At 35.9% G+C, this 71,304-nt stretch overlaps 5 protein-coding genes and 4 long non-coding RNA genes across 12 annotated transcripts; 2 read left to right on the top strand and 7 right to left on the bottom strand.

The window, feature by feature from the left end:
* Positions 1–7,200: 7,200 nt before the first annotated feature.
* LOC125421052 (extensin-2) lies at positions 7,201–10,404 on the bottom strand. The gene is made up of 2 exons (XM_048468774.2): positions 8,894–10,404; positions 7,201–7,270 (listed from the first exon to the last, which is right to left on the bottom strand). The coding sequence occupies exons 1-2, from the start codon at positions 10,402–10,404 to the stop codon at positions 7,201–7,203; spliced, it is 1,581 nt and encodes a 526-aa protein (XP_048324731.2).
* A 3,306-nt stretch (positions 10,405–13,710) lies between these two features.
* Positions 13,711–14,980, bottom strand: LOC107412601 (uncharacterized). Its single transcript, XR_001580959.4, has 2 exons — positions 14,534–14,980; positions 13,711–13,983 (listed from the first exon to the last, which is right to left on the bottom strand). It is a non-coding gene; the product is annotated as an uncharacterized LOC107412601 (long non-coding RNA).
* Positions 14,981–31,051: 16,071 nt separating this feature from the next.
* On the top strand, positions 31,052–33,198 carry LOC107412597 (uncharacterized). Its single transcript, XR_001580958.4, has 3 exons — positions 31,052–31,641; positions 32,199–32,394; positions 32,908–33,198. It is a non-coding gene; the product is annotated as an uncharacterized LOC107412597 (long non-coding RNA).
* A 1,289-nt stretch (positions 33,199–34,487) lies between these two features.
* Positions 34,488–36,730, bottom strand: LOC107412596 (uncharacterized). The gene is made up of 2 exons (XR_001580957.4): positions 35,837–36,730; positions 34,488–35,446 (listed from the first exon to the last, which is right to left on the bottom strand). It is a non-coding gene; the product is annotated as an uncharacterized LOC107412596 (long non-coding RNA).
* Positions 36,731–39,783: 3,053 nt separating this feature from the next.
* LOC107412591 (extensin-2-like) lies at positions 39,784–41,985 on the bottom strand. The gene is made up of 2 exons (XM_016020393.4): positions 40,240–41,985; positions 39,784–40,089 (listed from the first exon to the last, which is right to left on the bottom strand). The coding sequence occupies exon 1, from the start codon at positions 41,869–41,871 to the stop codon at positions 40,267–40,269; it is 1,605 nt and encodes a 534-aa protein (XP_015875879.3). The 5' UTR covers positions 41,872–41,985; the 3' UTR covers positions 39,784–40,089; positions 40,240–40,266.
* A 2,398-nt stretch (positions 41,986–44,383) lies between these two features.
* Positions 44,384–52,355, bottom strand: LOC107412613 (xanthine dehydrogenase 1). 3 transcript variants are annotated; one of them, XM_016020419.4, is made up of 14 exons: positions 51,793–52,355; positions 51,272–51,371; positions 51,014–51,122; positions 49,318–50,817; positions 48,644–48,886; positions 48,083–48,397; positions 47,734–47,973; positions 47,000–47,284; positions 46,667–46,888; positions 46,297–46,458; positions 45,990–46,124; positions 45,455–45,691; positions 44,984–45,157; positions 44,384–44,842 (listed from the first exon to the last, which is right to left on the bottom strand). In XM_016020419.4, exons 1-14 carry the CDS (start codon positions 51,926–51,928, stop codon positions 44,600–44,602), a joined length of 4,101 nt encoding a protein of 1,366 aa, XP_015875905.3. In that variant the 5' UTR covers positions 51,929–52,355; the 3' UTR covers positions 44,384–44,599. The 3 variants fall into 3 exon arrangements, with proteins under 3 accessions (XP_015875905.3, XP_024926436.3, XP_024926435.3); XM_025070668.3 differs by lacking the exons at positions 51,014–51,122; positions 51,272–51,371 and having other exon boundaries at positions 51,793–51,921; XM_025070667.3 differs by lacking the exons at positions 51,014–51,122; positions 51,793–52,355.
* A 577-nt stretch (positions 52,356–52,932) lies between these two features.
* LOC107412585 (1-acyl-sn-glycerol-3-phosphate acyltransferase 3) lies at positions 52,933–57,560 on the bottom strand. Its single transcript, XM_048468923.2, has 12 exons — positions 57,261–57,560; positions 57,033–57,155; positions 56,477–56,516; positions 56,287–56,360; positions 56,083–56,094; positions 55,588–55,635; positions 55,188–55,265; positions 54,772–54,930; positions 54,531–54,656; positions 54,002–54,094; positions 53,538–53,624; positions 52,933–53,428 (listed from the first exon to the last, which is right to left on the bottom strand). Exons 1-12 carry the CDS (start codon positions 57,339–57,341, stop codon positions 53,189–53,191), a joined length of 1,161 nt encoding a protein of 386 aa, XP_048324880.1. The 5' UTR covers positions 57,342–57,560; the 3' UTR covers positions 52,933–53,188.
* Positions 57,561–58,326: 766 nt separating this feature from the next.
* On the top strand, positions 58,327–62,950 carry LOC107412589 (polyadenylate-binding protein RBP47B'). The gene is made up of 9 exons (XM_048469183.2): positions 58,327–58,553; positions 59,520–60,003; positions 60,161–60,237; positions 60,314–60,444; positions 60,811–60,907; positions 61,428–61,586; positions 62,110–62,210; positions 62,312–62,402; positions 62,486–62,950. Exons 1-8 carry the CDS (start codon positions 58,404–58,406, stop codon positions 62,400–62,402), a joined length of 1,290 nt encoding a protein of 429 aa, XP_048325140.2. The 5' UTR covers positions 58,327–58,403; the 3' UTR covers positions 62,486–62,950.
* A 1,352-nt stretch (positions 62,951–64,302) lies between these two features.
* On the bottom strand, positions 64,303–66,893 carry LOC125421154 (uncharacterized). Of its 2 annotated transcripts, none has more exons than XR_007239333.2 (4): positions 66,696–66,893; positions 66,505–66,560; positions 65,981–66,223; positions 64,303–65,722 (listed from the first exon to the last, which is right to left on the bottom strand). It is a non-coding gene; the product is annotated as an uncharacterized LOC125421154 (long non-coding RNA). The 2 variants fall into 2 exon arrangements; XR_007239334.2 differs by having other exon boundaries at positions 64,304–65,722; positions 66,132–66,223.
* Between the last annotated feature and the right edge of the window lie 4,411 nt (positions 66,894–71,304).

Here is a 71,304-nt window from a genome sequence, read left to right as displayed (position 1 = left end):
TTAAATATGAGGCAATGGCGATGGATGGAGTTGTTAAAGGATTATGACTGTGTGATTGATTATCACCCGGGTAAGGCGAATGTAGTGGCAGATGCTTTGAGTAGGAAGGCTACTGGATCCCTTGCTCACGTCCAAGTCATCCAACTACCTCTCATGGTGGAGTTGAAGAAGATGGGGGTGTTAATGCATATGCATCCTTCAGGAGTTCTCATGGCTAGCTTCCAGGTACGACCGGTGTTGGTGGATCGTATAGTAGAGACCCAAATGGAAGATCCTAAGTTGAGGACAATTAAGGGCAAGGTACAAGAAGGTCTTGATCCGAATTTTCAATAAGGAGGGATGGAGCCCTCGTGTATAAAGGACGACTTTGCGTTCCGGATATCCCAGGACTCAAGAAGGAGATTTTGGAGGAGGCGCACAGCTCGATGTATGCGATGCATCCGTGAAGTACCAAGATGTACCGGATGCTTGTTAAGTATTATTGGTGGATTGGTATGAAGAGAGAAGTGGCAGACTTCGTATCAAAGTGTTTGATTTGTCAACAAGTGAAAGCAGAAAGACAGAAGCCTTCGGGACTACTCCAACCTTTACCGATTCCCGTGTGGAAGTGGGAAGAACTCAACATGGACTTCGTATTCAAGCTTCCTTCCACACCTAGAAGGTACGACGGCATTTGGGTAATCATTGATCGTCTCACCAAGTCGGCACACTTCCTACCGGTACGAGAACGTTTTTCGCCCGAGAAGTTAGCCCAGTTGTTCGTGCAACGCATTGTAAGTCTTCATGGAGTACCGTTAGCCATCGTCTCCGATCGAGATCCGCGCTTTACTTCACGACTATGGCGGAAGTTGGCTGATGCACTAGGAGCAAGACTTAACTACAGCACCACTTTTCACCCGCAATCTGATGGACAAGCAGAGCGCACAATTCAGACATTAGAAGACATGCTAAGGTCTTGCATTATGCAATTTCGTGGTAGCTGGGATGAACAACTGCCCCTGATAGAGTTTGTCTACAACAACAGTTATCAGGCGAGTATTGGGATGTCCCCGTATGAAGCTTTATATGGGAGGCAGTGTCGGACACCTTTGTGTTGGAGTGAGGTAGGAGAAGCGAGACTCCTTGCAACAAATAATGCGGTCGGATCTGAGTATTTAAGGATGACCTTGGACAAGGTGAAGATCATTAGGGATCGATTGAAGGTTGCCCAAGATCGACAGAAGACTTACACCGATGTGCGTAGAAAGGATTTGGAATTCGAGGTAGGAGATTGGGTATTCCTAATGTTATCTCCATGGAAAGGAGTAGTACGTTTTGGTCGACGAGGTAAGTTGGGTCCTCGTTATATTGGGACTTACGAGATTACGGAGAGGATTGGCCCTGTGGCGTATAGGTTGGCGTTACCAGAAGAGCTAGCTCGAGTACACAACGTATTTCATGTGTCGATGCTACGGAAGTATATTGCAGACCCTTCGCACGTACTCGAGAGTCCGGACATAGAGTTAAGGGAAGATCTTCATATGTGGAGCAGCCAGTACAGATTTTGGATCGCGAGGAGCGGACGCTACGCAACAAGACTATTCCTTTAGTTAAGGTCTTATGGCGGAACCACTTAGTCGAGGAAGCCACGTGGGAACCCGAAGCGCAGATGCGTGAGCAGTACCCACATCTGTTCCAGTGACATGCAAAAATTTTGAGGACAAAAGTTTTGTAAGGGGGGAAGGTTGTAACACCCCGTCCCGAATCGCACCGGAATCCGTGTACGTTGACCGAGGTTGACCGTTGACCGAAGGGGTCAAAAGTTGACTTTTTGACTCGGTGGGAATTTCGAGTTGACCAGGGTACCGTGGCGAAGTGCACGATGCCACGAGTTCGTAGACTGGTAGCACGTCGAAAACGGAGCTACGGTTTGAAAGTTATGGACGAAACAAGTTGCGGTCCAAACTGTCCAAAGGGTGCCGGAGTTGACTTTTTGTTTATGGGGAATTGAGCTTTGACTCATGCATGGTTGTGAAGTGCTCGTCGATACGAGTTCACAGACTAGCGGCACGCTCGTCGATACTATTCATTGATTTGTATGTGTGTGAACAATGGTGCCACATGTCAAAAAATTGGACCCACCCGTGAGTGCACAGTGGCACCCACGGGCGTTTTGACTGGCTGAGAAGGGGAGGGAGGAGAGAGAAGGAGAAGGAGGAGAGAGAGAGAGAGAGAGAGAGAGAGAAACCCAACCGGCCAACTGCCGTTCACCCATTTCCGGCCACCAAAACAGTACACGCACCACCCCACCTTGACGCCCATTTGAAAATCGACCGGCCAGCCAAAAATCACGGCCAACCGACCGCCGATGCGCCCAGATCGAGATTTTTTCCGGCAGCAACGCCGATTACTTCAAACCCAGATTTCTCTCCATTCCAACCTCCATTCGCCTCACCGCCGGTCCCGTTGAGTCACCCATTCCCCGATCTACCTTCCCATCAAAAATCATGGCCAATGGCCACCGGACGCGCCGCCGGCGGTGGCAGATTTCGGTGACCACGATGGCTCGTCGGGAAATCGACTTTCCGGTGAATTTTCAGTTGCACCGCCCATCCTTTCCCACTAATTCCTACCCTTTGAACCCAAATCCGGTGTCCACTTTCCTCAATTCTTAACGTATTGTGAGAATCGAAGGCCTAAAATCCATGAGCTTTCCAGCAAGATTCCGGCCACCTAGGGCCCGATCTCGGGGAAGTAAGACCAGATTCGTAATCCTCGTTTCACACACTTCGATTCGGTATATTACTCATAAATTTTGGTTAACGTTTGTGTTAAACCCCCCGGGTACCAGGTATTATTTACTCAAATAAAATATTAATTTATTTGAGTTGTGTGTAATATTGTTGTTCTAGGAGCACGTATGCGTCGTGGAATTGATCCCATGAAGGATCTTGGGTTAATTGCATACTCGAGGTGAGTGATCCACCTTAAATTAATTTCGAAAATTAAATTTGTGAATATTTTGTGTGAATTAAATATTTGAAATTCATATTTTATGTGTCAAATATTTAGTGGATTTATATGTGGAAATTTGATGCTCAATTGAGTGAATCAAAATATTTATATATTAAGAAATATTTTGATTTAAAGAATTTTATGAAATTGAAATTGAAATTATTAATTATTAAATTAATTTGTTGGAATATTTCATAATTGAATATCTCAAAAATATGTTTATGTGTTCGATATTATGAGAATTTCTATCTAGAATTATATTGCCAATTTATAATATTTTTAATATATATTTTGGTGCCAAAAGAATATATTTGGGAATTTAAAGAAATTATGGTTTTGATTTATTTTAATTATTGCTATGGTTATTATTCAATTATTGTGCACAATTATATGAATTAATTATATATGGAATTTATATGGTTTTCATATTACTGATTTAAATTGATTTTTGAGAATTTGAGAAAAATATGGATTTAAATTATTATGTTTCAAAAATATTTATGCATTGAAATATTAATAGCTTGACCTTATGCCATTGAAAAAATTGTATATTCAAATTGATGGATTTGAAATTGATGGAATTTATGCTATGAATTTATGACGATGATTTATAAAGGAATTGTGAAAAATTTACAGGTTCAATTGGATGGAATAAACCCAATGATATTTATGGAATTTTGAGATTTTGAAAAATATTGATTTATAATTTACGAGTTTTTAGATGCACCATATACGTACTGGTGTTCTTTATACATGGATATGATTAGCGCGCAAGTGGATGTGGTGAGTGCGTAGGTGGGTGTGAGTAGCGCACAGGTGATTATGAGGTTATCCTGTGGTTGCCATCGGATGAGGATAGGCCACCCCTCCATGGCTGGGATGCCTGTTTGTAGCGGCGCAGTGGGACCCATTCTACCGTATGCCGATTTCTCTCTTTAACTTCTGTTTGGTGATACCTTGGGACGCTGGGTACCGTTGGTGCCACTGGTATATAATGGGTGCATCAAATGGTTTTCAGAACATAGATTTCAAAATAAATATTTTGAAATTGTATTTAAATTAAGAATATATTTAATGTTGTTTTTACTATTTATTTCAAATGGAGGTTTTAATTTGATTTAATTTTTCCTTTGCTTAATTATTCAATAAATTGATTTATTTTAATTATTTAATTATTTCATGAATTGTTTTAATGTGAGTTTTATTAATATTTCGGTATTAATTGTTATGACATGCATTAATTATTTAATAATTGTTATAAGTTATTTTATTTCAATTTATTTCATTATAAATTTGGATTATTTAAATTTTTATTAAATTAATTATTTCTTGATTTTTGGGACATAAAATATTGGGTTTTGCGAAAATGTTTTAAAAAGGAAACTTTTTCCAACGGAGTGAATGGTGAGGGTTTTGAGAGAAAATATTATTTCCAATTAATTAATTAATTATTTATTTATTTATTCTTAATTAATCAAATGTACAATAATTATTATTACTATTATAATTGTATATTAGATTGGGTTACTCACTGAGATGATTAGCATTTCATATTTTTAAATTCCGTTCCCTTAGGTCCAGGTTAGTCGACGTTGATTGTCCGGGGGCGAACTCGACGTCTCAGTTCATTGCCAAAAGTCCAAGAAACATTTTCTTCCTTTTTCCTTTCCATCTTGTATTGCTTCATCTGTCATTGTATTAATTTCACAATCATTTGTATAATGCTTTGCATACTGATTGGAGACATATTTATTGAATCATATATTGATTCCCTGTTATTATTTTGTAGTGCTGTAAATTTGTATAATTAAATTGTAGTAATGTGGGAGGAATAAGATGGTGTATATAGAAGTGTGTTTTCAGTGCAGGAAAATTGTGGTAAGTCCAACCCTTAGGGGAGGTTCTGCCGAATTTTCCATTAGAGGGTCTGGTGGGGTTTTCCTGGGATCAGGACTTGTCTAGGGTTCCGTTGAGGAATTTTGGACGGGTCCTGACAGTTGGTATCAAAGCCAGTACCCAGATCGGTATGCCAGCGAGGACGCTAGGCCCCAAGGGGGGAGGATTGTGAAGTTCCACATCGGTTGGAAAGGGAAACGAAGCACGCCTTATAAGGTGGTGTGGATACCTTTCCCTTACGACGCGTTTTGACAAAACCTTGAGGGCTGGCTTGTAAGAGAATTTTCCAGATCCAAAGAGGATAATATTGCATACGGGTGGTCTGGGCTGTTATAGTTTAATAATTACCAAAATCTCAAATTCCTTAGAACCAAAATATTTTATAATGTACAAATATTTAATTCCATTCAATTTTGGAATCAAAATTCCAAATATAAATTTACTAAATATTCAACACATCAAACATATTTTTCAAATAACTAATTAACACAAAATATATATATTTTAACATCCCAAAATAATTTTAAAGGTGCGTCACTCACTGAGATGATTAGCATCTCATATTTTTAAATTTCATTCCTTTAGGTCCAGGTTAGTCGACGTTGATTGTCCGGGGGCGAACTCGACGTCTCAGTTCATTGCCAAAAGTCCAAGAAGCATTTCCTTCCTTTTTTCTTTCCATCTTGTATTGCTTCATCTGTCATTGTATTAATTTCACAATCATTTGTATAATGCTCTGTGTACTGATTGGAGACATATTTATTGAATCATATATTGATTCCCTGTTATTATTTTGCAGTGCTGTAAATTTGTGGAATTAAATTGTAGTAATGTGGGAGGAATAAGGTGGTGTATATAGAAGTGTGTTTTCAGTGCAGGAAAATTGTGGTAAGTCCACCCTTTAGGGGAGGTTCTGCCGGATTTTCCATTGGAGGGTCCAGTAGGGTTTCCTTGGGATTAGGGCTTGTCTAGGGTTCCGATGAGGAATTTTGGACAGATCCTGACATGCAGCCCCAAAGCAGCTTTAAGGCCATGTTATGCGTGCCCTCTCAAACAGAGGTTTCTCACTTAATTAAATAAAATTGATGTAGATCATAGAAGATGCCAAGAAAATACTTTGTTTGCCAGCAATTATTTGTTTACCAATCTATAACCTGAGTAGAAAATGCAGATATTGTTAATTTGATGGTGAAGATAACATTTTTTAGAAAAGAAAGATTGAATAAGGAAAAAAGAAGAAATGATAAAAGTGGGACACTAACATCACACTGACATGAAAATAATACAAGTAGCTAGAAATATGCTTCATATACAGTTGGTGGTGGAGGAGTCTTGTAGTAGTAAGGCGGAGGAGATGGTGAATGTGGTGGTGGTGATTTATAGTAGTATGGAGGTGGGGGCGATGGGGATGGTGATGGAGGAGAGTTGTAGTAGTATGGTGGTGGCGGTGACGGAGATGGGGGTGGTTGTAACAGCCCAGACCACCCGCATGCGATATTGTCCGCTTTTGGCCCAGCCCGCACGGTTTTGTCAAAACGCATCGCAAGGGAAAGATATCCGCACCCTCTTTTAAGGCATGCTTCGTTCCCCTTTCTTATCGATGTGGGATCTCACAATCCTCCCCCCTTGGGGCCCAGCGTCCTCGCTGGCACACCGATCCGAGTACTGGCTCTGATACTATCTGTAACAACCCAGACCACCCGCATGCGATATTGTCCGCTTTGGGCCCAACCCGCACGGTTTTGTCAAAACGCGTCGCAAGGGAAAGGTATCCACACCCTCTTTTAAGGCATGCTTCGTTTCTTTTTCCAACCGATGTGGGATCTCACAGTGGTGGTGGTGGTGATTTATAGACATATGGAGGAGGAGGCGATGTGTAACAGCCCAGTCCACCCGCACGAGATATTGTCCGCTTTGGGTCCAGCTCGCACAGTTTTAAAAGACCTCTCAAAGGTTAGGGGTCCTACCCCTTCACCTGCCAATCCCACTGGTCTGGGCCTTCCAGGCCTAATCAAGATATTGTCTGCTTTGAAAGCTAGGTGGTGAGCCCAATCCTACCCATCACGGTTTTACGTTCCCTATCAGGAAGGCCTCTCTAGGCTCCTTTGGGGAAGGCCTCTGAGTGGTTAGGGGTCCCACCCCTTCACCTGCCAGTCCCACTGGCCCAAACTTTAGACCCAATCGAGATATTGTTCGCTTTGGGCCTGACCCTCACAGCTTTGCTTCCTCATAGGAAGGCCTCTCAATGGAAAGGTATCCACACCCTGTTACAAGGCATACTTCGTTCCCCTTTCCAACCGATGTGGAATCTCACAATCCACCCTCCTTGGAGCCCAGAATCTTCACTGGCACACCGATTTGGGTCTGGCTCTGATACCAACTGTAACAATCCAGTCCACCCGTATGAGATACTGTCTACTTTGGGCCCAGCCCGTACGGTTTTGTCAAAATGCGTCCTAATGGTTAGGGGGAATCCTCTTACAACCCTTTTCCTGCCAGTCCCACTGGCCCAGGTTTTAGGCCCAATCGAGATGTTGTCCGCTTTAGGCCCGACCCTCACAGCTTTGCTTCCTCACAGGAAAGCCTCTCAAAGGAAAGTTATCCATACCCTCTTATAAGGCATGCTTCGTTCCCGTTTCCATCCGATGTGGGATCTTATAATCCACCCCTCTTGGAGCCCAGCATCCTCGCTGGCACACCGATCCGTGTCTGGATCTAATACCAACTGTAACAGCCCAGTCAACCCGCATGAGATATTGTCCGCTTTGGACCCGGCCCGCACGGTTTTAAAAGACCTCTCAGTGGTTAAGGGTCCCACCTTTTCACCCACCAGTGCCACTGGCTTGGGCCTCCCAAGCCCAACCAAGATATTGTTCGCTTTGGAAGCTAGGTGGTAAGCCCAATCCTACCCCTCACGGTTGTATGTTCCCTGTCAGGAATGCTTCTCTAAACTCCTTTGAGGAAGACCTCTCAGTGGTTAGGGGTCCCACCCCTTCACCTGCCAGTCCCACTAGCCTAAGCCTCCCAGCCCAATCGAGATATTGTCCGCTTTGGACCCGACCCTCATGGCTTTGCTTCCTCATAGGAAGGCTTCTCAAGGAAAATGTATCTACACCCTCTTATAAGGCATGTTTTGTTCCCCTTTCCAACCGATGTGGGATCTCACAATCCACCCCCCTTGGAGCCCAGCGTCTTCGTTGACACACCGATCCAAGTCTGGCTCTGATACCAACTGTAACAGCCCAGTCCACCCACATGAGATATTGTCCGCTTTGGGCCTAGCCCGCACGGTTTTGTCAAAACGCATCTCAATGGTTAGGGGGAATCCTCTTACAACCCCTTCCTTGCCAGTCCCACTGGCCCGGGTTTTAGGCCCAATCGAGATATTGTCCGTTTTGGGCCCGACCCTCACGGCTTTGCTTTTTCACAGGAAGGCCTCTCAAAGGAAAGGCATCAACATCCTCTTATAAGGCATGCTTCGTTCCCCTTTCCAACCGATGTGGGATCTCACAATCTACCCCCCTTGGAGCCCAACGTCCTTGCTGGCACACCGATCTAGATCTGGCTCTAATACTAACTGTAACAGCCCAGTCCACCTGTATGAGATATTGTCCGCTTTGGGCCTGACCTGCACGGTTTTAAAAGGCCTCTCAGTGGTTAGGGGTCCCACTCCTTCACCTGCCAATGCCACTGGCCCGGACCTCTCAGGCCTAACCAAGATATTGTCTGCTTTGGAAGCTAGGTGGTGAGCCCAATCCTACCCCTCACAATTTTACGTTCCCTGTCAGGAAGGCCTCTCTAGGCTCCTTTGGGAAAGGCCTCTCAGTGGTTAGGGGTCCCATCTCTTCACCTATCAGTCCCACTGGCCTGGGCCTCCTAGGCCCAACCAAGATATTGTTCTCTTTGGCTCACCACCTCACGGCTTTGCTTCCTCACATGAAGGCCTCTCAAGGGAAAGATATCCATACCCTATTATAAGGCATGCTTCGTTTTCCTTTCCAACCGATGTGGGATCTCACACGATGGGGATAGGGAAGGTGGGGCATTATAGACGTAAGGAGGTGGTGATGACTTGTAAACATATGGTGGAGAAGGCGACGGAGATGGAGGAGGTGGGGACGTGTAGATATATGGAGGAGGAGGTGGGGATTTATAATTGTAAGGAGGTGGTGGTGATGGTGATGATAGAGGAGGTGACTTATAAATATAAGGAGGAGGGGGAGAAGGTGATGGAGGAGGTGGAGATTTATACACGTAAGGAGGAGGTGGTGATGGAGATGGTGGAGGAGGAGATTGATAAACATAAGGTGGAGGTGGGGATTGGTAAACATAGGGAGGAGGTGGGGACGGAGATGGTGGAGGTGGGGATTGATAAACATAAGGAGGTGGCGGAGATGGAGAAGGTGGTGGAGGAGACTTATAGACATATGATGGTGGAGGTGGTGGAGACAGGCCAACATAAGGAGAAGGTGGTGATGGAGATGGTGGTGGTGGAGATTGGATAACATATGGAGGAGGAGCTGATGGAGATGGTGGAGGTGGAGATTGGTAAACATAGGGAGGAGGTGGGGATGGGGATGGTGGAGGTGGAGATTGATAAACATAAGGAGGAGGTGGTGACGGAGATGGTGGTGGTGGGGATTGGTAAACATATGGAGGAGGTGGAGATTGATAAATATAAGGAGGTGGCGGTGATGGTGATGGAGGAGGTGGTGACTTATAGACATATGGAGGGGGATGTGATGGAGATGGTGGAGGTGGAGATTGGTAAACATATGGAGGAGGTGGAAATGGAGATGGTGGAGGTCGAGATTGATAAATGTAAGGAGGTGGCAGTGATGTTGATGGTGGTGGTGGAGGTGGTGACTTATAGACATGTGGAGGAGGAGATGATGGAGAAGGTGGAGGAGGAGATTGATAAACGTAAGGAGGAGGTGAGGATGGAGATGGAGGTGGTGGTGACTTATAAAAATAAGGAGGGGGAGGTGATTTGTATACATAAGGAGGTGGTGGTGATGGTGATGGTGATGGTGGTGGAGGAGACTTATAGACATAAGGTGGTGGTGGTGATAGTGATGGTGGTGGAGGAGACTTATAGACATAACGGGGTGGTGGCAATGGAGATGGAGGAGGTGGTGACTTGTACACATATGGAGGAGGAGGTGATGGAGATGGTGGTGGTGGGGATTTGTAAACATAAGTTGGGGGAGGGGGTGATTTGTTATAGTACTTGGGAGGAGGAGGAGGAGACTTATAGTAGTATTTAGGAGGTGGAGGAGGAGACCTATAGTAGTATTTAGGTGGTGGTGGAGGTGAAGGTGAAGGTGGGGGTGGAGACTTATAGTAGTAAGGAGGAAGTCTTTGTGGATATGGTGGTAGTGGAGACTTGTAAACATAGGGAGCAGAAGGAGGAGAAGCATAAATGTAAGGTTTGTAGTCATCAGTAGCAGCTACATTACTTGCAACCAGGCATACTGCCAAAACAAAGAGCAGACTAAGCCAAAAATTGGCCATTTTTCAGCAATGCTAAATGCTGAGGAGCCCCTCTACTTCTATTGTGCTGTAGGATTGAGGTGTTATCTGTGAACGAGTTCAAAGAAGAAGCTCACAGTTTATATAGTTATCCTTTTGGATCTAAATGACACTTTTTTAATAACATATATGATATTTTTAACTTGTAACAAACACTAAATCAAATTCTAAAAGTTTTGTCAATTATATATTTTAAGTATGGGCCATTGGGGTAATGGGATCCCACTAACATCTGAAAAGTTTCTGTTCATGAGTATGTGCTTTGAAGTTTTCTAAAGATGAATAAAGCAAAAATGTGTTCAACATGGTCAAATTAATTAAACAACTGGGGAATTTATATATAGATATATAAATATATATTTATTGAAAAAACGAAATTAAGGAAAGATCGTGCCAATTATTCTTCAATTATCAAGAGGGAGTAGTTTTGTATTATTTTAGGTAGACGTACCCCAATCACTTTCCTTGGGAACCTTCCTTGGAAAGTTCCAATGAAACATCCTAGTTCCCATTGTTGAAAAGTTGCATTGCCGAACTAGGTCTGAATATATTATCTCTCTCTCTCTCTCTATATATATATATATATATATACATAGTACTAATTTATATTCATATCATTACTCATTAGTTAAGTTAAGCTTAATTTAATTTATAAAAAAGAAAAGCTTTAATGTATATAGATGGACATGGTATATTTGTTGGTTATGATAAATCACATCTCGGGATTTTTAATGATTGTAGCGTTTTTCAATATTTTCTAAAAGTTACCAGTTCCCTCCGTCTGGGGAAAAAAAAAAAGTTACTGGTTCCCTTTAAAAAGAAAAGACACCCTGAGTACTATTTTTTTAAAAAGAAAAGACACCCTGAGTACTATTTTTTTTTTTATTGAACCTGAGTACTAATTAAAAAAAAAAAATACTTTGTTCACCAACTCGGTCAAGGAAATTTCATTTAGGTTCCTTGACTCCTCCAATGAAGATATCTTAGCTTCAAACCTCTCGGGCAAGGAGACCAACACCTTCTCCACAATCCTTTGGTCACTTAATCTTTCACCTAGCACCCTAATTTGATTCACCATATTAAGAAGCCTTGTGGTGAACTCCTTAACCGTTTCTTTGTCTTTCATCTTGATAGTCTCAAACTCCCTCCTTAGGTTAAGGATTTGCACTTGCCTTGTCCTTGCACTCCCTTAGAACTCATCTTGAAGTTTGTCCCAAGCTTCTTTGGCACTCTCACATGCCATTATCCTTGTGAAAATGGTATCACTAATACAAGAATGAATGGCGGTGAGAGCCTTGAAACCTTTAGCCAATTCCTCCTCATGGTGCTTGATTTGGTTGACCGTTGCCCCTTGTCTCAAAGGCTCGGGTTCTTGGGGATTTATGGTGACCTCCCAAAGACCATAAGCCTTCAAGTAGGCTTGCATCTTGATACTCCAAATGTTGTAGTTCTCCCCATTGAAGATAGGAGGAGAAGGAGTTGAAAAACTTGAAGAAGCCATGTGAATGTTGCTTTCTAGTATGAAGGAATATGAAAATATATTTGTGCTTTCAAGTATCTCTTCACTCTCAAGGAACGAACCAGCCCAAAAACCTCACAAATCTCACAAAAATATGCCTTGCTCTGATACCACTTTGTTGGGGTGAGAAGGTTATGACCAAGAGCAAGCTAGCTTGAAGTGTTAGCAACAAGCAAGCTTTTGGTGATGCTCTTGGGAATGGTTGTGTGTGAGTTGTGTTTTTAGGTTTTGGTTATGGTGTTTTCTGGTTTTTAGGGTTCCTAAAGTGTTCTAAGGTGTTGAAGAAGAGATAAGAAGAAGAGGAACACGTTGGCTTTTGAAAATAAGGCTTGGATGTGTAGCCATTTCATTCATTTTACAATATAAGCTTGAAATTACAACTAGTTCACACATGCCAAGCATGTGAGCTTACAAAATGATTAAAGTATTTGAAATTTAAAAAGTAAAATGGTCAACACCTAACTTTTCATACACAAAAGAGTCAAAAACCAGCTGCAACATGTCTATTCCAAATATAGTAAAAGGTGGCACATGGTTTGAACTAAGTTCTTATTGTTTAACTAGTTTGGGTAAACAACCAAACTAGCTTCACCTACTTAGTTCCCCTTTGTATCTGCTTATGAAACTTGGTTTGAAGCATCCTTGGTCATCAATAAATATTGTTCCAAGAGCTAGGAAAGTTCTGGAACCGGATCATGGGCCAAACAGCTCCAAAACTGGCCCATACTCTGCATACTGGGCCCATCAGATACAGCAATCTGTTTGGAATAGAAAATGGACTTTCCCATGTCATTTTGACCTGAAATTTAAACCATAGTCTTCTATATATGTCTGTAGACATCCCTCAAAATTTCAGCCCAAAACTCCATTTGCAACCTGAGATATAAGATAAATAGTGAAACTATGTTGCTGGAAATTATGAATCCAGCACCATAGGCACTTCAAGCATAACATTCCTACTCTTTTGTGCATAATTTTGCCTATAATTTTGCATACATAACTTAGGCAAAAAACATTATCAAAATATACCTTGAATCAATTAAAAACATACAAAAAATATAAACTCATAAAAGGAAAGGATTTGATACCAAGGTGTGCATGCTAGCCGGTGACATGCACCATCAAGTGGCAAAATTGCCACACTTCAACAAGTAAAACAATGTTTATTAAAAGTATTATAATTGTCAAAGATTCAAGATCGCTACATAATTAATTTTATAAAACAGAGTAAAAGGTGAGAGATTTTTGTTTTTATTATTGTTGTTGAAAGAGATTCACAACTTGATTTAATTAATTAGTCTTTTCTTTTCTTTTCTTTTTTAGAAAGGACCTGATTAGTTAATAAGAAAACATATAAATTTACTCTTCAGTAAGGTACCATATGCATGGAATATTATATTTATATGTTGGGATACAATTAAATCTCCAAAACAAATTTATTTATGTAATTCTTTTGTTATCTTGTTGAATGTTTTAAATGTCGGGCATTACAGTTTTATATATGAAGCTACTGACACAACCAGATCAGACTACGTACATGGATCCCAATCCAACGGATTGAAGATGCAGATTGATTTTATTTTTGGCAAACGATTTGATAGAAGTACTTCTCCAATGTCAAAAATTAATCAATATAATTTTCTCTGTTTTTATAATAAAAAAAGAACACCGATTAGGAATGTTACAATTAATTGCTCATCTTGGATTCAAGATCATAATTACCTGATATCTTCATAATTAAAGACAAAAGAAAAAAGAGAATTCCTATATAAATAAGATGATTTATTAATTTATTAAAGTTTTACTTATTGCCTTATTATAAGGCATAAATATCAAGCCATTACTATCATCATAAATATATATATATAGATTGCAAAATAGGTAGCTGCAGAACATGAAGTCTATGTTTCTTCCTTTTATTCGCAATCCGGTTTCCCACGTATGTAATAAGGCTGAACGGCTGTGCGCAGCAAGTTGCCGAGACAAGAATTTTTATTCTCGCGGCAATTTTATTTTTCTTCTAGCTATATTATAACTATAACCTGCAATACAAGAAAAAAAAATTAAAAATTAAAAAGATTTATAAAAAAATAAAAACAATAAAAAAACGTTGAATAAATCATCAACAGCAACATATACGTAGGACAATAATTAAAAGTTAACGTCTATCTTCATAAACCGTACGGAACGTTTTTTGGTCAAAAGATAATTCTGTCCTATTCCGCTTCATTGAAAATAAATCGACCAACATTAATTAATTTGGTTAACCTCTGTTTCATATATATATATATATATAATTTGGTTAACCTGATCTGTTTCATACATATATATATATATATATATTATTCCCTCTACAGTGTCATTTTCTTATTTTTTTGGGTACCCTCTGGAGCATTTGAAGTGTTTATTACTCATCTCACTCTTATCCTGGCCGAGAGGAAAAAAGAAGCAGAAAAGCAAGAATTTCATAATCTTATAATTTCTTCGGATGGAATATATAATTTAGTGTAAAGCTGGTCAAAACTTTTCAGATGATAGAAATAATTAAAAGAAGATAGAAAGAATAAGAAAAGTCAAAATGTGTTCACTTACAAGAACGTAGTAGTATAGTTAAACTTAGGGTAGAGCTGGTGATGGTGTAGGTGGTTTCGGGGATGGTGTAGGTGGTTTTGGGGATGGCGGTGGCGGTGGAGGTGGTGGTAGAGGCGGAGGAGGTGAAGGAGGCGGTGGTGGAGGATATCGTGGAGGTGGTGGTGGTGGTGGAGGGCGGGTAAATATTGGAGGGAATGGAAATGGGAATGGGAATGGGAATGGAGGCAGTGTAGGCAGTGGAAACGGAAATGGAAAAAATATCTTGTTATCATTAACGGGCAAGGAAGAAGATTTAACCACTTCATGATGAGGAATGTCTCTAGCTTCTGCGGTACTACTACAAGTAATAGAGACGAAGATCAAGCTTACTATTAGTACTACTGCCACATTACCCCAAAACCCACCCCTGTTAACCGCCATATTTGTTTTCCACTTTCTACTTCTGTGAGGATTGAGGAGATCTTGCTCCGTTGCATCACCTATTTATATCCTCATTTCTCCAATTAACTTCTTGATTTTACAATTTTTATTTTTTTGCTTGACCAAATTCTTAATTTACCATTAATTCAACTGCATATTGAATAAGGGATGGGATCTCACTAGCTACCTACCCTCTCTACCTATTACTCTACAATTTCTTTATTCTTGACTTTGTAGTTTGAATCTATTCCATCCATGCTAAAACTTTGCCATAAAACCTTTTAGATTACTATGTATATGTGAATTTTTAGCATTTCGGTAATACTAGCGATAAAGTACTCTATATACAATTTGGCGGCCTTGATAGCTCTAGCTAGTAGTACCATTCTAAATTTCTGTTAACATATAAACAAACTAATAAGATAAGTCGATCTCATAATTTTTTCAAATATATACAAATAAAAAAAAAAAAAAACCAGAAAGAAAATGATGTACCATAATCGGTACGTAGTTTGAACTATAGTTAAATTTGACAAAGAAAATGGAGAAACTAATGATTCCATCGGTGAAAGTAATGTGTAGTGAGTTCTAATTAATTGGTTGTGGCTAGTATATCATTTATAAAAACTAGTATGCACGGGTACTCCTTCAAACGATATCCAAGAACACATTTATATTTGTCATATTTATGTATAGGTAATTATATCACTGCTTTTCATATGGAACTCAGTTGTTGCTGTTGTTGTTGTTTTCTTTTTTTCTTTTTTTAAATAGGTTGCAAATGGGAATCAGAATTCCATTCACTATATATATATATATATATATATATAAACAGAGAAACAGAGGATCTACTAGACATATGTATTCTTGAAATTTAAATATATATATATATATATATTACAATTTTTCATGTTGAAATTATATTTGTTATTACTTTTTGGAGTACGCGAATGTCACTGTCAAAACACGATTGATTTTCATATCTAAATATTCAAATTTTAACAAAATCTGGTTACCGTGTATTTAGCGCGATTTTCATGTACTTACTACTTTTTTCTTTTTTTTTGGGTAATGGTAGTTACTAGATACATTGAATGATAATTACTATGTCAAATCATATTTGTATATTTGTGGTGGTATCAATCTCATTAGGAGACATTATTCATTAAGACTGACCTACAGTTAAGATGGTACACCCGTTCAATTAAAAATTACCAACTCATCAAGATTTAACACATTATCTATATATATCCATATAATCAATTTAAAATTGATAATTTTTTTACTAACAAATCAATTTTCTCAATTCTAGCTTGTTTAACATATTCAATTTAGTTACAAAGAATTTTTACTCAAAAAAAAATATTATAAGGAATACTTTATTTTGATCTACACATTTTATTATACAAAAAAAAAAAAAAAAAAAAAAAAAAAAAAAAAAAAACCTAAAATTTAAAAAAAGATGAAAGAAAAAAGAAACATATAAAATTATATTTTGCATGCGTAAAGTACAAGTATTTTTTTTGTATAATACTTTTAATTTTTTGTACAATATATAATACCTATATGTACAGTCCGTCTATGGTGCGGACGGTCCTCATGCGAACCACAGTATTAGTGACGATTTTTCATAGTATTAGTGATGATTTTCTAAGAAACCATCGTTAATACTATAAAAAACCGTCTATATATATTATATTATATATATATATATTAGTCCCCAAGTTAATTTTATTTTGCAAGCAGGTATTATAAAAAAAAAAATACATATCTATACTAGTTTATGTTATGCAAATTAATTTTCTAATATATGTTTATTTGTTATTTATTTTTATTTTTGTTTTTAATATTTTTTTGACATCTCTATGCTTTTAATATAATTGTCATTCAAAAACATTTATGGAGCCCAAGGTCCAACCGCAACTATGAATTGACTATCTAATATGGAGAAGATCTTAAAAGAGGGGATGCAGTGCCCTGACGAGGATATGGTTAGGATCTCCGGCTTTATGTTAGAGGGTGATGCCAGGAAATGGTGGAAGTTGGAAAAGACTCGTAGGAGGCACACATGGAATCAGTTTAAGATTGCTTTAACCACAGAGTACTATCCTCCTGTCTACCGTGATGCCAGAAGGCGAGAGTTTGAGGAGCTGCGGCAGGGAAATATGACCGTTTCTGAGTATGAGCGAAGATTTCGGGAGCTATTCGAATTTTGCATGCATTTGATTTCGGATGACCATACGAAGAAGGTGAGATTTATTGATGGCTTGAATGAGAACATAGCCCTAACCCTTGCCGAATCAATGCATCCTACTTATTAATCTGCTAGGGATACAACGCTTGAGTTGGAGAGGCAAGTAGAGATGCGTAAGCCCTCGAGGCGTAGATCATTTGAGGGTTCATATAGTGGGGCACCTAGCCAATAAGCATCCAAAAAGAGCCATATTTTAGGGTCCTCAGGTAGTGGTGTAACACTCTGCCCCAAAATATGCCGGAAATTTCTCAAGTTAATCAAAGTTGATCGAGTTTGACCGTTGTTGACCGATAAGGATCAAACTTTAACTTTTTGACTCGGCAAGAATTTTAGGTTGACCAAGGCACCTTCGTGGAGTATGTATTGACCCGAGTTCGTAGACTAGTAGCACGATGAAAACGGAGTTACGGTTTGAAATTTATGAGCAAAACAAGTTGAGGTCCAAATTGTCCGAAAGTGCCGAGTTGACTTTTTATTGTTGTAGAAATGAGCTTTGACTCATGTACGGTTGTGAAGTTGTCAGGACCCGTCCAGAATTCCTTCCCCGGAACCCTAGACAGCCCTGATCCCAGGGAAACCCTACCGAACTCTCCAACGGAAAATCCGGCAGAGCCTCCCCTAAGGGATTTACTTACCACAAATTTACCTGCACTGAAAACACACTTCTAAAATTGTCCCCTTATTCCTCCCACAGTACTACAAGTTGGTTCCACAAATTTCAGCACTTCAAAATAAATACAGTAATCCAGTGCATAATAAATACAACAAGAGTGAAAGAAATAGTACAACTGCAATAAAGAAGAACAGGGTACTTCACGAAGTAAAACAGCGATGAAGATCGAGTCCGCTCCGAATGAACACCGACAACCTGGTACCTAGAGGAACGGAATTTAAGAGTGTGAGATGCTAATCATCTCAGTGAGCGACCCTACTACTCTACACTATCATACCACGGTAATAGATATATAAATAATAATTAGTTGGAAATAATAATTTCTCTCAAAACCCTTACAATTCTCTTAGTTGGAAAGGTTCCCCTTTTAAAACATTTTCACAAAACCCTTTATTCATATTTCCCGAAAACCAAGACATCAATTAAATACCAGAAGCGATAACAATTATATTTTTCATTAACATTTTATTTTTAAAACACAGTTCTGAAAATCATTTGATGCACCCACTATATACCAGTGGCGCCAACAGTACCCAGCGTCCCAAGGTACCGCCAGACAGGAGGTTATAGAAAGAAACCGGCATACGGTCGCGTGGCGTCCCACTGCGCCACTGCTAACCTGGTGTCCCGGCCAATGGGGGGTGGCCACCCTCTCCGATGGCATCCACAGGACACCCTCATAATATCACCTGCGCGCTACTCACACCCACCTGCGCGCTAATCATATCCGTGTGCACAATATCCATATCACATAATCAGAACACCAGTACGTGCACGGTGCATCTAAAAATTATAAAATCCATAAATTTAAATCATAAAACAAATTTCACATTTTTCATAAGCATAGCGGGCATAATCCATCCGCTTGAACCGGAAAATTCTCCACAATTTCTTTATAATCAATGCCATAAATTCCATGATTTTCAAATCCACCAACTTCCAAATCCATCAATTTAAATATCCACATTTTTCCAAGCATAAATAATTTCTCGAAATATCATAATCAAATCCCATAATATTTTATGGGCATATTTCATAAAAATTGAAATCACCAACATAACCAAATATTTTCCTTGAAATATTTGAAAATCAAATCGTGCCCAATTTACCATTAAAACCACACCAATTTCAAAATCCTCAAAACCATAAAATAATTCCACATGGCATAAATTGGTGAAATGCACATTTTCTTAAATCCGATAAATTCACAATAATTTTCACAATAAATCAAATAAATATTTGGCACATAAAAATTAAATTCCAAATATTTAAATCACACATAATATATTCACCAATTAAATTTCCCAAAATTAAATTGAAGGTGGGTCACTCACCTGGAGCACGCAATTAACCCATGATCCACTACGGGATCAATTCTACGACTCACCGGTGCTCCTAGAACAAAATTCACAGACAGTCAAATAAATTAATATTTTATTCGGGTAAATAATACCCGGTACCCGGGGGCTCAAACACAAACTTTAACCAAAATGGTCGAATGATATACCGAATCGAAGCTTGTGGGACGAGGATCACCAATCCGGTCTCCGTCGACCTCAATTCCGCCGGAGGTGGCCGGAATTTGGTCGGAAAGTTTCGGCCGGTGTTCACTTCCCCATATCTCGCAAACCGCTTCGAATTTCTGGGATTGGAGGCCATTTTTGGATTCAGAGGACCCAAAATAGGGGGATAGGAGGCTCAATTGGGAGTGGGCTGGCCGGAAAACACAAGAAAAGAGGAGAGAGAAACTTGGCCGGCCGGCGGCTTCTCCGGCCCGATCGGCGCGCGTCCGGCGGCGGCTGGCCGTGAAACTTGGCGGCCGAGCTCGCGAGGTGGCAGGCTTCCTTGGTGGCTGGCGCGTGAGGGCTATGGGTGGCCGGAATTTGAAACACAGGAGAGAGAGAGGGACGGTCGGGAGAGAAGAAAGAAAAGCTGCGTGTGTGTGTGTATTTCGGGGAAGAAGAAGGGAAAAAAGAAAAGAAAAAGAAAAAGAAAGAATGGTCTTTTCCCACGTGGGGAAAGAAAAAGAAAAAGAAAAAGAAAAAGGAAAAGGAAAAGGAAAAGAAAAAGAAATAAAAAAAAGAAATAATTAAATAATATTAATAATAATATTATTATTCAAAAATAATAAAATAATTTGATTTTTTTTTTTTTTTTCACATGGTTGACATGTGGCATTTCACCATGGTGACACATGGCCACCTTCATTGAATCACACGTGGCACCTCGTTATGCGTGTAAAAATAATATTAAAATAATACAGTATTTGAAAAACTTTACAGGTCCATAACTTTCAAACCACATGTCCAAATCGGACGTGCCGCTAGTCTACGGACTCGTATCGACGAGCACTTCACAACCATGCATGAGTCAAAGCTCAACCTTGCATGAATAAAAAGTCAACTCCGGCACCCCTTGGACAGTTTGGACCTCAACTTGTTTTGCTCATAACTTTCAAACCGTAGCTCCGTTTTCGACGTGCTACCAGTCTACGAACTCGTGGCATCATGCACTTCGCCACGGTATCCTGGTCAACTCGAAATTCTCACCGAGTCAAAAAGTCAACTTTTGACCCCTTCGGTCAACGGTCAACGGTCAACCTCGATCAACGTGCACGGATTCCGGTGCGATTCGGGACGGGGTGTTACAGAAGTACTCATTGATACGAGTCCATAGACTAGCAGCACGCCTGATTTGGACATTTCGGTGAAAAGTTATGGAACTGCAAAGTATTTTCAAATACTGTATTATTTTAATATTATTTTTAAACATGTGAACAGTTTGCGCCATGTGTAACATTATGAAATGTGCCATGTGTCATGACAAGAAAATACCACATGTCAGCCATGATTAAATACTACATTATTTTATCTTATATTATTATTTTAATATTATTTTCTATATATATATATATATTTTTTTTCGCCCCCACATGGGGAAATGCCCCATGGGCTTTTCTTCTTCTTCTACCTTTTCTTCCTTCTTCTTCTTCTTCTTCCTTCTCTCCTCCTCCCTATCGGCCCCACCTTGGTTTCTCCATTTCCGACCACCAGAAGGCCACACGTGCCGGCCACCGTCGAAGCCTAGTCGCCGGTGAGCTCGGCTACGAAGTTAGGTGGCTGGCTGATCAACGACACACCCAGATCGACGGGTAAAGCCAGCGGCGGCACAAATAACATTTCCGATGATTTCGCCATTTTTCGACATACCCAATCCAAATTTATACTCTATCCCCCCTATTTTGGGTTCTGTGATCTCAAAAATGACCTCCATTTATTCAATTTCGAAGCGAATTGTGAGATAGGTGGAGGAGGAGCTTGACCGAAGCTTCCCGATCAAATTCCGGCCACCACCGGTGGGTTTTGTGGTCAATGGAGGTTAGAAATGTGTTCCTCATCTTATTAGCTTTCTATAGGCACCTCATTTGTGAATTTTGGTTAACGTTTGTGTTAAATCCTCCGGATAACTGTGTATAATTTATCCAATTAAAATATTATTTTAATCGGTTTGTGTATTGTTGATGCTTTAGGAGCACGTGTGAATTATAGAATTGATCCTATAGAGGATCTTGGTATAATTGCATGCTCGAGGTGAGTGACCCACCTTCAAAACTATTTTTGGGACTATTAAAATTATATATTTTGTGTTATTTGAAATTATGGAAAATAAATATGTTGATATTGAGAGGAGTTGATATTTAAAATTTATAATGCCAAGTTATGATTAATTAATATATGTAATGTCACCGAACTATATTTTGGGATTGTGAAAAAAAAAATATATATATATATATATATATGGTGCTAATTGAATTTATGAAAAATGTGCTATATATGTTTAATATTGAAAAGATTGTTATTTGAGCTTATGATGATGATTTATGTTGACTTAGTGCATGTATTGCATCAAAAATTATATTTTGGGTTTTTAAATAAATTATGTTTTAAGTTGTTATTAAATTTATTTTTGAATTTATGATGCCAAAAGTTTATTGATTTAAGCATATATTGCATGGAATTCATATATTTGGTTTTAAAGAAGTTATGGATTTAAATTATGATCGATTATTGTTAAATTTATATTATGGAATTAATTGCATATAATAAATGTACTTATGTGGATTTAAGCAAATATGAAATTTATGTGATTTTGATATAAATTGATTTTAAGATTTTGAGAAAAATAATTGTATTAAAGTATTGAGTTCAAAATCCATATTTATACATTTGATTATTTATGGATCAGGTTTTCATGGTGTTGAAAATTGTTATATTTAAATGGATGGATTTGAAATTGATGGATTTTAAAGTGATGGATTTATGATGAGGATTAAAGAAAAATGTGGGATTGTGAATTTGAAAAATTGTATAATTCCCAAGGTGAATTTTGGAAAAACTTGGTATTTTAATAAATTTAGTAATTGATTTTAGACGCACTTATACAGTATTGGTGTTCTGTACTGTATATGTAGATGAGCGCGCAAGTTGCAATGTCTCTCGTGAGTTGCCATCGGACCGAGGGCAGGCAAGTTTTATGTAGTGCACATAAACCGCCCCCCTCCATGGCCGGGATGAAGGTCAAAGCAACGGCGCTGTTGGGACACCGAAGCGACCATATGCAAATTTCTCTCTTTAACCCCCTGCCAAATGGTGCTCAGGACGCTGGGTATTATAGGGCATCATTGCTATATAGTGTGGTGCATCAAATTATTTTCTCGATACGAATTTCAAACCAAAATGCTTTAAAATCGTATTTAAAATTAAACGTATTTAATTTAACTTTATTGCTTATTTCAAACTAATATTTTCTAAAATGTATTTATTCATGTTTTTATCAATTATTTTAAATTGGTGTTTTAGAATTTTATTTTACCATGTTGATATTATTTATTTAAATTTTGAGATTTTAACATGAATTTTATTGTATTCTTTTATCTATTTTAAATTGAGAATTAAAATCTATTAAAATATTTTTTTGATTATTTCATTGATTTAAATAATAAATTTTATAATTTATATATTGAGTTTATTTTTGTTTTATGCCAAGTTTCTTTAATATAAGTTTATTTGTGATTTTATTTATTTTATCTAGTGATGTCTTATTCTAAATTTAATTATTGGATTTTTAAAATGTTTCAATGTATATATTGAGTTTTAAATTAATATTTGTATTTATGTGCATTCTAAATTATTGCATTCCATTTAATTTGATATTTCCTTAATTATTTTTAATGTAAATTTTATTGTGATTTTGCTTATTTTATTTATGACATTTTGTGTACAATTTAATAATTGTTATTAAAATTATTCTTGTTTCTTATTATACATTCTCGATCTTTAATTTAATGTATTTTATTTATAATTTATTTAATTAACTATTTCTTAATTTTTGGGGTACAATTATTGGGTTTTGTGAAAATGTTTTAAAAGAGAAACTTTTCCAACTGAGTGAACTGTGAGGATTTTGAGAGAAAGCAATATTTCAACTACTTATTATTTATTTGATTATTTATTATTAATTAATCAAGTTTATTTTATCGTTATATTATTATTATTATTATTATGATTGTGTTGTAGTTAGGGTCACTCACTGAGATGATTAGCATCTCATGTTTTTAAATTTCGTTCCCCTAGATCCAGGGTAGTAGGCGTTGATCGTCCAGAGGTGAGTTCGATGTCTTGTTCATTACTGAAAGTTCAAGGACCCTTACTTTTCTTCACTATCTTGTATTGTTTCTTTTATCCTTTATTGTATTAAATTTCATATTTAATTGTATCTCGATAAAGCTCAGTATACTGTCTTGGGCATTTATTTATTAATTATGCACTGATTTTCTGTTATTTAGTTGAAGTGCTGCAAATTTGTGGAATTAAATTGTAGTAAGGTGGGAGGAATAAGGTGGTGTATATAGAAGTGTATTTTCAGTGCAGGAAGTTTGTGCTAAGTCCAACCCTTGGAGGAGGTTCTGCTGGATTTTCCATCGAAGCGTCCGGTAGGGTTTCCTTGGAATCAAAGCTTGTCTAAGGTTCCGGTAAGGAATTTTGGACGGGTCCTGACAAGTAGAGAATGGAGCCCCTGAGGTACCTTTTCGGGAAGAGGTTATCGTGAATCCCAGTCAGCTCATCACTTAATTTAGCGGCGGTATGAGTTTTTATCAGCAACCCAGTCTTAGTCCCAAGCCGATTTACAGACTTTGTAATAAGGCACACTATGGAGCTTGTTAGTATGAGGGTGTGTGCTTCCAGTGTGGGCAGGCAGGACACATCAAGAGATATTACCCCTATGGAGATACTGGGATGTTAGGGGCGAGCCCACCATCACAACAGAGTGTATCTCGGGGTCAGAGTTTTCAAGGGAGTCACGCAGTAGGAGGTTCTTCTAGGTCAGCCCAACAGCCTGTCGGACTGAGCAGAGGTAGAGAATGAAGACCCCAGCAGAGAGGCCAGGGTCAAGTATTTGTGATGAGGCAGTAGGAAACTCTAGCTACACCGGATGTGGTTACAGGTACACTAAATATTTTTGATAATGATGCACTTGTACTTATAGACTCGAGAGCTACACATTCCTTCGTTTCCAAAGAGTTCGTCACCAGAATTGGTGAAACTCTCGCTCCTTTAAGTTGCCTATTAGAAATTGTTGCAGGAGAGTCCTCAAGGCCTAATCAAATGGTTAAGGGTTGAATCTTCTGTATCGAATATCAAGTAACGGAAGCTGAGACAAACTATTACCGCTGCTAGAACTTGTTTATAATAATAGCTACCAAGCGAGCATCTAGATGTCCCCGTATGAGGTTTTATATGCAAGGCAATGTCGGACACCACTGTGTTGGAGTGAAGTAGGAAATTTCAAGGATGAAATTTTTGTAAGGGGGAAAGGTTGTAACATTCCGTTCCAAAGTACATCAGAATTTTTGCACGTTGATCGAGGTTAATCGTTGATCTAGGGGGTCAAAATGTTGACTTTTGTTCCAGATGGAATTTTGCATTGACCAAGGCACCATTGCAAAGTATGTGTTGTTCCAAGTTCGTAGATTAGTAGCACTTTGAAATCGAAGCTACCGTTTGAAAGTTATGAGCAAAACAAGTTGAGGTCCAAATTGTTCAAGGGGTGCCGGAGTTGACTTTTTGTTCGTGCAAAATTGAGCTTTGACTCATGCATGGTTGTGGAGTATTCGTCGACATGAGTCTATAGACTAGTGGCATGCCTAATTTGGACATTTCGTTGAAAAGTTATGGACCTGTAAAGTTTTTCTAATATTGTAATATTTTATATTATTTTATGCTTGTGAACGTGTGCACAATATTTGCCACGTGTCAAAATCTCAACCACCATGAGTGCACAGTGGCACCCACAGGATGGTTTCTTATTGGTTTAAACCCGTGTGAGCCGTGGGAGAAGAAAGAGAAAGCACGGACGAGAGAGAGAGGAGAGAGAGAGAGAGCCACCACCAATCAGCCACCACCGTTTCTTCCATTCCGGCCACCATTTCCCTACACGCATTACCCCACCACCTCCGCCTCCTCATTTTCGGCTAGCCGATCACCGACGCACCCGAATCGAGGCTTTTTCCGGTGGCAGAGCCGATTGCTTCAAACCCAGATTTCTCCTTATCCCGGCATCCATTTGCCTCACCATCAGTCCCATCCAATCACGCATCCTCCGATCTACATTTCCTCCAAAAATCACGGCTAGTGGCCACCAGACGCACTGCCAACAGTGACGGTTTTCGGTGACCACAGCGGCTCATCGGGAAACCAATTTCTGAGAAGTTCCCAGTTGCACCGCCCATCTTCTCCCACTAATTCCAACCCCCTAAACTCAAATCCGGTGTCCCTTTTCTCCAATTCTTAATGGATTATGAGAATCGAAGGCCTAAAACCCGAGAGCTTTCCGGCGAGATTCTGGTCACCATGGGTCCGATCTCCGAAAAGTAAAACCATATCCATAATCCTCGCTTCACAAGCTTCGATTCGGTATATCACTCGTAAATTTAGTTATCGTTTGTATTCATTCCCCCGGATACCCATTTGTGAGTTACCCGATGAAAATATTAATTTAATCGATTTTGTGTAATGTTGATATTTTAGGTGCACGTGTGGGTAATAGAGTTGATCCTATGGAGGATCTTGATTGATACGCATGCTCGAGATGAGTGACCTACCTTCAAAATTATTTTCGGGTGTTAAATTAATTATATTTTGGGATATTTTAATATTTGAATGTTTTTATTTTATGTTGATTATTTGATAAATTGTGAATTAAATTTCGATGCCAATATTTGAATAATTTGAAATGTATGATTTTTGACAAATTATGAAAATCTAGATTTTATGAAAATTGGATATTTAAAGGAATTGTGAATTTAATATTATTTGATTATTGTGGAATTTATTTGTGAGTTTATTTTAATTAATAAAAATATATTTCTATGAATTCATGAAAATTTGAATTTTTATGTGATTTATCGGAATTTTTCCTTTATCTTGGACCTTGAGGTTAAATTATTGTTTTAAAATTATGTTGAAGAAAATATTTACGCATTGAATATTTTGGGATTGATTTACTTATGGTGAAATTGATGGAATTTATGTGATGAATTTATGATGATGATTTGGAAAAGAATTCTGGAAAATTTTGGATAAAATAAACCCAGTAATATTTTACACAAATATTGATTTTATGATTTACGAGTTTTTAGATGCATCACACATGTACTGGTGTTTTGTATATGTAGATATGATTAGTGCGCACATGAATATGATTATCGTGCAGGTGGGTGTAGTAGCACACAGATGATTTATGGGTTATCCTGTGGTTGCCATCGGACCGAGGGTCCGTAAGTTGATATCGGCCATAGTCACCCCCCGCCATGGCCAGGACGCTTATTTATAGCGGCGCGGTGAGATGCCACGCGACTGTATGCCGGTTTCTCTCTTTAACTTCCAATATGGCGACGCTCCGGTCGCTGGATACCGTTGGCACCACTGGTATATAGTGCATCAAATGGTTTTCACGACATGATTTTCAAATATGAAATATTTTAAGATCTTATTTTTAATAAAATGTATTTAGCGGTGTTTTATTCTTTATTTATTTATTTAAATTTAAAAGTTTACACCATTTTTATGAATATGTTTTTACGAATTTATTATTCAAATTGTTTTGGTATTTTGAAATCAATTCTAATATATTATATTTTCTTTCATTTTATTTTATTCTTACCATTTATTTTAAATGGGTGTTTTATTTTGATTTAATTATTGCTTTACTTAATTATTCAATTAATTGATTTATTCTAATTATTTAATTATTTCTTGAATTGTCTTAATATGAGTTCCATTGATAATTTTTGTATTATTTGTTTATGATATGTTATTAATGTTTTAGTAATTCTTATAAAAGTTTATTTTCATTTTTATTATTATTTCCATTCTATCTTTGGATTCTTAATTTGTTGTGTTTTATTTGTAAATTATTTGATTAATTATTTTCTAAATTTTGAGGCATAAAATATCGGGTTTTGTGAAAATGTTTTAAAAAATGGGCATTTCCAACTGAATAACTGTGAGGGTTTTGAGAGAAAAATTATTTTCAATTATTATTACTAAACCATTTATGTATTTATTTATTTAATTATTATTATTTATTTACTTATTACTAAATTACTTAATTATCATTGGTTAGTAGACTGGATCGCTCACTGAGATAATTAGCATCTCATATTTTCAAATTTTATTCTCTTAGGCTCAGGTGGTAGACATTATTCGATCAGTTTGATCGTTCCTAGAAATCTGAGAAGTCTTCTTTTCTTCATTTCTTATTATGCAATTTTCTTTCTACTCTATTTGTATTAATTATCATACTTAGAACTTTATTAATGCTCTGTATACTATGTTGGATGTATTATTTAATTAATTATGCACTGATTCCCTGTTATTCATTTAAAATATTGTAAATTGGTGGAATTAAATTGTAGTGAGGTAGGAGGAATAAGGTAGTGTATATAGAAGTGTATTTTCAGTGCAGAGAATTTGTGATAAGTCCAACCTTTAGGGGAGGTTCCACCGAATTTTTCATTGGAGGGTCTAATAGGGTTTCCCTGGAATCAAGGCTTGTCTAGGGTTCCGATAAGAGATCTTGGACGGATTTTGACATCTAATTAGGAGGGTCTATAGCTGAGATGGTAGGCTAATAAGAACAAAATGAATTATGCCATAAAAATGTTCAGCAATCTTATTAGGTTAGCATATCTTTGAATTAAGTCTACTATTTATAATTGGTGAGGAAAAATAAAGTTGGTATATATTTTCTTTCAAAAGTAATTGGCAAATTGATATTTAATATAAATAATATTTAATCCTGGCAAAAATAATATAGTGGTAAAGCTGTTTTTTTTTTTTTTTTTTGGAGTTCAAATCCAATATAAATAAATATATATATATATTATGATTAATTAATTTAATTGTTACTTAAGAGGGTCAAAATTAATTTGGTGTAACAGTAACATGTGTTTAACTCTCCCTATAATTCAATACCCCTACCCTTTCTAGCCATTAATCACAAAATTATTAAGTTTCACTATTTTCCCACCTAATATTGCATCCTTATGCCAAATTATAACATTAAAAGCCACTTTTAATGAAGTAAGATATAATTTTTTTCTATAATATGGATATCCATACAGTTTTTATTATGTGGATATCTACCAAGATAATGATTTTATAAAAACAATAATTAATATGCCATTATTCAAAAACAATGATTTCAATATCTATCCTCACATAAAGATAACAGTTTTTATCAAAACATTGTTTATGAATGTCTCCATATTAGAATCATGCAAATATACATTCACATTGTAGAAAATTTAGTATGATATATATTTGAACGTTTACGTACCCATAATTTCAATAAAGAATTCATTAAATATTTACTATCTTTTCATAAAAGCCAAAAAATATATATATATCTAAAATCGTATTGCTGGGATGTTTATTCTGTTAATATAATTTGATACACGTATTAAATTCATTTCGCCAACTAATTTTGGCCCAGTTGGAAAACCAACCATACCTACAACTACGAGGCTATGAGTTCGATTCATCGGGATGGAAAAAAATAATGATAAAAAAATCATATTAACATCAATTGTTAATAAGAAACATATAGAACGAAAAAATTTCCAATTGATTACAAAATGTCGTGGTATAGTAGACGTCTAGAAATATGGCGTACATATACACAAAAATATCTTACAAAATAAAATAAACTATAACTTGCATGAAAGTTGCAAAGTGATGAACCAACAGGGGGAAAAAAAAAATGAAGGTCTTTATGTTTTTATTTTTGCAGTCTTTAATTTTATTAAAGGCATCACATAGTTTATAAAATAATATAAGAAAATTATACAACATTATATTATTGATTTGTTGTAAGTTACAATTACCTTTTAAAGGCTTGTTAGGTATGGTAGATTATAATGTATTGGTCTGGACAATACTGAATTTTATGGTATTAGATTTTATCGGACTCTATTGTAAATTTGTAATATTGTTATACTTTATTTGGCATAGCATTATATTGTATCATTATTTTTTTCAAATATTTTTTTTTATTGAAATAGATATAATTTTAAATGTATTTTCAATAGTTTTAAGTTGCCAAAATAATTATAACAAATACTAAATTTAATAAAATATTTATTAAATTTATTGACAGATAATGTGATACTATTTAATAAATTTATTTATTTAATTCATTTATCTATTTAAATGTTTATTTTTTTATATTTAAGTTTTATGAAATATGCTAACCAATAGAGTTTAATATATGTTATTTGGTGAACATTTTAATATCTATATCATTACTGAAATAGTTATACTCATTAAAATATTTACTAAGTTTAAATGTTTTTTTTTTGGTAATTAAAATATTTACTTATTATCAAGTTCTTGAATATATATAAAAAAAAAATGCAACTTAGAAATATATCATCTTAATATAAGTAAAAATAAAATAGGTATATATAATATAATTTAACCAAAAAAACAGAAAAAGAAAGGAGTATGGGATGTCCTTCAGCATTATAGAAGACATAGAAAACAATTTTCATTTTCTAGAATTGCGAATTGAAAGCTTAAATATTTCAGATTGTGTTTGATTAGTTTTTGATGACAAACATCCATGCTACTATTCCTATTATTTGAATTTCAGCACTTAAATACCCCTATCTACCATAGATCTCCCAATGTTACCACCAACCCCATTTAATCCAGATCTCAAAATCAACCTCAATACACTACCCATCAATTTTCAAATGAATAAAGTTAAGAATGGACACAAATGGAACTAAACCGGTTAATTTGATTTAATCGAAACAATTCGATTTGATTAATGCAATTTTTTTATCATGGTCAGTTTGATTCAATTTGATCAATTTTTAACTAAAATCAAACTGAACCGAATCGACTACACACACATATTATATATATATATATATATATATGTAAAATTTGTAATATTTCATTACTATTAATTATATTTTTATATTTTAAACTATTAAGTTTAAGATACTAATAATATTAAATTTAAATTATTAAAAAATAATAATGTTTTTTAAAAAAATTATTATCAAAATAAAACATAATAAAATAATATAATATTGAATCAAAATCCAAATCAATAAATACAAACTGAATCGAACCAACGATAATCAGTTCAGTTTGGATTTGTTTCTTCTAGTGATTCAGATTTAGTTTGGTTTGCAATAAAAAAAGAAAAAAGGCAAAAATTGATGGTTATGAACTAATGTCCATTCCCAATTTAAATTGAATCTCACATCATTTTCATTTTTTTCATATTTAATTGAAAATCAGAGAGAAACCAGAAATTAGTTTCAATAAAGTTTACATCATCTTTTTCTTCAACTCGGGTGATAAATGGACAGGAGGACCAGATTTTGTGAATTCTAAATGGATGATTTTAGATTTTAGAAAGATATCTTCACTTGGGCCTCATAGGAGTCTTACGGGGAAAATGTAAGGACTAATAGAAAGATTAAAGGAGAATTTGGCCGAATACCCTTCCTTTTTTCATCTTTTCTATTTTACCCTTTTATTTTTCAATATTCCCATATTACCCTTCAAATATAAAAAATAAAAAATCAACATAAATTGCTATTCCGGATCTCGAAGGAAAGAGCTACTTTTCTCTTGAATGAAGGACAAAGAAAAGAGGAAGAAAAAGTGAGAGAGAATGGCAAAGCAGCTACCGGAGAGTTCTTCAGGAGGAGGGACTAGTGGAGGAAGCATCCTAGGCTTAGCGATAAGCTCCACCATGCCCTTCTCGATCTTGGCCCTCGGAGTCGCCACCTTCGATGTCTACCTGGTCGGCGAGCAAGTCTACAACAAACTCCTTGCTTCTTCCTGCTTCTTTGCTTCTTCTTCTTCTCACCACTTTTCCCATTCCTCTACTTCTCATTCAGACAACTAAATCAACAACCTCATCCAATTTTCATTTTGTTTTCTCGAATTTTTTTTTTTTTTTTTGGTTTCTTTCCCATTTGGATCCTAAATGGAATTAGAAGCGGTTATTAAAATTTTCCTTTTCCCACATTTTCTCAGCAAATAAGTGTACCATTTAAAAGATCAAATTCATCAGCACCATCGCCGATTTATGGTGCACGCTCTGAATTCGAATCTGCGAGACTAAAAATGATGCTGAATCTGGTAAAATCTCTCACTGAGCAATGAGTTACAGAAGGTAAACTTTATGTTTGGCAAGATTTGCATTTCAAGCAGTTTTTTTAGTTTACATATTTTCTGTGATCACAGTTGAATAGTCAATTAGTCATCGCCTTTCCATGTTTAATGCTGTATGATGAAAAGAATATCATTCTGTAGTTTACAACTCATTATAGTTCATCTTTTCTAATGTTATGTTTGAAGAAAGAATGTAACAGCTTTTTATATCACTTTTTAATTCTTTTCCTTCTAAAAATATATGTCAATTCTCAATACAATATAATGCATCCATGGTCCTTTTATAGCCAAATGCATTTAACTAAATGATTATGAGTCGATAACCCTTAGCAGGACATTTTAAGCCTATTGGAATCTCATGACATCTATTCCAGTGTTGACTTATTTCATGAATATCGATCCTATAATACTGTGCTTTTAGGCATTCACTTAAATCTGACTCCAAAGAGACATCCAAGCGTATACGTTGATATTCAAATAATAACTGCGTTATAATGTTTCAATAGCATGTTCTTTACATAATGGTCTGAAATGGGTTGTTGATAAATGAATGTTTAGGTTGCAAAGTATTTTGATGCTACCATTGCAAAGGGAGCAGATGTGAAATCGGCTGCCAACTGGATTATGGGTGATATTGCTGCCTATATGAAAAATGAAAAGTTGACTATTGATGAGATTAAGGTGACGCCTCAGGTTGGCTGAGTTGATAGCTTCAATACAAGCTGGTATTATTAGTGGGAAAATTGGAAAAGAGGTAGACATTTGCTTGTTAAATGCTTACAATATATACAATATGCTATCTTCATATTCTCAATTGTTTCATTGAATTGAATATTGTATTTGCAGTGTTCGGAAGTGGTTGATTCACTAGTCTATACTTTCCCCAAATCTTTTCTATCTTTTTGTTTCTTATTGGACTTAAAAAGCTAGCTCTAGTCTTTAATAATTTATCATTATAAAAATTTTCTATCTATCCGTTCGTGCAGTATAAGCACTGGGGATTTATCAAAATAATAACACTACCCAAGTCATCTGATGCTAATGCTACGTAAATGGGCCACTTAGACATTTGTTAATGGGTGTTGTGTTTGAAAAATGTCTTTCTGGGGTGTACTACTGTTTTAGTTCATTTACTTATAGGAAGAAAGAAAGCCCTTAATTTAATTTAATTTTATTATTATTTTTTTTTGCTGTGGCAGATAATTTTGTTCTTTTTGACAGCTTATGATACTGTTTATTTCTAAATTTATCCCTGAATGATTTGTAGATATTGTTTAAGCTATTGGTCAAAGGTGGAACTGTCAAGGGACTCATAGAAGAGAAGGATTTGGTTCAGGCAAGTTATTCAAATAAGCTTTTGACATAAATTTAGGTTGTGCAATTGCTCATGTACGTTTAACATTCATATATTCTATTTGTAATATTGCTCCACATTAGTGCAATTGTTAGATCTATGTAAGGTTTAGGTAAAATTGTAGTTTGCTCTTTACCATTGACCATTAACATCTAAAGCATGTGGTGTTTGAGGTTCTTTATTTGCTGCCAGTTGTCTTTTATTTATGGTTTTGTAATTGTAATCTTTAGACTTATTTGTATACTTCTTAAATTATGGTTGCTGGCAATGAGTATATTTTTTTACTGTGTTAATTGAAAAGCTAAGTGATTAAGAGTAAGTAACTTAAGACGGTATAATGCAGCAGCTAGATTTTAGATTACAAGCTTGAGAAATAATAAAAATGATGTCTTCATCTGTAACCTAAGTAATTTATCCAACCATATGCTGTTCATGTACATGAAGAATGCCTAAATATTTTAAACTTAAAAAGAATGTTTTAAGTTAACTTTATGATTATCACCTAGTGGTTCGGATATCTTGATAAGTTTCAAACTATGATCTAAAAGCCAGACGATAGGATGGGGTTTATGTTTGTTAAATTTGAATAAAAGAAGACAACATGATTCAACTTCGAAATCAAAATCTTGAGAAAGTGGCACATACTTCCTAATATGGTTCTATTTTGTCATACACAAATATATAAAGATTGGAAAGACTTGATGTCCTGTGGTGAAAACTGCTAAACATGGTTATTAGGCCATAAAAGTAAATGAAATGCTGCATCAAATAAACATTTGGACTTAATGATGGTTGTCAGATGGTAATCAATTTGTTCTTGCTTGAAAAATTACTGTAGGTTTCATCGGTAATTACCAAAACCCCTATGGTAATCACATTTTACCAATTTTTTGGCCCCCACAAGTCCCCTAATGTGTGTTAAATACAACACCATGCAAAATATATATTCTTCAATGATCCTAAGGAGAAAAATTTCTGCAAAAGTTCTCAAATTGGTACAAAAATTTGATTACCGATTAAATCTACGATAATCAATTGAAAAAATTGATAACTAACAATTACCGTTGACCCATCGGTAAATTTTCCATCAAGTAGTAAAAAAATTAATTGGATTACTGACTTTTTCCATCGGTAATACCAATTATCCGTCGGTAATGAAGTTAATTTGTCATTTTTTCACTTCTTCCAATGCCTTTTTTTTTTTACTTTGTTATTTGAATTAATGTATATTAATCCAATCCATGTACAAGAGCAATTAATTTCGTTGCTACTACATGTAATTCTGTATAATATCAAATGTTTAGTGAATCTAAAGCCTATAAACAGACACCTGCTGAAGATGTTTTAAAAGTTTTAGTAACTCTATTTTGTCATCCTTAAAGGGCAAACAATGAAATATAATCTAGAGATTCAAGGTACATATGGAAGGTACATATGGAGTTGTTAAACATAAATTAAAAATAACATGAAAAGCTATGACACCTGCTGCGACATTACAAAGCCACTAATTTTTTATAGCGAATAGAAAAATACAAGTGACAGATATCTCAAAATAGGTAATAGCAACATATCAAATGTTCAATTTTTAAAACAATACGTTTTTGGTTCATCAACTCAAGGCTAATATTAGTAGTACTTCTCAAAATTAAGAAAAGCTACAATGCAAAAAGAAAAATAGATGCGAGGAATTTATAGACACATCTATCTAATGACTTCGCCCCAAAACTTACTATGCTAGTTCCTATAATCTTACAGTTAGAAGCATAAATTAAGGACACCATCAGATATGGTGAGCTCAGTAACATGTTGAAAACGTTCGGTGGTGTTGCAGAGATGGAAATTGAATGATAAAAGACCAAAGCCAAAGGTCTAACTCCACACTAAGCACTTGAATACAAAAGTCATATGATTTAAACAATTAGATAAATAAATAAATAAATAAAAATAACGAGACTGAGAAAACAGAGAGAAAGATTATATATACTATTGGGAAAAAAAAAAAGGGAAAAGAAAAAAAATAGAAGGACATAGGTTGATCTAAACAAAAAGAGTGAAAATCATTGAAATACCAAAAGGAAATATACAAGTACTAAATTGCTAGAAATGTCAAAGGAATTCAGCAACACCTGCTTCCCTAATTTTTTATTGATCAACTCCATCCTCTCCACAGCATATATGGAGCAAGTCCATAGCTTAACTTCCTCCTCACTGCCTGAATCTATTTCATTATTAGCCACAATCAATTTGGCAAGCTTTGAACTGTATTTCAGCACGCCAAGTTGCTGAAGAACCGCTGGAACAATATAATCGACCATAATAGTAATGGATCTAATGTCATTAAATTCTCCATATCCCTGGCCCTGGAATGCACCCCACAAATCTGTAGCAAATATTTGTTCTTTTTTGTACAAGAATATTTGATGTCCTTTGTACACTAACTGATCCTAGAAGCCTAGAACATTTAAAGGAAGTCAATATACAGAACTAGTTTCATTTACATATAGCCCATAGAAACTTTTTATGCAGCCTTCTAAATGTATTTTTCTATGTAACAACTTGGTACATAAGGCATAAAACCTTAAAACAATGAGTTTTCAGACAAAACCTTACATGAATGCATTACAAAGCAAGTATTGTGTGCTAAGTGACAATAGATATATCTTTCTACACTCATGTAACCTTTTAAAGGGGGCAACCCAATCAAGCCTAAGAACGTGAAATTTCAGACAACATTCTTATAGTATTAGACTTACAAACCTATATTAATTATAATGAGAAACAAGATCATATGCAATTGAATGAGAAATTAACTTATTTCTTAGATAAAATAAATGTTGTTTACCTTAACTTTGTAGTCAGGATAGTTATCGAGAGCCTTAAGAAAGAATGGAGTGTTGAGCTGAGCAATCCAACGAGCAGCAACAACCATCCCACAATATGCAAAAACCAGAACCAAATTGCTTATCCCATCATCATGCAAAATAAAAGAAAGGAAAGGTACCACTACACCACTAGCTGCTGTTAGTGTATCTTTGATGCTATGGGTTCCACGAATCAATAAAAGGAAGTATTTTGAATCTTTATCAAAGGAAGCATTTTGAATCTTTATCACATATAATTGTGAAAGTAGGCTTCAGGAGCTGCAAGCATTATACTACTCAGTAACTGATATTAACCCACATCCGAATCTAGATCGAAAAGCCTGATTCAAGGTGATTTAAGCATTCTGATTAAGAATGATTTGAAGCTATACATACCCCAGCTTTGGCCTTCTGAAGGAGCACATCTTCTTGAGAGTAGCCAGAGGATTCTAAAAACACCAGGAACGGCTTCTTTGAGAAAAGAATATACACTTGCAACTTGCAGATACAATGCCTTAACAAATAATTCAATTCAGCAATTATTTCAGGCCTTTGAGCTCTACACTGTCGGTACCAACATATAAATTTGCAACTTGCAAATTACCCTACAAAGCACCAATTACATATCAAGGCCACCGATACAGCAATATTAGCTAAGAATTCACACAGAAAAAATCAAAAAGACGTAAATTTGATTTTTCACGGAGGGATGCTTTTTCACGGAGGAAAGGAAAAAAGAGGTCGAGTAGGATTTTTAATGGGATTATTTGTGGGTTTTCTCAGGCAAGAAGAATGAAAGGAAAGCAGAGGTGCAGGGACTCGGAATTATTGGCTTTGTGAATAAGAAAAGGAGAGTAAAGTAAATTTTTGTTTTTATTAAGGGCAAAATAGAAAGCAAGGGGTAGAAAAAAAAAAAAAACTTGACAAAGAAGGGGTAAATATCGTCGGCCCTTTAGTTTTTGTGGGTATTGGGCCAAATTCCCCAAGATTAAACCAGCGAAAAGCATGACAAGCCCACGGGCTAAGAAGTAAGTAAGAAGCCAACAACTAGAGGGGCATATGTGGGAAAAGCACTACTACAAGTACAAGGCAGATTTTTTTTTTTTTTTAATTTTTTTAATTTATTATTATTATTATTTTTTTTTTGGGTCTTAAAAGTGGGAATTATATAAACCAAAATGTGGATCTTAGAATCCAGCCAACAAAAATCTAAAATTTCAATCTCATGGCTGAGTTCATGGAAGGCCTTAATTTATATGTGTACCAATTAATAAATTAAGCACCATATATAGCTGGCCAACTGTATATGATCAAACTGGTCGGCAGCTGATCGCATCATTTTTATCCATATAACTTTTCACTTTCATATCTTTTTGGGTAATGCAACAATTTGTCCAACAAATTAAACTGCATTTATGGATTTCATTTTTTTTTTTTTCCTGGTTATAGGTTCAAGAATAATTACTTAACAAACTTTACAATGAAAACACAGTAAAAAGCCAGGGGAGGCTTCAGTGGATCATGAAGAACAAAATAAACATGTACACCATACGCATATATAATATAAAATATTACTTTATTAAGGAAGTTTTACATTATATTTGGTATATGGCATATCTAGCCATTATTAATATACTGTATTATAGTTTGTAAAGAAAGCTAGCAGCAAAGCATTATCAATTATTCGCTATACAGTTTGCAACATATATATGATGAGGCCGAAGGCAATCCATGCAGCAGCACAAATCGCCAACATAACTGTATTTATTCTGGCCACATTTATTTTTAATACCATATATCTGTATTATAAAAAACTTGCAATACACAAAAACAGAACTCAGCCCCGAGAAAATTATTAAAAAAAAAAAAAAGTTAATGAATTATTGTAAATTTATAGGAAACATTCTTTTTGCCAAATTGATTAATTAATGCAGTATCCATTCTAATTATATAGACAAGTTTTAATAAAATCAAAAGCAAACATTTGGAAGGGAAAAAATTAATCCACAAAATCTTCTTATTATTTATTTATTTTTTAGATAATAATTTTGACTTTGAATTTCTACTCATAAAATATAAAAAAATCCATTTGTTAAAATATAAAAAAATCCATAAAACAGAAAATAATTGTTACAGTAAAAAGAAAAGGAAAAAAAAAAAAAGGTTAAGAAGAATTTTTGGAGTAAATTGAAAACTTACATCATGATAACATAGAGTAGAAATATATTGAAGCGGAGATGGTAGTGGTGGTGGATTAATTACGAGTAGTAGTAGATGGAAGCAGAGGTGGAATTGTAACACCAATCGGGGGTCTTGGGATGGGGAAGGGCAGAGGGGGAAGGCGTGGAAGTGGTGGTACTCCTGGGATGACTACTGGTGGAAGTGGTACTCTTGGGATCAATGGTGGTGAAATTGGTATGCTTGGAAATGGCCTTGGCAAGAAAAATCTCTCATTATCATTCACACCAGCCGCAGGAAATTGTCTTCCTTCCACATTATCAATAATAAAATTACTGCTACAAGTCAGGCTTAGTATTGCCAAACTAGCCCAAAATTTAAACACCATGTTTGCTGCTGCTTCTTTTTAATTTGTGGGGGTTGGATTAATTTTATCAGATTTGTGAGAGTAGCATTGGGGAAAGGTTCACATTTTATAGACCACCAATTGAACCATTAATTAACTCTTTAATTCACTGTTTAAAAAGTCAAAATTAGTTCGGTATAACCATACCAAGGACATTAACATTAACGTTACCAAAAATAATTACTAGTTTATGCTTTACTCTGTAAGTGTGTCTAGTAATGAACAATGCTTGTAACTGTGGATGGAAAGGTACCTAATTAATCAGGCTAATTTGTAGTGTACCCCACTCAAATAGCTGGCCAGCTAGCTAAGGCATAGAGGCTGATTTTCAAATTTGTAAATTAATGTCATCTTTAAAGTGCTAATTAAATATGATATATAGAATATCCACCTCACCAACGTAAAAATCCAGTGGAAATTATATCTTCGGGCCTTATTATATATGCATTGCACCAATATGGCCCAACTATCTAATCACACCTATTACCAAAATATATATATATATATATAGAGAGATATATCTAATCAGACCTATTACCAATATATATATATATATATATAAATATATAATCACACCTATTACCAACCAACAAAAAAAAAAAAAAAACCAATCACGCCTTTCAATTTTTATTTCTTGTTCATATTTATTTTTGATGTGGTTAGTAAAAACTATTATAAAAAAGTAGCATTGACGATCATGGTACAAATATCAGGTTAGTAAAAATTATTATAAAAAAATAGCATTGACGATCATGGTACAAATATACAAGTGATGAACCAATACATTAAACAAGTCATGTCATTTTGTTATCATTGATTTTATATGTCATACGTGTTCTTTGATCAATAACAGATGTTTTTGAGAAAAATAAAAGATACAGAAAAAAAAAAAAGTCTTTTTTGGAATGTCATTTTTGGTCTCCCTATATTTATTTATTTATTTATATATTTTCTTGTCCATATCAACTTTTGCATTTTATGTTTTTCAAAGATATTTCGTCTTTTCTATTTTTCTTGGCAAGTTCCCGAGTAATTAATGAAGATCTTTATTCTGTTTTGGATTCATGATTTGAATTTTGTTTTTCTTTTCGAACCAGACTGCACTAATATTAATTTGATTTCCAAAAAACCTATATAATATTTTCGATCCCCTTCTTAATTTAATTACTATTGTATTTATTCTTTTTGGAATAACAGTTCTCCAGCAACACATAACATATAACAACTGATTATTAAGAAGAAGATATCAATGATGTTCGTATTCAAGCGACAAAAATGTAAAATTTCTATGTCGTCGATGAGTTCATGGAAGGCCATTATGTATAGTTATTATAACACGATTAATTAACGACGAATGAGATTCGCAGAAAATCTCAATTTATTTAATAAAATAAGCAAATATAGAATAAAATATTGTCCAATTGATTACATGACGACGTCGTAGAAGGCGTCAACAAATATGTTATACATATCCCAAACATAACACAATATGACATGACAATAAATTTTTAGGTATGAAAGCTGCAAAATTATGCATCGGGTTCTTGCTAAGCCCTCTTATTGTCAATTCGGCCGAGATGCAATGGATGTAAGAGAGTCACCAAGATGATACCATCTTTCGCAGCAGTTATTTGTTTAACAATTTGCGATCTGCATGCAATAGAAGAACGTACGTTTAATTTAATGGAGAAAATTAAAACTATAAGAAATCGAAATCTCAAGCCAAAAAAAGGAAAAATAATAATAATAATAAAGCTAGGGAAGAAACAAAACTTAATTTCTGCGTTGCACAATACTTACATGAGAAGAACAAAAAGACTTGAATGCTTAGTAAACTGGAGGTGGTGCTGGTGATGTGTACTCGTACTTAGGTGGTGGCGGTGGTGAGTTGTACACTGGTGGCATGTATTCGTACTTAGGTGGTGGCGGTGGTGAGTTGTACACTGGTGGCATGTATTCGTACTTAGGTGGAGGTGCCTTGTACTCGTACATTGGTGGTGGTGCTGACTTGTACTCATACTTAGGTGGTGGTGGAGGTGATTTGTAGTAGTAAGGTGGTGGTGACTTGTACTCGTACATTGGTGGTGGTGGTGACTTGTACTCATACTTAGGTGGTGGTGGAGGTGATTTGTAGTAGTAAGGTGGTGGTGACTTGTACTCGTACACTGGTGGTGGTGGTGACTTGTACTCATACTTAGGTGGTGGTGGAGGTGATTTGTAGTAGTAAGGTGGTGGTGACTTGTACTCGTACACTGGTGGTGGTGGTGACTTGTACTCATACTTAGGCAGTGGTGGAGGTGATTTGTAGTAGTAAGGTGGTGGTGATGGGTAAACATAAGGAGGAGGAGGTGGGGATTTGTAGACATATGGAGGTGGAGGTGGCGACTTGTAAACGTAGGGAGGTGGTGGTGGCGATGAGTAAACATAAGGAGGAGGTGGTGGTGAGGAATAGACGTAAGGAGGAGGAGGTGGAGATTTGTAGACATAAGGAGGTGGTGGTGGCGATGAATACACATAAGGAGGAGGAGGTGGGGACTTATAGATATAAGGAGGAGGCGGCGGAGATTTGTAAACATAAGGAGGTGGTGGTGGTGATGAATACACATAAGGAGGAGGAGGTGGTGACTTGTAGACGTAAGGAGGAGGTGGTGGGGACTTATAGATATAAGGAGGAGGCGGCGGAGATTTGTAAACATAAGGAGGTGGTGGTGGTGATGAATACACATAAGGAGGAGGAGGTGGTGACTTGTAGACGTAAGGAGGAGGTGGTGGGGACTTATAGATGTAAGGAGGTGGTGGTGGTGATGAGTAGACATATGGAGGAGGTGGTGGGGACTTATAGACATATGGTGGAGGTGGTGGTGATGGGTAAACATAAGGAGGTGGTGGTGGAGACTTGTAGACATAAGGAGGAGGTGGTGGTGATGAATAAACATAGGGAGGAGGTGGTGGGGACTTATAGACATATGGTGGAGGTGGTGGTGATGAGTAAACATAAGGAGGAGGTGGTGGAGACTTATACTCATACTTGGGTGGTGGAGGTGACTTGTACTCGTACACTGGCGGCGGCGGTGACTTGTACTCATACTTAGGTGGTGGTGGAGGTGGTGATTTATACTCATACGCTGGTGGTGGTGGTGACTTGTACTCATACTTGGGTGGTGGAGGTGACTTGTACTCGTACACTGGCGGCGGCGGTGACTTGTACTCATACTTAGGTGGTGGTGGAGGTGGTGATTTATACTCATACGCTGGTGGTGGTGGTGACTTGTACTCGTACATCGGTGGTGGCGGTGGTGGTGATTTGTATTCATAAGGTGGTGGAGGAGGAGATGCATAAATGTAAGGCTTGTAATCAGCAGTGGCAGGTACACTGGTTGCAACCAACCATACTGCCAGGGCATAAGCCACATGAGGCCAAAAGCTGGCCATTTCTTGGGGTCTAATTAGAACCCCCCAAATTTTGGGACTTTGAGTAGCTTCAAGACTAATGGATTTTTGTTAATGAATGATAAGGAGTTTGTTATTGAGTAATAAGGAGATGCTATTTGGTGATTATATAGTGATTCTCTCAACGACTGAAAGATTTATTTTTAATTAATCTGTATGAGAAGCAATCATCCTGTAACAAGCCAATTGTTTAAGCTTTAAAATTTTCCAATTGATCAATTTTCTTTATTATAAATATTTTGGATTGTTAAAATTTCGTTATTCTATGTGGTTCTTGGTGCGTTTGCACCTTGACAGAGTCAGGTCAATTAGTTAATTTCAAAAGAAATATATAAAAGCAAATGAAGATTTAATTTGCAACGAGAATTGCTTGAACAAGACTCTGAATTTGTGAGGGGGAGTAGGTATTTTGCTGAGGTTTACGTAGAAATCTTCCACTTGTAATTTGTCAGCTGACAGACTTTGCCGGTGCCAAGTAAATTTCATTGAAGGTTCGAAAGCTTTTACTCATTCAATATATTGGAATATATTACAGTTTTATGTATGTCTAAACGAATAAACAAATTATAATTTTCAGGTGGCATTTCATAATCACTTATCAGGCTGTCATCTCATTTGCCAAATCAGTTGATTTTGTAGCATATATTTAATTATTAGTTAATCATTACTTAATTACTCATGGATATTTTTAGAAAATTAAACCCCAGATGTGGATCAAATATATTAGATTGAAATAGAATTGTAACAAACAGCCAAAAAGTCTTCAACGTTCTGCTCCATATATTTGATTATTAGAAATATAATAGTATGACCTTTTCCTGAATATTTAACAGAATTAATTTGTCAATTAGGTATAACATATTTATGTATATATATATATTGAAATATATATCGATGTAACTTGTGAGGAAGAAAAGTCGGTTCCATCGATTAGGTAAATATGAAGCTTTCAAAGATGGATTAATTTAATTATTGACAATGTTGTATATGTACGACTAATGTCTATCAAACGCGGTATTTAGAGTGGCATGCATTTAATTTGATAATCTAATCCAACTTGTACGTAGTTTATTATTATTTCACAATTAATCTTCTTTATTATTATTATTATTATTATTTTATAAGACCTTTAAGGGTAAATATATACATTCTTATGTATCGGGATTTACTAGCCAATGGCCTGGATCATTATGCCTTTTTCATGTTGCAAATACAAAAAGTCAAATTTTATGACAAAGTGAGTAAAAACTTACCAATACAATAGCTCCAAATGGAAGTTGGTCACTATTGTTTGAGTATAATATTAATTATCATTAGGACTAAAACATATGGGAAAATTTCTACTAAAACTCCAATTAAAATATATAATTAATGGGTTTTGCTTGTGTTCGTGATTGTACAACTTCATAGGTTTTCCGTACAAGTTGTTCTCCATTTTTGAGCAACTTGATCTGCATAATGCTATGAATTATGAAATTACCAGAAGTAATTCTTTTTAACAAGTCATCAAAAAATAAAATAAAATAAAATTAACAAGTCAAACCTAAAGTTTATCAGCAAAGAAAAAATTCACGCTCCAAAATTTTCGTTATTCACGGAAAATGCAAGTTGTTTTTCATGGTTTTGTCGAAACAGAATCCTGAAAAAACAAAATCATATAATTTACAACAGAAGTGGGATTACATTTTTTGTTTTTTTCTCTATCAAGTTACCTCTCGATGGAAAAGCATTCTTTAATTTGGAAAGCAATTTTCATGGTTGCTATTTGTAATTTCCTTATACAATCCAATTAAAATTTCGTTGATTGTTGTGTTGCCTAAAACCATTCCATTAATTAGAAAACATTTAAAGCCTTATTCAATCAGAATATATCATTTGGACCGGTTCCCAGGCATTACTTCAGCATGTTGGAAAGATTCATATATAATCTATCAGCAGCCAAAAAATATGTATAATAATGACCAAAGATAAACTAAAAAAATTCAAGCAGTCCGATCACAATGGAATATATAAAATGCCTCGTGATTTGACAATATAATTTTATATCATCCTGATCATAGAGAAGAAAAGATAACAAAAAAAGACCAATTCCTTTCAATCTTGTGCTTTCTCACTAACTACTGTGCTGACCAAATGCTTCTTTCTAACTTCTAAACACAAAAGCAATAAATGGTTTTCTCAAAAGTAAAATAAAATTGATGTCATTAATTATGTATTTCTTGTTAAAGCTTGCACGTTTCCTAAAACATCCATTAAATAGTTCATGGTAGAGATCTTTCAACAAACACGGGCCTCCAAGGTCCTACCAAACTAAAACATACAAGAAGGAAAACTAAGTTTAGAGAAATGTACCATCAAACACCCACAACCGACTCTTCTCCATTTTGTTTTTTGTTTTTTGTTATTTATTTATTTATGAATCTTGGCTTGAAAGATCTGCTCACCAATTTTCTAATTGACCGACAATTTAATTTCATGGACGAAAATTGCAGAATATCCTTATGGATAACAATATGCTCTTGTGATTTTATTCCATGTGTACGTATCACATGCTATGCTAATACTAGAGCATGCTTATTTTCTCATGTTCTCTCTACAGTTTGAGTTTTAGAATAACATATTCCGTACAATGTGATATTGTCTGCTCCGGCAACATTGAAAGCACAGAATACACGGTAAAGTGACAAGCCAAGTAACCAACAACCATCCATCAAATGCTAAGCTTTGGCCGGAAATTCGAACTAACAAATGGTTCTGTAAATTCATCTACACAAGCCATCCGAATTCGTTCAGGTGTTGCTGGATTATCAAGAGGAAACCACTCGTCTCTTCCCACTTCTGCTCTTGCTGCTGTAATGGCATCTTTGATGGCAAAGAAGACTGCTGAAGCCAAAAAGAATGGAGGCTCACCAACAGCTTTAGATGAATGGATGGCCTTCACATTAGGATGCCCCTAAAAACCCCCACAAACGAAGACAAGTTTAAGAAGAAACATGATTAAGTTTCAGATTTCTAATATTATTTGAGGGAAACTGAATCCAAATGATAATTTAATAAAATAGATATTTTTGAATTGCAATGAGCATCAAATTACCTTGAGAAGTGAGACATTGAATTTGAATGGAACATCATTTATAGAAGGAATTTTGTAACTTCCAGGCCCACATGTGTATAGGTGACCAGATGGGACCCACTTATGAGCTGCATCTCCCCACTTCAGTTCTTCCAAGGCTACCCAGCCCAAACCTTGTATAAAAGCTCCTTCAATCTGCATGAGGTGCACAAAAGCACAAAAGTATATGAAAGATAATCAATCAAAAAAAGTGCTCTAAGATTATCAAAGACAACGTGAACATTAACCAAAAATTGTATATTTGTATATTGAATATGCATTCTAACTAACTGCAGTCAGTTTCTAACATATTGCCAATAGATCCTCGAAAATTGCTGTTTCTGATTTTATTGAACTTGCATCATATATAACAACACAACATAGTGTGAGAAATCAATATAGCACAACAAAATGAGCAACACAATGATTAAGGCCAAAAAAGAAATAGTTTACCTGCCCAACATCAATGGCTGGGTTAAGAGAATATCCAAGATCCATGAATAGATTCGCTGTCCTCGTGTGAAAATCTCCGGTCAATGTATCAATTTCGACCTCAGCAAATGCAGCCCCATAGGTAAAGTACCTGAATGGGGTCCCTTTACCAGTCACCCAGTCAAAGCCAATTTCAGGTGTAATGTAAAATCCATGAGCAGAAAGGTCTATTCGAGCCGCATAGCAAGCACCCGCTAGCTGAGGATAATAAAAACATAAACCAAAGATAATCATAACACTTCAAAAGAATTTGATGCAAGATTGCTCAGGATAAGAGAATTCGTTGAATACCGTAATTGGAATTCAACACATATGATATGGATGCCAACAAGATTAACAAAATGGGCTTTTATTTATTTTTATTTTTTCCTTTCTTGTTAACTTATATTATTCATGAAGGAAACAATTATACTCCTCATGATTCTTCACTAGCCTATCGTCTGAATGAGGACAGAATCACATATTATAGCATGCAGAATCCCATAGGCAAAGGTACCTCAGTGAAGGAGCCGAAATTCTGCTGTGATGCAATGGGCTCCATACGTGCCTTAATTTGCTCACATGCATCCAAAACTGCAGCTCCATAGATGTCCGAGCTTGCAGAAGCTGCCGTTGGTGATGCATTGGGTACCTGACCAGAAAACACGAATAAACCATAAACTTTAAGTATAGGCATCAGTAATATCGCTATTTAGTCAAGTAGAAATAAATAAGCAATATTGGGACATGTGAGTAATTCAATTATTTCAATCAGATATTCATATAACTAATGAGATACTGGTATAATATCTAACAAAAATTACCTTGTCGGTACTTGTCTCTGATATAAAGACAGAACTGAGAGGAACATTGAAGGCAGAAGCAGCAACCTGAGCAACTTTTGTATGTAAACCTTGCCCCATCTCAACACCCCCATGTGTAACTAAAACAGTTCCATCTGTGTAGACATGAACAAGAGCACCTGCCTACAGTCATCAACACATACACAATCAATTCTGCAGTGCATATGAAAGATATAGAAAACACAGAAATGTTTCTAAACGCTGACTAAGCAGAATCAAACAAAAATGTAATAGAGAAGATAATAACATGTAACATCATTGAGGGTAACTTTTTATACACGGTGGTAAGATATTGTAATACAGATAAGCTATTATGTTTTTCAATCGTTACCTGGTTCATAAGCTTTAATGTAAATGATATTCCGAATTTCGTAGGAACCATTGCAATACCACGCTTCCTCCACCGATTTTGACTATTGAATTTGTCAACTTCATTGCGAGCTTTTGAAAATTCACAAGATAACTTCAGCTCATTCCACACCTGGGTCAGTGTACAGTGTTGAAGTTGTTGACCATAATGCAATATTGATCCATCACCTTGAAAATTAATCTCCTGAAAGAAAATTTTAAGATATAAGATAAATGATAGGGAAAAACAACAGAGAAACCAGTGCCTATAAACTGTTGTGCAATGAGAACCAGTCTAAAATATTATATAACTTACTCTAATCTCTTCTGGGCTTTTCTTGAGTTCAACAGCAATTCTCTGAATCCAATTTTCTGCAATAAGCATACCTTGAGGACCACCAAATCCTCGAAAAGCAGTGTTGCTAGTGATATTAGTGAAGCACGCCCTTCCCAAAATCCTCACATTTGGTATCTCATAAACATTATCTGAGTGGAACATAGCACGTTCAAGCACGGCAGGAGAAAGGTCTAATGAATTTCCCGCATTATTGTAGATTTCAAGATCCAAAGCCAGCACTTTTCCATCAGTTGTGAAGCCAACCTAGATGACATAATTGTTCACCATCATTAATTTTTGCTCCATCACATGTAACTACCAAATAATAGCGACAACAGTAGTGCACTATAAATTGCAAACGTACCAGAGGTAAATACTTTTGCTTTCTCTATTTTTCTCCTCTTTCTTCGATTCAAAAAATAAATAAATGAGCTTTTTACACATTGTGACACCCATTTCATAGGTTTTGCACAAGAAAGAGTAGAAGAAAACTATTACCATGTGTCAAGTTATTTAGTTTTCATCAATCCTCAAAGCTTTAGCTGTTAGGAAGTAAGTCTGACCATGTACATCTAAGAAATTTAACTACAATATAATAACAGGAAGCTCTGCTTCCCCAACAGTTGCAGAAAACAACCACCTAAGAAAATAATTGTCGAACTTAGGAAAAGAAGATCTAACAGCATAATCCAATAAGTGTAACAGAAACAAACCTTGTACTTCCCAAGAAAGCTGTGCCGCTGCCCAGATACTAGCATGTCTGTATCACGGTCTAATGTTAGTTTAACTGGCCGATTCAACAAATACGATGGGACAGAAGCTGCAGCAGCAAAGACAGCAGATCTTGTCTCCTTCCCACCAAAACCACCGCCAATGCGTTTGGTTTTACATACAACTTTTGACATTGGAAGACCAAGAACATGAGACACATATTTCTGGTGCTTCTGTGGAGCCTGCAAAATGATAATTAAATTATTAGAATAGTATTGAAATTGAGCCTAAAGACAATCAGCTTGGTACTCTTGATAATAATGGAATGATCACTGCACACATAAAACGTACTTGCGTGGAAGAAATCATGTGAACTTCACTACCACCATCCATTGTCCATACCACACTGCTTTGTGGCTCCAAGTAGAAGTGTTCCTGTCCTCCTACTTGAACCTCCCCTTCTATGACCTTGTAACATTGCCCTGATTGAAAACATAGATCCACATCACCTTTCCTCAAAATCTTCTCGGTGTTAGGATGGAAACTTTTAGCATTGATAGCATCCTCAATTGATAAGATGGCAGGAAGCTCTTCATACTCAACATGAACCCTTCTTGCTGCTAGTTTCGCATTCTCATGCATATCGGCAACAACCAGTCCAATCACCTGTATAAAATGTACAAATACACAGCGCATATATAAGTAATATAGAAGTCAATGAGTTACCTCATTATGTTATGAAAAATTTAATGGTTGTCCATTTTGTTTTTTTGTAACAATTCAGACAAGCCAATATTATACACAGTGAGAGTATCTTGAGAAACATACTTAAAAGAATGAAATTGCTTTTTATTGCAGTCTGAAACAGAATATTAACAATCAGCATAATTTGTTAGCCAATCAAATTCATACCTGACCAACACAAGTGACAAACTCTGAAGCAAATAGCTCCTCATCAGCAATAACTGGTCCAATGTTATTATCACCTGGCACATCCTTAGCTAAATATATACCTGCAAACCCAGGTGAAGATTTTGCACCTGAATCATCTATTGAAAGTATACGGGCATGAGGTTTTTTGCTCAATATTAAAGCAGCATGCAAACTATTTGGAGGCAATGGAGTATCATCAGCATACTCTGCCTCTCCTGTAACCTGGCAAAAGCAAATAGATCAAGAATAAAGTGGTTATACACTACAACAACAACAACAACAACAACAACAATAATAATGATAATAATAAAAGGATAATTTACTATTCCAACATCTCTAAACCCCACTCATTGAGTATTCAAGTGATTGTAAGAGTGTCTTAACATATTCTCACCAAGATCATTAAAAGAATAAAACTTATGAATCAAGCCATCACGGTAAACATGTGCACAACCAACGTGCAAGCTTTTAGATAAACTTCAAAGGAACTTATGTATGCTTATTGGAACACATGTCAAGAGCTCCTACAAACACATGGTCCCTTTAATTTTATTAGCCATATACAATAACAACATACGATATAATCAGGACAATTATAGGTATTTGAAAATATATATATATATATATATATAACATTATCCCGATTTAAATACCTGAAGTCTTGATGAGAGATGAATCTCAGGAGACCCGACAGCTGTTCCATGTTTTATAATGTCATAGTCTTGACTTCCTATAACAGGTGGTCGGTGGAATGATTGTGTGGCAGAGAGATGGGATAATGGTACACTGTTCATGCTATTTGTTCCATCCATTTGATGAGAAACCCATAGAAAGAATTTGAAGAAAAAGCTACAAGTCAAAGATTTCCGGAACTCCACCATTCCACCAGGTGCATCATCCTTGAGCAGTATATCCTTCTGCAAGACATTCAAAGCGCCTTGCAGTAGCTCTTGGTTCCAACTTTTTCCAATGAGAAATTCTTTTGTTGCTTTAGCAGAAAGAGAAAGTGGAGCTACCCCACCATAAACAACAGATGCATCAGAAATCACCCAACTTTGATCTCTTTCCTCAAGATAAACACGGATTCCAGCATTTACAATTGCAATATCATCTTCCCTTCGGTGAGCTTGCTTAAATTCTTTCACAAACTCAAAAGGCCTGGTCCATGGTAAGAATACTGACAGCAAAATTTCATCCCTTGCAAGATCCACCTTACGATAACCCAGGAAAAAATTTTCTGCCAGGGTTGTTCTAATATTACCTTTGCCATTAATAATTCGAAACCTTGCTCTAGAAGCCATCCAAAGAGGGTTCAAGTCTGATATTGGGCTAGCAGTACATACATTCCCACCCACAGAAGCAACATTTCTAATCTGTGTCCCAGCAAACCATTTTAACTGTTCAATGAAGGCCTTACAAGATGAACTTTCACATGCAGCTCGCTCTGTTATGACTTCTCTAAAAAATTTCAAGAGTTCAGATAGTCTTACAGCTGCACCTATCTCTATGCCACCATCCTTTACATTCAAAATGTTTAGTTCAGGGACATGCGTAACAGAGATGAAAACCTGATACTGAATTCTCTTCAGCCTTGTCTCAATTCCTACTTCAGTATTACCTACCAGCAACTTAGCATCTGGGTATTTTTCTTTTAACTCCAGCACATGTTTAAGTCTTAAAGGCCGAAACCACTTGAGCCCACCATGTCCACTCAAATTCAAAGAATTTGATTTCCGCAACACAAGTTCAGGAGGGAAAATGAGCTCCTTGTCTGTGTATGTGCTTCCATCTATCTCACTATAAGAGGCAGGTTCAATACAAGTGATACCTCTCCCAGTAGTGGATGTATTGTTGCTTTCCGTTTTTGATCCACAAGAGCAGGGCTTACCAGTAGAAGGGCAGATAAAATCACCATCTTGAAGGCTTAGCAAAGACATATCAGTATATAGTAAATTATTTGTTTTGGCAAAGACCCGAAATGCATCAATAATTGGTCTATAACCTGTGCATCGACACAGGTTTCCTGCAAGGCATTCTTCAATCTGCTCTTCACTAGGTGGTGATTGGCTTGACCTTAATAACGCATACATAGACATGATAAAACCAGGGGTACAGAATCCACACTGTGAGCCATGAGCACGTGCCAACGATTCCTGCATCATAGAACCAAAGAACAAATATAAATACCATATGGTAGAAGTAAACATATAACTCATAAGTTTTATATCATAACTAGTGTTCGAATCTCGGCAACCTATTTCTGTTCCATTATTTGAAAACTTAGATTTTGGGGCTAATGGTAACTCTACCTATCAAAACAAAAACAAATAAAAAGGGGCACATATTTACTTGAACTGGGTGCAAGCCATGTTTGCGGCTTCCTACCCCTTCCACTGAAATTATATGCATCCCTTCTACAGAATATAGAGGAGCTAAGCATGCATTGACAGCATAGTGCCTGAAAGACATTTTTCCCCAAAATATAAATTATCAGTTCGGTAGAGAGTCAAGAATCTGAACTCAGGGAACTAATAAAAATATACAAATGTTAATGCCTTATGTGTCTGTCTTATTGTGTTTTTGAGAGACACAGAGGGAAAGACTTACAGACATTTCTTCAATTTTTTGTCATAATGAGAAACCATAACAGTGCAAGCTCCACAACCACCTTCACCACAGCCAAGTTTTGTCCCCGTCAAGCCTATATCTTTTGTCACCAATTATGCTTGTGTTAATTTACATAAACTTTAAGTACAAAACCCGATAACAAAATATTAGAAACGAAGAATTACTAGGAACAAATTTTGTAGGCAACCAAAAACAAGAACAAAGTTTTAAGCAAATAAAATAAAGAACAAAGTAATCCAATTCACACAGGATTATACTAAGCTAAACAAAGTAGTTTTGCTGTAAGCTAACAAAAAATGAAAATGAATAAAAAGAGAAGCAACAACAAATTTTAAGTTTTAACCGACATATTATTAAGAAGTCGACCCAAGTATTTTCTTTTCCCACACTTCTTGGCTGCCGAAAGAGTCCCCCAAAAAAAAAAAACAAAAAAAAAAAAAAGGGAAAAACAAAAAATTCAAATTCCCATCTTGCAGTTAACAAGATTGATCTAGCTATACCTCTGAGGTACTCCAAAAGGGTCAAGTGAGCCAACCCATCAGGCAAAACTTTTCGAACTCCATTCACATAAAGAATTGCCTCTTTTGATTCTTCTCCAAATTGTTCCACTTCCTCATCGCCCTTCAACGAACCCATATCTCTGATTATCCACACTCTTTGTATCCCAAAAAGTTGGTATTTTTTTCCCGACTTGAATTATGAATATGATTTCTACCTCATCAAACTCTCTGATTAATCAGAGCAAAAAAAAAAAAAAAAAAAAAAGAAATGAAGTTTGAAGCTTTTTTGAAAAAGACGGGACTGGGAAGAATCAGAGTCAATAAATTAGTCAAAATGGAAATTACGGAATAAGGATAAAGCAGTAAGGATAGAGAAGTACTTAGAACGACTATATATATATATATATATTTCTGAGGAGAATGGCTTTAATTTGGGAATTATATGTATCAGGCTATAAGAAGAAAGAGATCCGAAAATAGAAAAAAGGTGCTTCAAAGAGAGAGCGAGTGCTCGTGCGTGTGAGTGTGCGCGAGTGGCGGTTCTTGTTTGTCACAGTGCTCGCGTTGAAGAAGAGGCCAAAAAAAAAAAAAAAACCAAAATGTTCAAGCCTTTGTGTACTTGAAAAATTATTATCCTTAAAGATCCACAACATCTGCTGTCTGATCTTAACTGAAATAAAATAAAAATGAATCACCTTTTAACTCCAATTGGGCCCACTTTCGAGACCAAAAATTTTATTTATTATTATTATATTATTATTTTTTGTCTTTTTTTCTGGGTGTGCATGTGACAAAATCGCCAATTCCACAGTTTCAATATTGAGTCATTTTCAAGGAAACGATTCGCATGGACCCAAGTTCAACACAGAGACCTTATTTGGTAATTTAAACTACTTTTTTCATTTAAGATTTTAAACCCTGTTATATATGTTTGATAAAAGGACTTTTTATTTACTTATTTCTCCTGCATTGAAAATAAAAAAAACACAGGATTTTGTGGGGGGTGTTTTCTATTATTTGACAAACAAAACTTTTGGAACTCATTGCTGCTGTCTTCTATCATAAACGGCAATAACAAGTCAGTCTACTTCTTCACTTATACAAAACTAATACCCATAGATTAATAACAACTAGATCCACAGTAACATTTATTAAAATAGTAATGATAATAATTAAAAAAAATTAATTTTAATACAGAAGGGCAGTGCTAATGATACAAGCCCCAAAGAAGCACCTTGATGAAAATGGCTAAAACACTAACAAACTCATGCGGCTGTTTGCCAAATATAGCTACATTTCCCAGCCACAAACAGGTTGTAGTTCAATATATTCTTTTATCTTTCATGGATGATACAGTGAAAACTGACTATATATATATATAGCTACCATGCACCAACTATTGACTAACGTCTTTCTGAATAAGAGACTCCTTCATTGGGTCTTGCTGTAACTGTGACTTGTTAACTTGTGTACATCTTTCTGACTTCGAAGACTGAATGAGGATTTGCATCACAATTGTGACAAGGACCAAGAAAGTTGCTGTAAATACTATCCCTTCCCATGATGATAACAGAGTAGACCATTGGAAGAATTTGATAATACCATACACTAGCAGACATGACCAAGACATGACCACCTGTTTTTGAACAAATGAAAAAACACAAATGGGAATTATATATTCACCAAATTACAAAAGGAGGGTGAAACTGTTTATCCAAGCTAATTATGAGAATGTTATATCTTACGATCAAAGACTTCTTGGGTCGACCTATGTCTTGACATTCTAAGTCACTGAATGTGCCTTTGGCAATATACTTCTCCAGTAATGCGTCCTAAATAAGGGAAAATTCATGAATACAAGAGATAAAGCTAAGTATATAATCCACAAGAACGTTAGAATAAAAGTTAACTATGGCTAGAAAACAAATGGGAAGCCATCTTGAAACGTCTAAAAAGTTGAATCCTTCCTAGAGCATATGAGCTAACATCAGTCGATAAACCTCTACAAGATTAATCATATCTTGAAACTTCTTACAAAAGAGCAAGTGGGTTTGCTGAAAAGTAGCATCCGATATGTGGATTCAGATTGGTTTCCACTCATAGCCCTTCAAAGTTGAAGTATAGATATTTACCACAGAAAATAATAATAATAATAATAATAATAATAATAATAATAATGAGATTTACAACAATATATATACATACCAACCTTGGTAACAAATACATCTTTACACCACTGTGCAGTACCATCATCTGTTTCTGGCAATTCCTTCATTAGATGTCTCCTAATTTGCAATTTCACCTGTAAGAATAACGGGACACATAATTGCTTTGCACATAATGTTAATTAAAGTGATATATATGATATTTCATACAGCGTTGTTCCCATTAATATCTATCTCAACCCTACCCTATATCTGATCAGGAACCTTGTTGGAACCATGCATGATGGTTTAGGCTCTCCAAGTTCTTTTTCAAATACAAAAAAGACTCATGATGGTTTAAGAGAAATTACTTCGAGGGGAAAAAGACTCTAGAAGACAAACTTGAAAGCTCAGTAGGAAGCATAAAACATGGGAAACAAAAAACTGTGTATTCCCAAGAAATGTTTTTGATGGATGAACTATATATATCAAAGACGAAAGAATCTATTAAGGAACTTTAAAAGCATAAGGAACTAAAATAAAAATTTCTAACTTAAATGAGGCAATTATAGATATGGGGTTGTGTTGGCTTACCACAGAAGCTTGTCCTTTGAATATCCTCAACATCGTAGGCGAAGGCTCATTCTTGGGAACAGCTAGTGTACAATCATAAATTGCTGGAACAAATGACCGCATATGACTCACTGCTGAAACAAAACCCTGTGAGCAACAACATTCAAATCTTTATAACTAGTAGACACTTAATCTGAAAGAGAAAGACCATCAACTATCTCAATATATGTGGGAATTTCATATAAATTCAAAGAAATTTAACCTTTGTTCTTGGAATCAAAACATTCCTAGGAACAGGCAACCCTCTTGAAGCGGCATACTCTTGCGCAGCTGCCAGCTTTGTCTGTGTAAAACGTGTTCCTTCAACAAAGAGAGCCAACCAAAAAGGCATGGGGAAATCTTTCAGCCTCTGGAAACCAGACTGTACAGAAGAAATCAATGAGATGGATATAAAATTTATCAAAATGGGTTGATCATCAATTAATGAGATGGATATAAAATTTATCAAAATGGGTTGATCATCAATTAATGAGATGGATATAAAATTTATCAAAATGGGTTGATCATCAATTAATGAGATGGATATAAAATTTATCAAAATGGGTTGATCATCAATTAATGAGATGGATATAAAATTTATCAAAATGGGTTGATCATCAATTGCATTTAAGGATGTACCTTCAATGTCCTTTCATCTTTAGCCCAGCTTCTTTCCAGGAAAACATAATCTGAAAACCACATTGACCAACCTATGACCTGCATAATAGGAATTATATATATATTCGTCAATCTTCCATAGCATGCTTAGAATCTGGAATTCACTTCATCAAAGATCCAGTAAAATATTCTTTTAAAGCACCCTTTATAAAGCATAAAGTCTTGGGAAGTTTGTATTACACTGTTTTGAAGTGCTACAATCCTCACCTAATTTGCACTAGCAAATTTGACCATATATTCTTTTAGAATGAAAAAGAAAAGCCAGAACTAAGCTACAGTTTATTTGCATTACTGAACTTCTATTGTGCCACGTTTTCATTTGAAACAAAAAACAGAGAATACAGGTTCATTGGAAACTCACTGGGAGGTATTTGGCTTCCTTCTTCATGACAGCAAGTGCGCTGCCTAGTGTCACGTCCCGTGAAAAAGGACTTCCCGCTAGCAAAGCAAGTTGGGAACCTGCTATCAAGAGGTTCCATGAAGCAAGCTCGACGAGGACGTCGACGGCATAGGTGGGGGAGAATGTCACGGTTGAAGCATTTCATCAAACACTTGGTGAGCATTCTCTCCATTTTGGGCCTTCCAATCCATTATGGGCCTTATAATCCACTTTGGGCCTATTTTGGGCCTTACAATGGGCCAAGCCATGTACATATCCAAGAAATCTCATCTATACTTGTAAAGCTCTCTTTCAAGTAATATACTTTCATTCTCCCAAACTCTCTTTGTGCTCTAGCTTTCTTTGCTTAGCTTTCTCTTTTAGTGGGCAAAAGGCTTACTTAGTTGCAACAAAGGGTCGGAATAGCAACTAAGGCCGCACGGCTTGAAGGGTAAACAAACAAGTCCGTGACACTAGGCAGCCTGAACGCTGTTATAATGCGAGGGCAGATCATTATTTTATCAGCAGATTGAAAAGGAAAAATATACAAGCATGATAAGGAATCTTTTTATTAGACAATTCAAATCAATTCAAAAGAATTATGGATTATTAAAAAAAAAAAAAAGAAAAAAAAAAAGTACATTTTGATTTAAATTTAGATTCATGAAGGTATAGAAGCACCTGGGCCAAGACCCATCCAATAAGCCAATCAATATCACTCCGGTGATTGCATATGAGAAATGCATGTTCTTTACCTAGAAATGCCGCAAATGTAATAGCAACAGTCAGTATAAGATATTCAACAGAAATATCTGAAATTCTTCCTGGCTCAAATTTTATTGAAAAAAAATCAACCATTTCGTCACCTCACCCATTAAACGAAACGTTTCTGGATCTGTATACACCTCAACCTGGAGCCAGAAGGTATCTTATTAATCACTGTAATAAGGTTCCAAAACCTCAAGAAATTCTCAACATTTCACTAGGTCAGTATGCAGATTGAGTTACAAAGAACCGTATTTATCCCATTAATAATGAATGTGAATCTTGAAATTCCTAGCTGTCTTTTTGTTCAGTGAAAGTGAATTTATCATCAGAAGCATATTCAATTTAAAAGGGCATTGATGAACGGCAAACACCATAATTAATTAGGATATACTGACAAGTTAAACATTTTAAAAATTTGCTATGCGTGAAGTTCTCTTTAGGCTTCTTTTAGGGGCTGAGCTCCTCCATCTCCATATATGAACTTTTTTTTCTGTTACTTTCATTGCTTCCTCATATTAGCAAAGAGGGCGTAAGAGCCTTATGTTTCTGTTTAATCATAAAAATACTAGAAACTTATAGAAAGTCCATCATAATAGATGCATGAATATGAATGAGCAAATAAATTAACAAAAAATCAAAAGAAAAAAAAAAAATCTTACCTTAATACCCGCCCACCAATCAATGAGCCAAATGAGTTCTAACCAAAGCAATTCTGCAATCACTTTGTTAATCCTCCTATACAAACCCTTTGAGAGAGGACGGAAAAGAATGAAGAAAATGGCCTGAAAAGTCCACAGGCATAAACATACATATAAGAAGTGTAAAAAATAAATAAATGAAAAACAGTGATTGGTCATAAAGAAAAAGCAAAAGGGTGAGTGAAAAACCTGAAGGAGATTAACAATGAAGCCAGAGAGAATGAAAAGTATGCCCAAGGGAATCACAACAAGCACAGCTGGGATGGCCATGGATTGTGCTATTTCAGAGAGAGAGTTTGAAAAAAAGAAAAAAAGAAAAATAAAAAAAAAGATTTTATTTGTAGCTCTAGATTGGATCAATGAAGAGGGCTGGGTTTGATATTTGATATTTGATAACGAACAGAGCGTGGGTGTTGGAGAGACGCAGAGTGTGAGGCGCTTTCCAAACGCTCATTGCGGATTCATCAATCATCATGCATGAAGCCCACCCTGTTTTTAGCTTTTACTCTTTTTTTTTTTTTTCCCTTCATTTTGCACTTAATTTTGTGCTGCTTTTTTTTATTTTTTTATTTTTTTTTTACACTCAGAAAATTGATTAAAAATTAAACATTTTTTTTTCCACCCAATATTTAAAAAACGAAAAAACAAACTATATTTTTTACACATAAAAACAAAAAACAAATTGTCAGCATGAGAGAAAGTAGTATGAGATCATTCTCATATCAACTTCATATTCTTTTCAGAACAATTTTAACAAGATAAGAAAATAAAAATATAATAATAATAATTCTTAAAAACCTGAACTACAATTGGAATCTGTTTTATCAAATTTAATAGAATTATAAGAACAATTCTTTTAAAAAAATATATATTTATACTTATCTTTAAGCTAATCTATTATTATAGCATTAAATGTAAAGACATGGTCTCACTAGATACACTTCATATATTTATTTATACTATAAAAAATGTTATTACTATTATTATTATTTTTTCTTTATAAATTGAAGAACTCATTTAATCTGTAAATATTTTCAAATATTTATGAAATCAGTATTTTAAAGAAAAAAAAAATGCATTATTAAAAGTAATTAAATAGGTGCCTAACACTAGAGTAAAGGGTAATGATTATTATTATTATTATTATTATTTTTGGTAATAAGATAACGGAATAGAAGAGTAAACGGAGTTCGAAACGACGTCGTATTGATTGTTCGGTCACTGCCGCGCTGGGTTGGGAAAGGGCGGTACAGTGGGATGGTGTTAAAAGACAGATAAGCGCGCAGGGCACAAACTTCCAAAGCAAGAAGAAGGAGAAGAAGAAGAAGAAGAATGGCGACGACGACGACGTTTTCACAGGGGTATCATCAACAGCATCATCAGCCAACTACAGTTGAGGAGGTCAGAACACTTTGGATTGGGGATTTGCAGTATTGGGTCGACGAAACCTACCTCAATTCCTGCTTCGCTCACACCGGCGAGGTTTCTCTCTTTCCCTATACTGCTTTTTGTCTCTGATTTTGGGGTTCACCTTGACACTGCTTCTCTTTTTTTCTTTTTCTTTTTTTAACAAAAAACAAATTTTTTAAATGCAATCTTTTAAATTCCGAGTAAAAATGAAAATTTTCATTTGTTGTTTGGGGTCGTAGTAATTCGTCCTAGGTTTTAGTGTTGCTTGCATATTTGTATCTTTTGTTGTTTCGGTCAATAAATAAACCTGCTCTGTGTAGGATTAGTCCATGATTAGCAGGTAAAGAATGTGCTTTGGTACTTGCAATTTCTTTATTAAATTAGAGCTGAATAGAATTGTTTGTTTGTTTTTTTTTTTTTTTTTTTTTTTTTTTAATATTTAGAAGTTGATTCTTTTATGGCCTAGTTGCACCGGTCTTATTGCTCAAGATGTTTTAACCGAGGCAAGGCTGGGGATGTTACAAAGAAGAGGAAGGGCATTGTTTTATGGCTCAGTCAACTGGACTTAGAATCTATGAAGAAAAAGGGGAACAATAAGAACTTAGGACATTATTGGTTCTTTTATGTGAAAAATTTTTATCTGACTTAATAGATCAGACTTTTGGTATTTGATGAAAATGGAATGGACAGGGATGGATCGATTTTTTTTTTTTTTTCCCTCTTTTTTAATATCTTAGTTATGCACCAGAATAGTTTATTCTGGCTTTCTGTTCAAACGCTCTATATGCTAGATTAAAAATTGTTTCTGTTAGGTGGCATTATATGGGTGCTTTAATCTGCGAACAATTCAGCTTAGAAAGAGAAATTTAATGTTGAATATCCATAGAATATCAATGCGTGCCATGTTTATGAATCTTATTTGAATAGTTATTCTCTTTATTTTTACCAGCTTCTTTGACCTTGGTCTGAAGGAACTGGAAAGATGTAATTTGCTGAAGAAAGGTTTTACTCAGTATTAACATTTATGCTCGTTTGTAGGTTATTTCGATTAAGATTATACGCAACAAAATCACTGGCCAGCCTGAGGGATATGGATTTGTGGAGTTTGTTTCTCATGCAGCGGCAGAAAGGATTTTGCAGACATACAATGGGACACAAATGCCTGGTACTGAACAAACTTTCAGGTTAAACTGGGCTTCTTTTGGTATTGGGGAGCGACGTCCTGATGCTGGGCCTGAGCACTCCATTTTTGTTGGGGACTTAGCACCTGATGTGACAGATTATCTGTTGCAAGAAACCTTTCGAGCCCAATATCCGTCAGTTAGAGGTGCAAAGGTTGTGACCGATCCAAACACAGGACGTTCAAAAGGATATGGGTTTGTTAAATTTTCTGATGAGACAGAGAGGAACCGTGCTATGACTGAAATGAATGGTGTCTATTGCTCAACAAGACCAATGCGTATTAGTGCAGCAACACCGAAGAAGACCACTGGTTTTCAACAACAGTATGCTGCTGCTAAAGGTAGTATGGATTTTTATATTTACTTACACAAAGGGTAATGATATGGAAGTTAAAATTGAATTGTGCATTATGGATTTATTCAATTGATGCACTTACCTGTGAATGATTTATTTAATTTCCCCCCCCCCCCCCCCCCCCCCCCCCCCTTTTCTGGTAGCTATATATCCTGTTCCAGCGTATACTACACCAGCAGTGCCTGTGCTTCCAGTAGATTATGATATAAACAATACTACTGTAAGTTAAGACATACTTTCTGTTTTATGCTGTTCCGTATCTGTTATCTTAATCTCATTATCTTCATTTGTTACAGATTTTTGTTGGTAACTTGGATCCTAGTGTCACAGAAGAAGAGCTAAAGCAAACCTTTTTGCAGTTTGGAGAGATCGTTTATGTTAAAATTCCTGTGGGCAAAGGATGTGGTTTTGTACAGTTTGGGACAAGGTGTGTTTAGCATATAAAACTTTTACTTGATTGCCATGATATAGAAAAGATAAATTAAAATTATCAAATCCTTCTTCCCCTTTGCTCTTTTGGAAATAATTTCTCCTGCAGCTAAAAATGACTGAATCTCTCTCCCTTCCTCCCTGCCTCCCTACTTCCCTCTTTCACTTCTCATTTTGCTCTGTCAAAACAGAGTTCTAGTTGCTCAGCGCAAACCTTTCATGACTTTTCCTTTGTTTCTGTTATTCTTTATTCTTTTGGATATGTTACTTCTCTTTTGTTGCTGTTATTCGCTCGTTTTATCAATCTCCTTGTCACTTTTTTTTTTTTCATTTTTTTTTTCCTTTTTATCTTTTTCCCTTGTAGGGCATCAGCTGAAGAAGCGATTCAAAGGATGCAAGGAAAGATGATTGGTCAACAGATAGTCCGCATTTCTTGGGGTAGAAGCCCGACAACTAAACAGGTGACTGCTTGCTTAGGTTGCTCATCTTTATACATGTCTGATTAACTATAGGAATGGCTAAGAAAGAGTTTATTTTTATTAAACTACTAAAATGTATTTATTTTTATTAAATTACTAAAATGTATATTTCTTAATTTTTAAGGTTAACATCTCTCTACTACTTTCTTTTATCCAAACAAATAGAAACTAATTTTTTTTTTTTTTTTTCCTTTCCCCTAGTAGTTTTCACTTACTGAACATAGTCTAAATGTTCTAAGCTAGGAATTGACTAATAACTTCTAACATCTTCAAGACTGTACGGATAATTGTGTCCATCGACATGACCCTATAATTTTAACTTGCATTTTGTAGTTAGAGATGATTTATAGAGAAAATAAAGAAAATGTTTTTGGTCAGCCTATGTGACAATAAATGTTCTGTTAAGCTTTTGTGGGATTTCATTACAGACATTATATAGGAATGCATGTCTATGCATGCACATATAACATATTGACATAATTGCTGCATTGACTTATTGTAGGATGTATCTGGTAACTGGATTCAGCAGGTTGATCCAAATCAATGGTCCACCTATTATGGTTATGGACAAGGATACGATGCCTATGCATATGGGGCTACTCAAGATCCATCATTATATGCATATGGTGCATATGCTGGTTATACCCAGTACCCTCAACAGGCAAGCTTTTTGACATCAATTTGCAATTTAGTATACTCAACTTCTCTTACGTTTGAGGTTCATGAAGTTCATTGTTTAGTAATTTTTGTGATTTTTCTTCGGAGGATTTCTTGTTTGTCTTCAGTGACTTTTCCCCGAATCTCATTCCTCTCCTCTTAAATTTTAAACACCTTGGATTTTCTTTTCATTTTCCATTTGTCCTTTGAAGTAGGTCGGAAGACAGCTAAAAATATATTATCCTGCTTTCAGGATATTCAGAAATATTGCCGTCCTATCTTCTTTCTCTCTCTATTTTCCTTTCCTTAATTCTCTTTTGGCTTCCTCCTAGTCACCTGTATTGTTCATAATGAATCTGATACATCTATAAAGGTGGGCAAACTATTTAGTTGCACAAATCTTATAAACATGATTTGATTTTGTACTTTCCCTTTATAATTTAGCTTAAAAAGTAAGGGATGTTGTAGTTCTTTTAAATAATTGACAGGTGCTTGAATTCTTGAATCTGGATCATTTGATTCTTCAGGTTGAAGGTGTTCAAGATATGGCAGCTATGGTAGGTAGTGGCTCAGCTGTAGAATTGAGGGAGGAGTTGGAGGATCCCTTAGCTACACCTGATGTGGATAAGTATGTAGCTTCTTCCATTTTCATTTAACTCCAGCCTTATCTTGGACACGTACATATATGATCTCCTGTCATTTACTTGTCATGTAACATTTGTTTGGTAGGTTAAATGCTGCCTACATTGCTGTTCATGGAAGCACTATTTTAGGCCGTCCGTTATGGCTGAGAACATCATCATTCCCACAGCAAGCTTAGGTACTTCCCAATGTTGCACTGGTTCTTTTACTTTCATTTTTTGCTGGATGCTCACAGTTTTGACACGATATATATATATGCAGTGTGGCGAGAAAACATACAGAGAGAACAACAGCAGCTACATTCGGCACAGTTGAAAGTGGAAAAACAATATAATGGCGATGAAGCGCATGCACTTTCAACATTGTTCTTCAGAGGTTTAACCCGTAGATTTTTAATGTTTAACACTTCATGTAATTGGCCAAGTTTTGTTTCACTGGTGGATTCAAATTAGCTTTTTCATAAAATTTTTAGTTTTGAACAACAATAACTAATAATCATCATGTTAGTTGGTAGTCTTATTTGAAATTATTACTAGGGACAAAAAAAATGAGATCCTCAATGGTCAATTGTCATTTAAGAGCATTTCTAATGGCATGCCCAAGCTAAATTTCAGCGTTGGTCTCCCATTTGGTGTCTTCAATAAGGACGCTCCCACAACAATAAAGCTTATGGGGTCTATAACCATTTATTGTTTTGATTATTATAATTTGTGAAAATTTCATCTAGAGCTATTCGTTTTTGTCCTAATTACCATTCTTATGGAACAACATAATTAAATCCGTATGTCAATTTTTAATTAGTTAATTTTAACTGTGAAAAGGTTATAATTATATCTTTACAATATTATTAAAAAATAACAAATGCATCATTTTGATGGATATAGAAAATAAAAAGAAGGTTAATGAGATTTTCCAAATATGTGGGATCTAAGTCTAACTATGACAAAACGGAGAGGTAAGAGGGTTTGAATGAAATTTATCTCAATTTTGATTTTGGTGGGTAAAAAGTGGCTCAATCACTATTTAATGAAATTTATAATTTGACTATGGTATTTTTTTTTTTTTTTTTTTTTTGGGATTCGTTTGATATCCTGTATTGTATTGGAATGTATTGTATTAGATTAGATTAGAATGAATTGTATAATGTAATACTATAATGCGTTTGGTATTATAATGTATTATATTATATATTTTTATTAAAATATTCACCATGCTTAAAAGAATGGGGGAATAAAAAACCATTTCTTCTTAAAACCCCAATTTATCATTCTTCTGGTCATCTAATCTAGATCAATAAAAATATATATATTATTCAAATTTTATTCACTCCAAATTCTTAAACTATTTTTTTTATTCAACATTAAGCAAAAACCCAGAAATTCAAGGAAAAGGTAAAGAAAATGGCTTTGGCTTTGATGGTTGTCATTTTTGAATGAATAGAAGTTTGCAGTGGAAGCCCAAAGTCTTGTACACAAACTTCTTGCCGTCCTAGATTCCGATTGAAGAAGAAAAAGAAGAGGGATCATTGACCGTGAGATTAAGGAGCTTGGTGTAGCTCAAGGCATGGAAATTCTTTGGGTGGAGGATAGAGGCATCGGCCTTGAAGGTATTGCTGGTAACGTTGACAGTTGCCATGCAGCTGCCGACAAAGCCATTTCGTTCAAAGATTTGGATGTTCAAATTGGGAGTGGAATTGTTAGAGTAAGTACGGAGGAAGTGGGAAACGAAGGAGCCGTCGATGTCAGCACCAATTATGCAGACAATGGGGGGGTTTGGGGGTTGTGGTTGTGGTGGGAGTTAAGAGGAAGAAGACAGTTGGAGGAGGGGGGGGGGGGGGGGGGGGAGGGAGGTGTTGGCTTTTTTCTGGTTTTCTCTTGTGTGTATGAGTTTTGTATTAGTTAATACAACTCATTTTGGGTGTATTGGTTAATACACTGCAGAGTGTATTAATGGTGGAGAATGGTATTAGATAATCTAATCCATTTGTATTATCAAACATTGTATTGGTAAAATAATACTATACAAAACTCTAATACACCCCATGAAATACATCCTTTATGTATAGCATTTATCATTGCAGTTACCACGCTAAATAATGGCATAGAAATTTATATCTTACTAAATAAAAACAATATAATATGAAACTAAAATAAAAAATACATGAGAAATAATTATGATAATAAATTCCTCGGAGGTAAGTCGAAAGCAAGCATAGTCCAGACCTTTAACAAGTGTCAAGCATTTAAACACGCGGCATCAAATTATTTGCAAAATTCAACGTCTATTACGGCATTCCAAGCCTTGTTGGCAAGAGTGCATCAACTCTATGCCAAAATTGACGAAGTTGGTCGTGATAAGAGAGAGTAGATGTAACACTATTGAAATTACAGAAGTTCCATAAAGCCAAGTGCATGAATCCAAGCCTGCTATCTACCTCAAAAGTCTTGGAGGAGACAAAAGTATTATTAAATATAAAGATGAGCTCATTAATGATGGGATTGGAAAATGTTAAAAATTGACTGGGTTGGTGATATTTGCATACTGTTAGTTAAAAAACTATTGCGGTTCAAAAGTTTTTATAAAATGACTTTCTTGAAGTCTTTTATAACAATATTTGGAGAGGTGCTACGATGCAGGTGGATGATGGAGACAACTTTTGGCAAGTCAATTTTGTTTTGGATGAGAGTGTGACTATCCACAAATTACAAACCAAACATTCTAGTTTAGTTTTGGAGCAAGTGGGAGTAGAGGAGGAGGAGGAGTTGGAGCAAGTGCAAGTGGCAGTGGAGGAGGAAGAGATGGAGTAAATGTAAAATTGCACTTTTCCTTGGCACTTGCTCCAAAACCAAACCAGAATGTCTTTTTTCCTCCATTGCCACTTGCACTTGCTTAAAAACCAAACCAGAATGTTTGGTTTTTGATTTGTGGACAGTCACACTCCCACCCGAAGCAAAATCAACTTGCCAAAAGTTGTCCGTATCATCCACCTGCATGGTAGCACATTTTCAAATATTGTTATAAAAGACTTTAAAAAAATCATTTTATGAAAACTTTTTAACCGTAATAGTTTTTCAACTAACAATACGCAAATATCATCAACCCAATCAATTTTCAACATTTGTTCAATCTCATCATTAAAAAGCTTATATTTATATTTAATAATTCTTTTACCTCTTCCAGGACTTTTGAGGTGGACAGTAGACTTGGATTCATGTGCTTGGCCTTTTGTAACTTCTGTAATTTCAATATTGTCATCTCTACTTACAAGACGCTCTCTCTTATACAGACCAACTTTGCCAATTCTAGCATAGAGTTGATGCACCCTTGTCAACAGGCTTGGAACGTTGGAATAGAAGCTGAATTTTACAACTCCATTGCTAAGTGTGTAGAAGCAGTTGTTGCAAAGTTTTGAAAAAAGTCCACATCGTAACCCATCCTGAGGGCTAGATCTACAAAAGCTAGTCTGAATCGCCAAACATTCTGTTCTTCCCATTTACGCTAAAAATAAAAAAAAATAAAAAAATAAAACAAAAAATTAATATTTATATAAAATGTTTTAACAAAATTAGAGAAAGTTCAATGACATGGTGCCAAATCAAGATCTAAAAGGAAAATTTAAGTATGGTAACACATATCAGCCCACAATCAGTTATAATAAGATACTCAGGGAATTCATAAAGGAATGGAGCAAAACAACTAATATTAAGATATCAACATATAATAATCTAAACAATAAAACCAAACATTAATATTTACCACCATCCACGACCGAACATATGACAAATCGCCTTCAGTAATCACATTATTTGTATCAAGGGAATCAACTGCAAATAATATGAATTCCTCCTAAAAAAATAGAATAATTAATTATGATAGATAAATAAAAAATAAATAAGAAAGCGTATACATTTTGATCAATAAGATGATTTAGGCGAGCTATTGATTCCATTAGTTGGTTGAATTCCGCTTGTTGTCGAAACATGGTGAGCCCAGCAAACACTGCAAACTCAAAAAAAAATAAAAAAATAAAAAAAAAAATTATTTACGCATATAAATCGAGGAACCAGGAAATTCAAGCACAACGACAAAGCCCAAAAAAAAAATTCATAAACAAGAACAAGAAGGTTCAAACGGCATTAAAGTCACAAAGATTCACCCAGCGAGTGAAATCTTCAAAAAAAAAAAAAAAAAACAAAAACAAAAAACAAAAAAACAAAAAAAAAAAAAGAGAGAAAGAAAGAAAAAGAAAAGAACGAAAAGGAAATCAAGAGGTCACTCACCTCGTCAAAAAATGCGCTTAGAGATGTAAGTCGGCAAACCTCTTTCCTTCACTCTCCTGCCAGCACAACAAAGAAAAGTTAGATGTGGGTGGAAGAAACCCATCGAAAAGTCATCAAAAATAAGAAGAGAGACAGTGGAAAAGGAGAGGGAATTACAAGGAAATAGGAAAGAAAGAGACATTGGATCTTACCTTACCAAAACTTGTTTCATTTAAGCAAAAGAGAAAATGGAGGAAGGTGGTGCAGCAAGAGCAAAGAGAGTGGAGTCTTTTTCCATTTCATGGCCAGTAAATAGGGTTTCTCTCTTAAGTGTGTTAAAAGCAATCTTTTATGATAGCCGTTGGATGAGAACTTGTGGTCAAGATTGATTCCAAAAGTTGACACACGGCGAGGCAAGACAATATTTCTCATCTCGTCTTGTTTCCACGTACAAAAGCCATAAGAAATAATTATTATATATTCATTCATTCCCAAAGTCCAAGACCGACCACAAAGCAAGCTGGTTTTTTTAAAAACAAAAAATAAAAATCAGAGCCGTTCTTTTTGAAAGATCAATGGTTGGGACTTGTTCAGAGAATAGGACAACAGTTTTATCCAATACCCCAACGGTCATTGTGTACCAGCTCAGTACGGATAAAAAAAGCAACCAATGGGAAAGGTGGTATCCCAGCCAGCAATTAATATGTTTTGTTCTTTTTTTTTTTTTTTTTTTTTGGCTACAAAAGAAGGTTTTATAACCAAAAGTACTAAAAAAAAAAACAACAGAAAAGCATAGGGAAAAAGGCTACTTGCCTCTTTAGAACCAAAAGAGCCCAAAAAAGACAACAGAAAAGCATAGGGAAAAAGGCTACTTGCCTCCTTCCTCTTGGGTTACAAAGTCAGCAAAACTACTAGGGAGGGAGCTTTGAGACAACATTCCACTGATATTATGGGTGATACACCAGTTACAGACAAAATCAGCAAGGATATTCTCCTCCTAGGGATCCAAACAAAATGAACTTCCTGGAAATCTTTCTTTGACCAAACAATGTCACATATATAACCTGTAGCTGCCCAATGATTTGATTGAGCATCCGGATTAGAAATGCCTTGAATGACGGTTCTTGCATCTGATTTGCACCATATGTTCTTCCAGCCTTCTGCTTTTGCTAACAGTAGACTCTGAAGCACACCAGAGCCATATCTGGGATATTGGATTGACAGTTGACTGCCTTGATTTTTAAGATGTTGCCCTGTTGGTCTATAGCAACAACTGCGACCAAGCTTGACTCATCCCTGATAGCCGCATCCGTATTTATTTTTATACACTGCGCTGGTGGTTTCTTCCTTGGTGGCCTACTACGAGCCATGCAAAGGTTGCCAAGACCTCCATTGGTTGCAAGTTTTGTTTCTTTGAGTCTAAGAGTCATTCTTGTCATAAATCATTGAGACAAAAGACATTGTTTTCAAAGAGAACACTATTTCTTAATTTCCAAAGTTGTTACAGGATAACGGAAGCGAAGAGAAAGAAATCTTCATGGTCATCTGTATGGATGGGCAGAACACCAATCGGATTGACTAAAATATGTAATTTCTCTTCGAGGGAACGGTCTTCTATCATTTCCCACTTAAGGCTCCATGGAGAGGCAAACCAGATTGCCTTAGCAACCTAGCAGTGAAAAAACAAATGGTTGTCTGTTTCTTGGCAACCACAGCCATGCACACAAAGAGAACTCTCAACCACTATATTCCTAGCAAGTAAATTGGAAACAGTGGCTAAACCTTTGTTGGCAAGTTTCCATAAGAAATTTTTTGTTTGTTCGTGAAGTTTTGAGGACCAAAGGTGTTGCCACCAGGGGGAGGTCGGGACATTCCTCTAGAATTCCATGTCATAAGCAAATTTAACTGAGAATCTGCCATTTGAGGTTCCACTCCATACTAGTTTATCTGCTATACCTTGGTTGGAACATGAGATTTTGCATATATTCCGAACAATGGTTCTGTCAAACAGATCTTGAAGCTTCTCTACATCCCAACTCCCATCCCTGAGTTTTAAAGAGTCCACCATTTCGACAAGTCAGACCTCGTCATTCGATTGGGGTGATGGCTTAAAACCTGGATTGTTTGGGACCCAAGGGTCTTCCCATATATTGATACCATTCCCTTGCCCCACTCGATAACAAAGGCCATTTAGGATAAGTTTCTTGGCCTTCAAGATACCATTCCAGCTCCAAGAGCAACAGCTTTTTTTTTTCTTGCAACGTAAAAAATTACTTCCTTGATAATATTTGGTCGTAGAGCTTGAACCCACACCTTATTTGAATCAATAGCCAAGTTTCAAGCCAATTTGCTAAGCAGGGCCATATTCATGTTTTTGAGTTTTCTAATACCAAGGCCTCCAGCGGCTTTGGGTCGACAAATTTGAGACCATGATATTGGATAAGACTCTTGCCGCTATCTCCGGTGGTCCAAATAAAATTGCTCACCATTTTCTCAATTTCATGACACCAAGTGGTAGGGAGATGGTGCATAGACATAGCATAGATATGTATGTAGTGATGACAGATTTCACCAATGTGAGCTTGCCGGCTTGAGAGAGTAATTTAGCCTTCCAACCTTGAAGCCTGGTTTCAATCTTCTTCTTTAGGTCCTCAAAAGGCTTAGACCGGTTTCTATCTATGAACAGGGGAATGCCAAGATATTTTGAATCCTTCAACAGCTCATTAATACCAAAAATTCTCTTTATGCATGCCTTGGTGTGCCCTGGCACATTTTTTGAAAAGAAGCAGCCTGATTTTGGTAGATTTATTTGCTGGCCTGTCCATCTACTATAAAAGTTGAGACATTCACGAACTTCTTGGACCTCAGCCGGATTGGCTCTGCAAAAGAGAATAATATCATCTGCAAACATCAAATGCATAATTGCTGGACTTGACCTACCCAATTTGATGCCATGAATTCTTCCTTCCTGTTCAAGCTTCATTATCATTCTGGATAAAAGTTCTGAATAGATGATGAAAAGGAATGGAGATAGAGGATCTCCTTGCCTAAGGCCTCAATTCATCTTTATTTTACCAAAAACACTGCCATTGAACAACAACTCCACTGACTCAGTTGCAATACATCTCATAACCAAAGAAATGAACTTAAGAAAACCCAAACTTCGACAAAATGTGAGTTAAAACACCCCCAATCCACCCGGTCAAAAGCTTTTGACAAACCTATCTTGAAACCGACAAACCCGTTACCTTTCTGTTTTTTGTTCATCAAGTGTTGAATTTCATGGACTAAAATAGAATTTTCGCCAATCCATCGACCTGGCACAAAAGTTGATTGCATGGGGGAAATGATTTTGTCAAGAACAGGGCGTAACCGATCAGCAAGAAGCTTAAAGAACACTTTGTAGACTGTATTACATAAACCGATGGGTTGGAGGTGGTTGAATGTAGACACCTGCTGCGATTTGGGCACTAGCACGATGAAAGTTTTGTTGACACCGCACGGGAATAAGGCTGAGCGAAAGGAATTTTGGACCATCTCTACAACATCAGGGCCTACCGTGCTCTAGAACTTTTGGAAGAAAATAGCAGGCATCCCATCAGGCCCAGGAGCTTTGATGGGATGCATGCTCTTAACTATGTTCCAGATTTCTTTTGCTATAGGAGGGGCATCAAGACTTGCGTTATCTTCAACCAATATGCCACCATTTATAAAAACCTCAAGACTGTCACAGAATTCCACCGGGTTCGCTTTATATAACTCCGTGAATTTCTCTATAAGGTAGTTCCCAATTTCATTACGAGACTCCATCCATTGTCCAACATTGTCTTTTAGAGCTATTATGATATTCTTCCTTCTTTTGTCCACTACTGAAGCATGGAAAAATTTTGAGTTACGGTCTCCGGCTTGAAGCCAAAGTTCTCTCGATTTTTGTTGCAAACCAATTCTAGTCGCAGCCTCCATTCATCTAAAGCTGCTTGGACTCTCTGCAAGAATCTCATATTCTCTTTGGTAGGCGGAAGATTATAGATATGAGTGAGCGTAGCTTCAAGGTCCTTAATTTTGGAATGGCAGAATCCAAACGTTTCCTTGTTCCATCTCATTAAAGATCTAGCTGTGAGAGATATTTTTGCACATAAAGAAAACCTACTTCTGGCCGAAAATCTGCTGCTTCAAGCTTCTTTTAGTCCTTGTTCACAGGAGGGATCACGTAACCAAGCCTCTAGGAATCAAAACGGGCGACGAGCAAAAAGGTGATCCTGAATTAATGTTAATTGAAGTGGGAGGTGATCAAAACCTGCTGGTGAGAGATGCAGGACCCGTGCCTGGTTGAAGAGAATCTGCCATTCTAAGCTTGCTAACACCCTATCAATGCGTTCCCTAATGTTGGCCTTTCCCCATCTTCGGTTGCACCATGTGAACATATTTCCACTAAAACCCAAGTCGAAAGCGCCCATGTCTGCAATGAAATTCTGTAGAAAGTAATTAGATTTGCTGCTGACTCTCCTGCCCCCTTGTTTTCTCTTTTTGATAAGTGATATCATTTAGATCTCCCATACAAACCCATATGTCACTGTCGGTCTTTATTGCTGCCATTAACTCTAGCCAAAATCCCTTCCGCTATGTCCTCTCAGTCTGGCAGTAGCAGAACCAACCATTACCTATCGCTTCATTTCTTAAAGGATAGGAGACTCCTATGATCCATTGCGACTTGTAAACAACTTGCCAATTTAAGTTTTTCTTCCAGAAAAGAGCAAGACCTCATGCACTATGGACAGCTTTAACTACAGCTGTGTGGTTGAAAGGTAAGCTTCGAATAAT

This window comes from Ziziphus jujuba, chromosome 10 (assembly GCF_031755915.1).
Source record: "Ziziphus jujuba cultivar Dongzao chromosome 10, ASM3175591v1".
In the NCBI taxonomy this organism is placed as follows: Eukaryota; Viridiplantae; Streptophyta; class Magnoliopsida; order Rosales; family Rhamnaceae; genus Ziziphus; species Ziziphus jujuba.
Note: the sequence above shows the minus strand (reverse complement) of the source record. Positions and strands in the feature narration are given on the sequence as shown.

Bases quoted from the DNA above. Each gene is read 5' to 3' on its own strand.
- LOC125421052 (XM_048468774.2), bottom strand. From the start codon at position 10,404: ATGGCCAATTTTTGGCTTAGTCTGCTCTTTGTTTTGGCAGTATGCCTG. The intron at 7,271-8,893 runs GTTGGAAAGGAA...GGATTGTTACAG, and splicing joins TCGTGTGAGATCCCACATCG to TTGGTATCAGAGCCAGACCC.
- LOC107412591 (XM_016020393.4), bottom strand. From the start codon at position 41,871: ATGGCCAGCTTTTGGCCTCATGTGGCTTATGCCCTGGCAGTATGGTTG.
- LOC107412613 (XM_016020419.4), bottom strand. From the start codon at position 51,928: ATGGGTTCGTTGAAGGGCGATGAGGAAGTGGAACAATTTGGAGAAGAA. The intron at 47,285-47,733 runs GTTTGTTTCTGT...TATGTCATCTAG, and splicing joins GCTTTCTTGGGAAGTACAAG to GTTGGCTTCACAACTGATGG. The intron at 46,459-46,666 runs GTAACGATTGAA...TGATGACTGTAG, and splicing joins CATTAAAGCTTATGAACCAG to GCAGGTGCTCTTGTTCATGT.
- LOC107412585 (XM_048468923.2), bottom strand. From the start codon at position 57,341: ATGGCCATCCCAGCTGTGCTTGTTGTGATTCCCTTGGGCATACTTTTC. The intron at 57,156-57,260 runs GTTTTTCACTCA...TGGACTTTTCAG, and splicing joins TCATTGTTAATCTCCTTCAG to GCCATTTTCTTCATTCTTTT. The intron at 54,657-54,771 runs GTTAAATTTCTT...TGTTGCTCACAG, and splicing joins TTTTGATTCCAAGAACAAAG to GGTTTTGTTTCAGCAGTGAG.
- LOC107412589 (XM_048469183.2), top strand. From the start codon at position 58,404: ATGGCGACGACGACGACGTTTTCACAGGGGTATCATCAACAGCATCAT. The intron at 60,004-60,160 runs GTAGTATGGATT...CTTTTCTGGTAG, and splicing joins ACAGTATGCTGCTGCTAAAG to CTATATATCCTGTTCCAGCG. The intron at 60,238-60,313 runs GTAAGTTAAGAC...CATTTGTTACAG, and splicing joins ATGATATAAACAATACTACT to ATTTTTGTTGGTAACTTGGA.